General features: G+C 44.0%; 1 protein-coding gene across 1 annotated transcript; it reads left to right on the top strand.

The window, feature by feature from the left end:
* Positions 1-21,026: 21,026 nt before the first annotated feature.
* LOC139563670 (isthmin-2-like) lies at positions 21,027-70,147 on the top strand. The gene is made up of 7 exons (XM_071382523.1): positions 21,027-21,805; positions 31,514-31,753; positions 36,855-37,148; positions 37,770-37,866; positions 55,644-55,781; positions 65,666-65,734; positions 68,745-70,147. Exons 1-7 carry the CDS (start codon positions 21,671-21,673, stop codon positions 69,260-69,262), a joined length of 1,491 nt encoding a protein of 496 aa, XP_071238624.1. The 5' UTR covers positions 21,027-21,670; the 3' UTR covers positions 69,263-70,147.
* Positions 70,148-72,089: the final 1,942 nt, after the last annotated feature.

Raw genomic sequence — 72,089 nt, 5'->3', positions numbered from 1 at the left:
CTCTCTCTGCCAGCGGCTAACATTAATTCAGGCAGGGAAGGAGAGAGAAACTGCTTAGGTTCCCTCCCCCCCTCCTCTCTTTCTCCCCCCTCCTCTCCCCAAACCGGTTTTATTCCCATCAGCTCCACGCCTCTTATCGGCCTCTTCCAGATGCGTTGCGGGCGAGAGCGAGATAATGAGGTGGCGATACATCAGACTTCGATCACTTTGTCCCCTTATCGGCCATGACACCAATCTCCTTGACTGACATTCCGGCCAAACTGTTATATACAGAGCCTTCAGAAAGTACTCATACCACTTGACTTATTCCAGATTTTGTTTTGTTAGCCTAAATTCTACATTTTTTTTTTTTTAATCTTACCCATCCACACCCAATACCGCAAAAAGACAAAGTGAAAACATGTTTTTTGACATTTTTGAAAATGTTTTGAAAATGAAATACAGAAATACAGTATGTGTATTCACACCCCTAAGTCAATACATGTGAAATAAAAAAAATCACTTGTTTAAAAAAATAATGGAAAAGTGGTGCGTGCATATGTCTTCAACCCCTTTGCTATGAAGCACCTAAATAAGATCTGGTGCAACCAATTACCTTCAGAAGTCACATAATTAGTTAAATAAAGTCCACCTGTGTGCAATCTAAGTGTCACATGATCTGTCACATGATCTCAGTATATATAAACCTGTTCTGAAAGGCCACAGAGTCTACAACACCACTAAGCAAAGGGCACCACCAAGCAAGCAGCAATATGAAGATCAAGGAGCTCTCCAAACAAGTCAGGAAACAAAGTTGTGGTGAAGAACAGATCAGGGTTGGGTTATAAAAAAATATCTGAAACTTTGAACATCCCACGGACCACCATTAAATCCGCTATTAAAAAATGGAAAGAATATGGCACCACAACAAACCTGCCAAGAGAGGGCCGCCCACCAAAACTCACGGAACAGGCAAGGAGGGCATTAATCAGAGAGGCAACAGAGAGACCAAAGATAACCCTGAAGGAGCTGCAAAGCTCCACAGCGGAGATTGGAGTACCTGTCCATAGGACCACTTTAAGCCGTACACTCCACAGAGCTGGGCTTTACTGAAAAGTGGCTAGAAAAAAGCCATTGCTTAAAGAAGAAAATAAGCAAACACGTTTGGTGTTTGCCAAAGGCATGTGGGAGACTCCCCAAACATATGAAAGAAGGTACTCTGGTCAGATCAAATCAAGTTTATTTTATATAGCACTTCGTACATCAGCTAATATCTCGAAGTGCTGTACAGAAACCCAGCCTAAAACCCCAAACAGCAAGCAATGCAGGTGTAGAAGCATGGCGGCTAGGAAAAACTCCCTAGAAAGGCCAAAACCTAGGAAGAAACCTAGAGAGGAACCAGGCTATGAGGGGTGGCCAGTCCTCTTCTGGCTGTGCCGGGTGGAGATTATAACAGAACATGGCCAAGATGTTCAAATGTTCATAAATGACCAGCATGGTCAAATAATAATCAGGAGTAAATGTCAGTTGGCTTTTCATAGCCGATCATTAAGAGTATCTCTACCGCTCCTGCGGTCTCTAGAGAGTTGAAAACAGCAGGTCTGGGACAGGTAGCACGTCCGGTGGACAGGTCAGGGTTCCATAGCCGCAGGCAGAACAGTTGAAACTGGAACAGCAGCAAGGCCAGGTGGACTGGGGACAGCAAGGAGTCATCATGCCCGGTAGTCCTGACGCATGGTCCTAGGGCTCAGGTCCTCCGAGAGAGAGAAAGAAAGAGAGAAGGAGAGAATTAGAGAGAGCATACTTAAATTCACACAGGACACCGGATAAGACAGGAGAAGTACTCCAGATATAACCAACTGACCCTAGCCCCCCGACACATAAACTACTGCAGCATAAATAATGGAGGCTGAGACAGGAGGGGTCAGGAGACACTGTGGCCCCATCCGATGATACCCCCGGACAGGGCCAAACAGGAAGGATATAACCCCACCCACTTTGCCAAAGCACAGCCCCCACACCACTAGAGGGATATCTTCAACCACCAACTTACCATCCTGAGACAAGGCCGAGTATAGCCCACAAAGATCTCCACCACAGCACAAACCAAGGGGGGGCGCCAACCCAGATGAGACTAAAATTGAGCTTTTTGGCCATCAAGGAAAACGCTATGTCTGGCGCAAACCTAACACCTCTCATCACCCCGAGAACACCTTGTTTTTCATCGGCAGGGACTGGGAAACTGGTCAGAATTGAAGGAATTATGGATGGCGCTAAATACAGGGAAATTCATGAGGGAAACCGGTTTCAGTCTTCTAGAGATTTGAGACTGGGAAGAAGGTTCACCTTCCAGCAGGACAATGACCCTAAGCATACTGCTGAAGCAACACTCGAGTGGTTTAAGGGGAACATTTTTAATGTTTTGGAATGGCCTAGTCAAAGCCCAGACCTCAATCCGATTGAGAATCTGTGGTATGACTAAAAGATTGCTGTACACCCATCCAACTTGAAGGAGCTGGAGCAGTTTTGCCTTGAAGAATGGGCAAAAATCCCAGTGGCTAGATGTGCCAAGCTTATAGAGACATACACCAAGAGACTTGCAGCTGTAATTTCTGCAAAATGTGTCTCTACAAAGTATTGACTTGGGGGGGGTGAATAGTTATGCACGATCAAGTTTCAGTTTTTTGTCCTATTTCTTGTTTGTTTCACAATAAAAAATATTTTGCATCTTCAAAGTTGTAGGCATGTTGTGTAAATCAAATGATACAAACCCCCCCAAAAATCAATTTTAATTCCAGGTTGTAAGGCAACAAAATAAGAAAAATGCCAAGGGGGTGAATACTTTCGCAAGCCACTGTATTTTCAAGGTGATTTAAGTCCAAAACTATAACTAGGCCACTCAGGAACATTCATTATCTTCTTGGTACAGTTAGCAACTCCAGTGTGTATTTGGACTTGTGTTTAGGTTATTGTCATGCTGAAAGGTCTCCCAGTGTCTGTTGGACAGCAGACTGAACCAGGTTTTCTTCTAAGATTTTATCTCTGCTTACCTCTATTCCATTTCTCTTCATCATAAAATAATCTCTATTCCTTGCCGATGACAAGCATAACCATAACATGATGCAGCCCCCACCATGCTTGATAATGGTGTTGTGTTGGATTTGCCCCAAACATAACATTTTGTGTTCAAGACATAAAGTTATGTATTGTAAACAGGATGCATGTTTTGGAATATTTTAATTTGTCCAAGCTTCCTTCTTTTCACTGTCATTTAGGTTAGTATTGTGGAGTAACTTCAAAGTTGTTGATCCATCCTCAGTTTTCTCCAATAACAGCCATTAAACTCTCTGTTTTAAAGTCACCATTGGCCTCATGGTGAAATCCCTGAGCGGTTTACTTCCTCTCCGGCAACTCAGTTAGGAAGGACGCCTGTATCTTTGTAGTGACTGGGTGTATTGATACACCATCCAAAATGTAATTAACCCGATCGAACATCTCTGGAGAGACCTGAAAATAGCTGTGCACCGACGCCCCCCCATCAAACCTGACAGACCTTGAGAGGATCTGCAGAGAAGAATGGGAGGAACTCCCAAAATACAGGTGTGCCAAGCTTGTAGTGTCATACCCAAGAAGACTCGAGGTTGTAGTCTCTGCCAAAGATGTGTCACGTTCCTGACCTTATTTCCTTTGTTTTGTCTTTGTTTAGTTGGTCAGGACGTGAGCTGGGTGGGCATTCTATGTTATGTGTTTCTATGTTGGGTTCATTGTTATTAGCCTGATATGGTTCTTAATCAGGGGCAGGTGTTTTACGTTTCCTCTGATTGAGAACCATATTAAGGTAGGCTGTTCTCACTGTTTGTTTGTGGGTGATTGTTCCTGTGTCAGTGTTTGTGCCACACGGGACTGTTTTCGTTCGTTTCGTTTATTCATTCGTGTGTTCTTTCCTGTTCGTGCGTTCTTGTTTTATGTTCTCAAGTACAGGTCTGTTCAGACGAGGAGGAGGACGAGCGTTACAAGATGCTTCAACAGAGTACTGAGTAAAGGGTCTGAATAAATTTGCTAACATTTCTAAAAACCTGTTTTTGCTTTGTCATTCAAAATCAAATCAAATTATATTAGTCCCATGCGCCAAATACAACAGGTGTAGACCTTACAGTGAAATGCTTACTTACGAGCCCCTAACCAACAATGCAGTTTCTTCTGGAGGAGAAATAAAAACTAGCAAGTAAGTAAAGAGCAGCATTAAAATAACAATAGTGAGATTATATACAGGGGGGTACCGGTACAGAGTCAATGTGCGGGGGCACCGGATCGTTGAGGTAATATGTACATGTAGGTAGAGTTATTAAAGTGACTATGCATAGATGATAACAGAGAGTAGCAGCGGTGTAAAAGGGGGGGGTGGGTGGGGGGGGGCAATGCAAATAGTCTGGGTAGCCATTTGATTAGATGTTCAGGAGTCTTATGGCTTGGGGGTAGAAGCTGTTTAGACGCTTCTTGGACCTAAACTTGGCGCTCCGGTACCGCTTGACGTGTAGTAGCAGAGAGAACAGTCTATGACTAGGGTGGCTGGAGTCTTTGGCAATTTTTAGGATCTTCCTCTGACACCGTCTGGTATAGAGGTCTTGGATGGCAGGAAGCTTGGCCCCAGTGATGGGGTATTGTGTGTAGATTGATGAGGGGGGAAAAAACAATTTAATACATTTTAGAATAGGGGTCTGAATACTTTCCGAATGCACTGTAGCTAGAAGTAATAGGCTAATGTCGACTGTCTGGCCTGACGCATCGTTGCCCATGAAAGGAAGTTAGGCTAGCTAGCAAGCATTTTAGCCAGTTAGCCTCGGACAACAACAACTTAAAGCATGTACTGTATCACAGAGTCAGACCGTTTAGGCAACATGAAAGAGGAGGATGGCATTGGCTGTTTCTCTACAAGTAGTGTGAGTCAACATGTTACGCAACCACAGAAATCAGTAACATGGGTGGCCATATTATAATAGCTTACGTTCATTGGACTAAATCGTTTTTGGTATCTTTTAGTTGTCACTGTGCTGGAATAGCGGAGGTAGTGCCTGTTTTCATTGCGACTTGCTGTAACTCCCCATGGTTCTAAATCAATAGTTGCTTAGTAGTCTGAAAACGTGTCGGAAACATTAACTTGCTTGACCATGCTGTAGGTCATGTATGTTTTGTGTACTTCACAGGAGAGATGTTGCTCTCCGGTTTTGTGATGAAACAAAGGTGTGGTTGAATTTATTCCACCACTCAATGTGCTGTGTCTTCTTATTGTCTCGGCTTTAGGCCTACATATCATGGAGTCAACGCATATGAACTAACAGGTTATAGAGCAAACAACGCAATTATCACAACACATACAGTAGGTTGTAATATGTATTTTTGTTTTCTGGCTTGGCTATCCCGTGATTTTATCCACGCACCACTACTGATAATAGTGGAGTCCTACCGCACCACACTGCCCATCCCACCTACTGGTGTGTGTGTGTGTGTGATGGTTCTACCCTGTTCTTGATGGAGGAGGTAGGTACACTATATGTACTATATGTCCCCAAAGCCAACACCTCCTTTGGCCGCCTTTCCTTACAGTTCTCTGCTGCCAGTGACTGGAACGAATTGCAAAAATCGCTGAAGTTGGAGACTTATATTTCCCTCACCAACTTTAAACATCAGCTATCTGAGCAGCTAACCGATCGCTGCAGCTGTACATAGTCCATCTGTAAATAACCCACCCAATCTACCTACCTCATCCCCATACTGTTTTTATTTACTTTATGCTCTTTTGCACACCAGTATCTCTACTTGCACATCATCATCTGCTCATCTATCACTCCAGTGTTAATTTGCTAAATTGTACTTACTTTGCTACTATGGCCTATTTATTTCCTACCTCCTCACGCCATTTGCACACACTGTATATAGACTTTCTTTTTTTCTATTGTGTTATTGACTGTATGCTTGTTTATTCCATGTGTAACTCTGTGTTGTTGTTTGTGTCGTACTGCTTTGCTTTATCTTGTCCAGGTCGCAGTTGTAAATGAGAACTTGTTCTCAACTAGCCTACCTAGTTAAATAAAGGTTAAATAAAAAAAATAAAAAACACTATATGCCTTGTGAGGCTATCTCCTGTCTCCACTCTAACACAGGGCTAGGACAAAACCACCTCATTCCCCACTTATAGGGCCTGGATAGAGGTTAGGATAGAAATAACTCCAGTAGACATTTTACGAGTGAGCTTTACTACATGTCACCCATTCTTCTTCTTAGGCTCTCATCATTTTAAAGGCAATTACAGTCAAAAGAAGAACTTGACACCTGTTAAGAGTGTGAACCACTCAGTCATGAATTTGACAAGAATATCTGTTTTCAAGTTCTGTCAAATTTCAAGACCTTAACAGTCCTTATTAACAGTCCTACTTCACATGTCAGAGGAGCCCAAACAGTAGAGGTTACTACAGCTAATTTTCACTACTGAGGACCACTCCCTTTTCGAATCTGAAGGCTCCTGAACTGCACCCACCCCTGAATGCCGCAATACCATAGGCTGTTTCTGGTTGCTAGGGGCGTTTATTTCCGGTATTGTAGCTGCTGGAATTTCAGGTCAGAATTCATTTCGGCACAACGTTTGCTACGTTGCGTGACGGTGTGTACTGATCGATGCGTTTCCCTTAAACGGTGCACTGTTTTTCAATATACTTTGAGGTACGTTTGCTCCGATTTGGTGGATGTGGCCCTGATCAATATGGTTGTTTCTATGTGAAATCGCAGAACTCGTTCAGTACAGTAACTGTTACCGGTTCGGTTGAATTAAACGTTCAGTCGTTCTGAACGCAACCCTGGCTCCTGGTTGTGGGTTTTGCGAGCGGGTCGCTTAACCAAGACTGGCACGAAATCACACTCGAGTACCCCATTCTGTGCTAGGCAGCTACATGCATGTTACTGTCGGGTCCGCAGTCATAGGCAAGCATGACCGAAAGCTCCGCGAAAAAGCCCGCGAAGGGAGATGTTTTTCACCGAGCGAAGAACGGATTTAAACCGGGAAGAAACGGCTTCGTAAAAAAACATCATCATTATTACCATCATCAGCAGCCGAAGTACTGCTATCCCGAGGAAAAAGTAAGGACCTAGCGCACGATAGGGATGGATGGTGGGGAAGTGGCGAGGCTTATCTGCATATCAATATTGTTAACTATGTGTATTTAGCTTGATACGTTTTTAAACTGTAGCTAACCCATTTTTATGGTTAGCTTTACTGATATCGATTTGAATTTGCTTAACGGTCTGCAAGCTAGACATTTGACAATTGTTGGCGACTTTGCAAAAATGTTACCTAGGTACTGTAGAGTTGGTGAGCTAGCTATTCTTCGAAGGCTAGTAATAATGTATCTTGCATTATGTAACGTTACACCCCATGAGTGTCGGCTAATAATATCTGCAGTAGTCAGCTTCCTGCTTTTTTTTTTTAGCATTTTATCTTATACAAACAATATGCAACATACTAACTAGCTAGCTAAAATGCCGACAATATTTTTTTGTCATCACTGACATCTTAAGTGTTCTCTAGGAAATGTTGAGTGTGTGCTGTGGAAGTCCAAACACAAGTGTCAGACAAGTCAGTTCGTGAGAAATATCCTTAAACTGAGTCTTAGTTAGTTTGGGAAGGTAAAATATTTTCCTGTGTTTCTCTTTTTGTAATAGAAACAATGAAAAATGCATAATTTTTGAAGAAAGAAGTCTGCAAATTGTGTGTGTGTAAAAAAATACACCTGTAATTCCCCGACTTCCCAGCTTCCTGTCTACGGAGGGAACCCAGAGGAACAGAGAGCACTTTTAGGCTAATTCAATTTATACCCCTGCCAGGATCCATACTTAATTTTAATTAGTGTGTTTCGAATTCTTTGAGCCAACAACAATTATATATCCTAAGAGGGCTCTCAATGGAAATCCTCAATGGAAAATGAAGAAGTATATCAACGGCTTGCCCCATAGGTAGAACAATATAAATAGAATCTATAAATAAAAAATAAACATTATTTCTATGGGTAGAGATATGCATTGGAAGTTAATCCCTGGCCCAGATCCGTGTAGTGCTGTCTTGCCAACTAGGTTATGACATAATAATAATTATATTAATATTCCATTTGGCAGTTGCTGTTATCCAAAGCGACTTAGAGTCGAATCATTACAAACAAATCATTAAAATCCAGACGGAAAATATTTACACAAGAAGCAACCTAATATCACACAGTCAAACTCTCAGTCATTTAGTGAGTTCACCATTCTGCGATTCTCACTGTTAAACATCGCGTGCATACATTTAGGTGGCCCCGAGTGGGAATCGAACCACCGACCTTTGGCGTTGCAAGCGCCATGCACAACCGACTGTGGTCCTATAGGTAGAGCAATATCATCTGTTTATTTAATTTACTCCTAGATTCTATTTATATGAATTGAGCATTGCATTGGAAGTGAATCCCTGGGTCCCAGGTCAGTGTAGTGCCGTCTTGCCAACTAGGCTATTACAATTCCTTCAGGAGTTGGTAAGAAAGCACAAACAGGTCTTGGATACAGGCTATGAATAAATTATTTACTGTAACTGCAGGTGGCAGTCACCATCGCTAGCCTCTGAGGTATGTGAGAGAAGGGTATGACTAGTCACATGTGGTTACAAAGCAGTGTGTATTGCCTGGAGCTACTGGCTTGATGTTTCAAAGGGAAAGACTCAAAGGCCTCGGAATAGAGCTAAGCACAGGCAAAGTCCTCGAGGAAAACCTGGTTCTGTCTGCTTTGCAACAGACACTGGGAGACAAGTTCACCTTCCAGCAGGTCATTAACCTAAAACACAAGGTTTGAATGTTCCTGAGTGGCCTACTTACCATTTTGACTTACTGCTGTCTAGCAATATTCAACAACCAACTTGAAGAATTTTTAAAAGATTAATGTGCAAATATTGTACAATACAGGTGTGCAAAGCTCTTAGAGACTTACCAAGAAAGAGTCACAACTGTAATCTCTGCCAAAGGTGTGTTTACAGAGTATTGACTCAGGGGTGTGAATACTTAACGAGATATTTCTGTATTTCATTTTCATTAAATTTGCAACAATTTTTAAAAACATGTTTTCGCTTTGTTATTATGGGATATTGTGTGTAGATGGGTAAAAAAAACAACTCTTTAATCCATTTTGAATTCAGGCTGTAACACAACAAAATGTGGCATACCTTCAAGGGGTATGAATTCTTTCAGAAGGCACTGTGTGTGTTTCAAACCTCACTATTACACTGTGTGTAGTGTCTACATGTCTCTCACCTATTTAACCAGCCTAGGCCTACTGACCAGACACCAGATGGATAGCCTAGAGCTAGGCAAGTGCTGTCTTTAAGGGTCGGGTTCCCAGACACAGTTTAAGCTTAGTCTTGAACTAACAAGACTGCAATAATGGGGCATCTCAATTGAAATAGTTTTTAGTTCAGGACTTGGCTGAATCTGTGTCAGGGGAACCGGCCTTAATAGTTACACCTAGTCATGTTTGGATGTAGACAGTTGTATAGTCAATCCTGGTTTTTGTTTATATAAAAAAGAACAGCATAGCAGAATGGAGTTGGTTGATCATTGACAGCATTTCTTTGTTTGGATGTATTGTTATTGGCAAGATGTTTGTTTGATTTCATTGTGTTGGTTTGGAGTGTGGTATATGGTTTGGAGTGTGGTATATGGTTTGGAGTGTGGTATATGGTTTGGAGTGTGGTATATGGTTTGGAGTGTGGTATATGGTTTGGAGTGTGGTATATGGTTTGGAGTGTGGTATATGGTTTGGAGTGTGGTATATGGTTTGGAGTGTGGTATATGGTTTGGAGTGTGGTATATGGTTTGGAGTGTGGTATATGGTTTGGAGTGTGGTATATGGTTTGGAGTGTGGTATATGGTTTGGAGTGTGGTATATGGTTTGGAGTGTGGTATATGGTTTGGAGTGTGGTATATGCTGGGAGAGTGCTCAGATTCACACGCTCTGTCTGGGAGCCTCCCCTCTCTGTCTGGGAGCCTCCCCTCTCTGTCTGGGAGCCTCCCCTCTCTGTCTGGGAGCCTCCCCTCTCTGTCTGGGAGCCTCCCCTCTCTGTCTGGGAGCCTCCCCTCTCTGTCTGGGAGCCTCCCCTCTCTTTATTTGACTGATAGCCAGAGCAACAGCGCTTGACATATGGTGTAAAACCATAGCTAGCCTATTAGTATTCCTCTGTAGGTATTTTTCAATAGTTGACATCCTTTTCACACAGTACTAACACTGTAGTAACATTCACTGACCACATTGGCTAGTCACAACTACTGAACTAAGATTCTGCTGTTATGGAATAGGCGTGTGTGTGTGTGTGTGTGTGTGTGTGTGTGTGTGTGTGTGTGTGTGTGTGTGTGTGTGTGTGTGTGTGTGTGTGTGTGTGTGTGTGTGTGTGTGTGTGTGTGTGTGTGTGTGTGTGTGTGTGTGTGTGTGTGTGTGTGTGTGTCTGTGTGTGTGTGTGTGTGTGTGTGTGAGAGAGAGAGAGAGAGAGAGAGAACATAATTTAGCATAGGGACCAAACAGAGATTGTTATGTAAATGACAAGATAGTAGGTTATGAAGACATGGGAGCCAGTATTCTGATCACGTCATTCTGTTCCATTTAACGGGAATTTCTATTCAGCTATCTCTAATATTAAGGAAGTCTGCTATATCTGTTATATATCCTAAGTGGGCTCTCAATGAAAATGCTCAAAGGAAACAGTTGGGTTTTTCACGCTCATCAATTTCCCGTGGATATCAAGAATGTTCCACCACCCAAAGGACATCCAGCCAACTTGACACAACTATGGGAACCATTGGAGTCAACATGGGCCAGTATCCCTGTGGAATGCTTTCAACACCTTGTAGAGTCCATACCCCGAAGAATTGAGGCTGTTCTGAGGGCGAAATGAGGGTGCAACTCAATATTAGGAAGGTGCAAAATTATCCGTTTTTATTTGCATAAAATGACAACTGGTCAAAATAACAAAAAAGATGCAGTGTTGTCAGACCTCAAATATTGGCACGCGTCCTTCACAAAGACAAATCTGATCCTCCACCAAATGTCACAGTGGGTGCGAGACCTACAAACCACAGTGTTTTGCACCCACTGTGAAGCTTGGTGGAGGATCGGTGATGATCTGGGGGTGCTTCAGCAAGGCTGAAATCGGGCAGATTTGTCTTTGTAAAGGACACATGAATCAAGCCACGTACAAGGTTGTCCTGGAAGAAAACCTGCTTCCTTCTGCTCTGACAATGTTCCCCAACTCTGAGGATTGGTTTTTCCAGCAGGACAACACTTCATGCCACACAGCCAGGTCAATCAAGGTGTGGCTGGAGGACCACCAGACCTGAACCCCATTGAAAACCTCTGGAATGTGGAAGATGGATGGTCACAAGCCATCAAACAAAGCCGAGCTGCTTGAACTGTTGTGCCAGGAGTGGCTTAAAGTCACCCAACATCAATGTGAAAGACTGGCGGAGGGCATGCCAAGACGCATGACAGCTGTGATTGAAAATCAGGGTTATTCCACCAAAGTTAAAACATTAGTATTGTGTTGTTTAAAAATGAGTATGAACTTATTTTCTTTGCATTATTCGAGGTCTAACAACACTGCATCTTCATTGTTATTTTGACCAGTTGTCATTTTCTGCAAATAAATGCTCAAAATGACAATATTTTTATTTCGAATTTTGGAGAAATGTTGTCAGTAGTTTATAGAATAAAATAAACATTTTCATTTTACACAAACACATACCTATAAATAGTAAAACCAGAGAAACTGATCATTTTGCAGTGGTCTCTTCATTTTCCCCAGAGCTGTATATATGTTTTTGTTGACATAAAATCAATCAAATCAAAGTGTATTTGTCCCGTGTAGAGGATACAGCAGGTGTAAACGACACAGTGAAATGCTTTGACGAAGGCCGTGAGGCCGATACGTAAAGCTCTGACCAAGGCCGTGAGGCCGATACGTAAAGCTCTGACCAAGGCCGTGAGGCCGATACGTAAAGCTCTGACCAAGGCCGTGAGGCCGATACGTAAAGCTCTGACCAAGGCCGTGAGGCCGATACGTAAAGCTCTGACCAAGGCCGTGAGGCCGATACGTAAAGCTCTGACCAAGGCCGTGAGGCCGATACGTAAAGCTCTGACCAAGGCCGTGAGGCCGATACGTAAAGCTCTGACCAAGGCCGTGAGGCCGATACGTAAAGCTCTGACCAAGGCCGTGAGGCCGATACGTAAAGCTCTGACCAAGGCCGTGAGGCCGATACGTAAAGCTCTGACCAAGGCCGTGAGGCCGATACGTAAAGCTCTGACCAAGGCCGTGAGGCCGATACGTAAAGCTCTGACCAAGGCCGTGAGGCCGATACGTAAAGCTCTGACCAAGGCCGTGAGGCCGATACGTAAAGCTCTGACCAAGGCCGTGAGGCCGATACGTAAAGCTCTGACCAAGGCCGTGAGGCCGATACGTAAAGCTCTGACCAAGGCCGTGAGGCCGATACGTAAAGCGCTGACCAAGGCCGTGAGGCCGATACGTAAAGCTCTGACCAAGGCCGTGAGGCCGATACGTAAAGCTCTGACCAAGGCCGTGAGGCCGATACGTAAAGCTCTGACCAAGGCCGTGAGGCCGATACGTAAAGCTCTGACCAAGGCCGTGAGGCCGATACGTAAAGCTTATTAAAGATCAGTGATACGATCAAGAGCAGTGTGCGGGTTTCTTATTCTTTCTCATTCAATACATTAGAAAACATTTCTAAGAACATGTTTTTACTTTGGCATTATGAGGTATTGTGATGTCATTATGGGGTATTGTGATGTCATTATGAGGTATTGTGTGTAGATGTGTGAGAGAAAAACACTGTATTTAATCCATGTTGAATTCAAGCTGTAACAGAACAACATGTAAAATAAATCAGGGGGTGAATACTTTCTGAATGCACTATAACACATGTTCTGTTCTATTTTGATGTATTCTATTTTGTTCTGTTCTATTTGTTGTATTCTATTTCGTTCTATTTTGTTGCATTCTATTTTGTTGTATTCTCTTTTGTTATATTCTGTTCTATTCTGTTTTGTTTTATTCTATTTGTTCTATTCTATTTTGTTCTATTCTGTTCTATTCTATTTTGTTGTATTCTCTTTTGTTATATTCTGTTCTATTCTATTTTGTTGTATTCTCTTTTGTTATATTCTGTTCTATTCTGTTCTATTCTATTTTGTTTTATTCTATTTGTTCTATTCTATTTTGTTATATTCTGTTCTATTCTATTTAGTTTTATTCTATTTGTTCTATTCTGTTCTATTCTATTCTGTTCTATTCTATTTTGTTTTATTCTATTTTGTTCTGTTCTGTTCTATTCTATTTTGTTTTATTCTATTTGTTCTATTCTATTTTGTTCAATTCTAGGAATTGATAGAGTACCTGCGGTCCCACTCTCACAGTGCTGTGTATGCTACGTCAATGTCATCTCCCGTCGTGGAGCAGATCATCACCTCCATGAAGTGCATTATGGGGGAGGACGGGATAGCGATAGGTGAGTCTGACACGTAGAAACGTGGTAGATAGAATGGGAAAGGTTCTATTTTCCACACACTGATGCAACTGAATGCCATTTTGAAGACATTGCACTTAGGTGTTAAAAAATGTCATGAGGTGTTTGGTTTGGGGGTTGGTACAGAATGATTTTCTATTGGTTCATACCAGCTATCACCACAAGGGGGCTGTAGAAGCTTGAGACTGGAGCAACTGCAGTTTACAACAGGTTGGGTCAGACTGCTCACTCTCGACAGGAAGATGGTGGGTTTCTTATTTACTGACTGTGTGTGAGGTAATCAGTGTGGTGTATTGGTGGAAATGAACATGTTCTACAGAGGCTGGTGAAAGCTCTGACTATACAGGAGACCATTCATCATTCATCTACAGTTGACAGTGAGAGGACGTTTCTTTTTTTGCTGAGTATATATATGCAGGCCTCAACCACTACCCTGAGAGCACTTGATTCAGTGTATCATGCGGCCCTCAAGTTCATTACAAATCAAACACATCTAACACATCATTGTGATCTCTAGAGCGCCGTTGGCTGGTCGTCATTGACCTTGTATAGGCTTAAACACTGGTAAACACTGATTTATAAGGCCATATTGGGTAAAATGCCACTTTATCACTGTTATTTTTTAATCAGGTCAGAATAATAAATACCATTTACGGCCCCATTACGGCCCCATTTTAACAATACCAAGAATTAGAACAGTTCATGGAAGAAATAGTTTTAGTTACTCAGCTCCGTGGTCCTGGAATTCTCTCCTGAACATTTTAAAATGTGATGATTTAGTTATGTCGGTGGAGTTTAAACACTTGTTTGATGTAAGTATCATAGAATAGTGTAATTGTCTTTGGGACAGCTGGTTTTTAGTTATGTCGGTGGTGTTTAAACACTTGTTTGATGTAAGTATCATAGAATAGTGTAATTGTCTTTGGGACAGCTGGTTTTTAGTTATGTCGGTGGTGTTTAAACACTTGTTTGATGTAAGTATCATAGAATAGTGTAATTGTCTTTGGGACAGCTGGTTTTTAGTTATGTTGGTGGAGTTTAAACACTTGGTTGATGTAAGTATCATAGAAGAGTGTAATTGTCTTTGGGACAGCTGGTTTTTAGTTATGTCATTTGTGTTTCTTTACATAATATGTAATTGTTGTACTATAAGTGATCTTGGAATGGAATGAATGAGGATGCAATCCTCAGCTTGCTCTGGGATGAGTCAGAAGGAGACTGATTTAATTTAGGCTAGCTACCTGCAGTACTGGCCATGTCTGCAGACTCTCTCACACACATACACATGTACATTTATATTGTCTCTACCGTGCAGCCTGTCTGATCACTGTCAGCTCTGTGTGCAGAACAGCTTAGGTGTCATATTCAGATGACCCTGACACAAACACGCACACTCACGCATGCCACTATATCACGGCAGGACAACAACAACAAACAGTTGCTCTTGCCTTGTTCATCCCAGATGAAGTTGTGTGTGTGCATGCAGTGAGTGTGTTTCCTATGACTAACTCTGCTGTAACTTGGTCTTCCTCAAGGTTGTCCACATCATCTCAATACATCTGATCTGGTACACACTCTGCTGCCAGGCAGGCCTTACTGCAGCCTCAGGTTGAGGACTTCTGATCCTACTTACTCTCTCCTCCTTTTTTCACATCCTTCGTTCAGTGAATATAGAGAGCTTTTCCAGAGGTGAACACAGCAGCATACCTGGCTCTTTCCCCCGCCTCTTCCTTTGATTGACAGATGAGCTGTCCATACCTGGCTCTTTCCCCCGCCTCTTCCTTTGATTGACAGCTGAGCTGTCCATACCTGGCTCTTTCCCCCGCCTCTTCCTTTGATTGACAGCTGAGCTGTCCATACCTGGCTCTTTCCCCCGCCTCTTCCTTTGATTGACAGCTGAGCTGTCCATACCTGGCTCTTTCCCCCGCCTCTTCATTTGATTGACAGCTGAGCTGTCCATACCTGGCTCTCCTCCCAACCTCTTCCTTTGATTGACAGCTGAGCTGTCCATACCTGGCTCTCCTCAAGAGGTTGGGAGAAATTAGGTAAAACGGATTTTACCTCATTTTTAAGTCCCCGGTCACTAAGAATGCCGCTTCTTGATGAGCATTTTCTTGTTTGCTTATGGCCGTATACAGATCATTGAGTGCGGTCTCAGTGCCAGCATCGGTTTGTGGTGGTAAACAGACGGCTACGAAAAATATAGATGAAAACTCTCTTGGTAGATTGTGTGGTCTTCAGCTTATCATGAGGTACTCTACCTCAGGCGAGCAATACCTCGAGACCTCCTTAATATTAGACATTGCACACCAGCTGTTTTTGACAAATAGACACACACCATCACCCCTCGTCTTACCAGACGTAGCTGTTCTGTCCTGCCGATACACGGAAAACCCAGCCAACTGTATATTATCCGTGTCGTCGTTCGAAACATAAGATATTACAGTTTTTAATGTCCCATTGGTAGGAGGGTCTTGAATGGAGATCATCTAGTTTATTCTCCAGTGATTGCACGTTGGCCAATAGAACGGATGGTAGAGGCACGTTACCCACTCGCCGACTAATTCTCCCAAAGCACCCCTATCTCTGCCCCCCTGTACTTCTGTCTTTTCTTTTTCGTGCGAATGACGTGGATTTGGGCCTGGTATCAGAGAAGCAGTATATCCTTTGCGTCGGACTGATTAAATTAAAAATCTTTGTCCAGTTCGAGGTGAGTAATCTCTGTTCTGATGTCCAGAAGCTATTTTGGGTCATAAGAGACGGTAGCAGCAACATTATGTGCAAAATAAGTTACAAACATTGCGAAAAAGCACACAAAATAGCACAGTTGGTTAGAAGCCTGTAAACCAGCAGCCATCTCCTCCGGCGCCATTGTATCTGGCTCTCTTGCAAACCTCTTCCTTTGATTGACAGCTGAGCTGTCCATACCTGTCTCTCCTCCCTGCCTCTTCCTTTGATTGACAGATGAGCTGTCCATACCTGTCTCTCCTCCATGCCTCCTCCTTTGATTGACAGATGAGCTGTCCATACCTGTCTTTCCTCCCTGCCTCTTCCTTTGATTGACAGCTGAGCTGTCCATACCTGTCTCTCCTCCCTGCCTCTTCCTTTGATTGACAGCTGAGCTGTCAATACCTGTCTCTCCTCCCTGCCTCTTCCTTTGATTGACAGCTGAGCTGTCCATACCTGTCTCTCCTCCCTGCCTCTTCCTTTGATTGACAGATGAGTTCACGGAAACGAGAAAGATTAGAACTGGCTTGAAACCTCTAATCCTGACAATTCGACTAGTAAACTCATGGTTAATGGTGAACTTTAACTCGCAATGACGGACCTTGTATTGTGCTGCAGGATTTCCATGTTTACCAGGCTTTGGTTTCCTCAAGGCGTCTGAGTCTTGGATGGTATGAGTCGGAATGAGCTCGCTAATGTTTGAATGAATGAGTTGATAAAGTTGAATAAAATCTTTTCCAAAATGTAAATTGTGTCTTCTCTTCTTTGTGTTTTGCTAAGATGGACCGAGGATTTGAAAAGAGTTTGCGGACTATGAAAATAAATCTATACATACAACGCCTTGTTCAAATACAAATCTTTGTTTATTTATTAAGGCAAACAGACAGCCCTTTTCATTATTTTGTCTACAACACATTTTGATTAGCCTATGTAATTGTAAAATAGGGACATTGTAGCAGTCGTAATGGCATGAAATCAGCAAAAGCCAAGTCAGGGTGACGTGCTCAGAGTGGAGATTTATTTACAGGTCTTGGTGATCCAATGGTTATAGCACCATATCATACAAAATATACAAGTAGATTGACCAAATATACACAGGCAATAGCCCGATAGAAATAGCATGTGTATCAGGCTGAACCGGTCCTATCTGAATGGACAAACGTAGAGAAACCAAATGGAATCTGTCTAACAGGAGCTCAAACTGGTAGGCCTACGTTCTGGTAGGCCCCCGGGACCATACAGTTACCCAATTGGCAATTACAACCAATAAACTGGTTCTACAATGTAAAAGGCCATTTCCACATCCATTGTTACATTGATACATTTGTCTTAATCAGTTGTCTGTGGAGTGTAGAACATACAGTAATGTGATTAGAAAGATATTTGAGCAGGGTGTTAACACTGTGGAGTGTAAAACATACAGTAATGTGATTAGAGAGATATTTGAGCAGGGTGTTGACACTGTGGAGTGTAAAACATACAGTAATGTGATTAGAGAGATATTTGAGCAGGGTGTTAACACTGTGGAGTGTAAAACATACAGTAATGTAATTAGAGAGATATTTGAGCAGGGTGTTAACACTGTGGAGTGTAAAACATACAGTAATGTGATTAGAGAGATATTTGAGCAGGGTGTTAACACTGTGGAGTGTAAAACATACAGTAATGTGATTAGAGAGATATTTGAGCAGGGTGTTAACACTGTGGAGTGTAAAACATACAGTAATGTGATTAGAGAGATATTTGAGCAGGGTGTTAACACTGTGGAGTGTAAAACATACAGTAATGTGATTAGAGAGATATTTGAGCAGGGTGTTGACACTGTGGAGTGTAAATGTCACGCCCTGACCTTAGTATTCTTTGTTTTCTTTATTATTTTGGTTAGGTCAGGGTGTGACGAGGGTGGTATGTGTGTTTTTGTCTCGTCTAGGGTTTTTTGTATGTCTAGGTGTGTGTGTCTAGTCTAGGCATATCGTAGGTCTATGGTGGCCTAGATTGGTTCCCAATCAGAGGCAGCTGTTTATCGTTGTCTCTGATTGGGTATCCTATTTAGGTTGCCATTTTCCAGTTTGGTTTGTGGGTTATTGTCTATGTTGATGTTGCATGTCTGCACGCCGTGTTTATAGCGGTCACGTTCGTTTGTTATTTTGTATAGTTTGTTAGTGTTCTTCGTGTTCAGTCGTCTTGTATTAAAATATGTATTCACATCACTGAATAAAGCTCCGCCTTATCTCAGTTCACTGGTCACGATAACAACACCCACCCGTAGCACGCGCTCCAGCAGGTATATCTCACTGATCATCCCCAAAGCCAACACCTCCTTTGGCCGCCTTTCCTTCCAGTTCTCTGCTGCCTGTGACTGGAACGAATGGCAAAAATCGCTGAAGTTGGATACTTTTATTTCCCTCACCAACTTTAAACATCTGCTATCTGAGCAGCTAACCGATCGCTGCAGCTGTACATAGTCCATCTGTAAATAGCCCACCCAATTTACCTACCTCATCCCCATACTGTTTTTATTTATTTACTTTTCTGCTCTTTTGCACACCAGTATCTCTACTTGCACATGATCATCTGATGTTTTATCACTCCATTGTTAATCTGCTAAATTGTAATGATTCGCTCCTATGGCCTATTTATTGCCTACCTCCTCATGCCTTTTGCACACAATGTATATAGACCCTTTTTTCCCCCTACTGTGTTATTGACTTGTTTATTGTTTACTCCATGTGTAACTCTGTGTTGTTGTCTGTTCACACTGCTATGCTTTATCTTGGCCAGGTCGCAGTTGTAAATGAGAACTTGTTCTCAACTAGCCTACCTGGTTAAATAAAGGTGAAATAAAACATTTTCAAAAGTCAGGGTTTTGAGGAGAGGTAATAAGTGAAGTCAGGGTTTTTAGGAGGGGTAATAAGTGAAGTCAGGGTTTTTAGGAGGGGTAATAAGTGAAGTCATGGTTTTTAGGAGGGGTAATAAGTGAAGTCAGGGTTTTTAGGAGAGGTAATAAGTGAAGTCAGGGTTTTTAGGAGAGGTAATAAGTGAAGTCAGGGTTTTTAGAAGAGGTAATAAGTGGTCAGGGTTTTAGAAGGGGTAATAAGTGAAGTCTGGGTTTTTAGGAGAGGTAATAAGTGAAGTCAGGGTTTTAGGAGGGGTAATAAGTGAAGTCAGGGTTTGGATGAGAGGTAATAAGTGAAGTCAGGGTTTTAGGAGAGGTAATAAGTGAAGTCAGGGTTTTAGGAGAGGTAATAAGTGAAGTCAGGGTTTTAGGAGAGGTAATAAGTGAAGTCAGGGTTTTAGGAGAGTGGTGCTGGTTTAGTGGTGTTGGTTCAGTGGTGCTGGTTCAGTGGTGCTGGTTCAGTGGTGTTGGTTCAGTGGTGTTGGTTCAGTGGTGCTGGTTCAGTAGTGCTGGTTCAGTGGTGCTGGTTCAGTAGTGCTGGTTCAGTGGTGCTGGTTCAGTGGTGCTGGTTCAGTGGCTCGGGTCCAGTGGTGCTGGTTCAGTGGTGCTGGTTTAGTGGTGTTGGTTCAGTGGTGCTGGTTCAGTGGTGTTGGTTCAGTAGTGCTGGTTCAGTGGCTCGGGTCCAGTGGTGCTGGTTCAGTGGTGCTGGTTCAGTGGCTCGGGTCCAGTAGTGCTGGTTCAGTGGTGCTGGTTCAGTGGTGCTGGTTCAGTGGCTCGGGTCCAGTGGTGCTGGTTCAGTGGTGCTGGTTCAGTGGTGCTGGTTCAGTGGTGTTGGTTCAGTGGCTCGGGTCCAGTGGTGCTGTTTGGCCGTCGGAAGAGGCATTTAAATAAAGGTTCAATAAAATAAATTAATAAAATGTATCAATTTTTTTTGCTCTGCCTCGCCCATACAGTAATAAAAATAAAGATCTTAAATTGTTATGTTTTATTTTTTATATTAATTATTTTTTAAATTGTGATTTATCAGTGGGTGCTGCCCCTCTGGACCCATGCCAGATAGCTATTAGGATCTGTCTGTTTATCATTCCTCCCACTTTAGTTTACATGGTCACACCCCTCTGCTTCACTTCATATCTATGTATCTTCAGTCTATGAGAAAACGCTCTCCATTCCCTGGCTCCTACAACCTTTTTGTAGTCCAAGGAAAATAATTAAAACATGGAATTCTGACACATGGACGAGATGAAAACAAGATAAATCGGAACTCTGTGGGAAAAGTTATTTATTTCCCCCCAAAAATAGTGTTTCTTCTCTGTTTACTTGACATCTTCTTTGTTCTCATTTCTCTCTTTCATCCTTTCATTTAGCTCATATTCAATCTTCCCGTTCACAGACATTCATTCATTCGGATCTCTCATTCATTCACTACTTTATTGTGGGCTCTCTGGTAGGACCCTCCCCCATAAAGTCACCCTGGCAGCGGGAGATGCAGGTCCAGCCCTCAGCTAATGAAGCCACTACTACTATGACTCTGCAAAGGTGAGTGGTACTGAACAGATGCAGGGCTGGCTTAGTGAAGCGGGTACGCAGGGCACATGCCCCGGGGACAGACCTCCAGGGGGCCCACAACCCAAAAAATCATCAAATAGAGGTCGGGGCACCCCAGATAGTATATAAATAAATCACAAGCAATGGTCAAATGTGTAGAATTGCCGGAAATATGCTATAGGGGGGGGGGGGGGGGCTGGAGGTAGGTGCCCCAGGGCCCCACGTGCCATAGTCTGGTACTGAACAGATGGTGACAGAGAGACATGCAGTGTCAAAACCAGTGGGCTGTAGATGACAAACGGTTGTTCTCAAGCATTCAAAGAAGAGATTCCTTTACAACTAACGATATAAATATTTTCTCAGAGCGCATGGAAAAAGATTTATGTGTACATTTGCAGTCATAATGGTTTGACAAAGTTCCCTATCTACAATTATTTCAACTTATTTCAAAGGAGTATAAGGTCGCAACAAAAGCAGCACAGAGAAGACGCGTGCACGGAAAGCGAGCAAGGAATGAGACGGTGTGAAGTCAACGAAGGATACATAGAATAGATACCAGCTTCTGAACTCTTTTGATACAAGAACACGTGTGGATATAAGCCGGAGATGAATTGACGGGAATTATTGATCACAGCGCCAAATGTTCCAAGCAACTTTTGAGCGTCAACATAAACGACGCATAACGGAAAGCAAATAGCGCTGGTAAGACGCATCAAATTGGTTAAAAGTTCCGGTCACTTTTAGACAAAATGTTGGATTAAGTATCATATATGTTGATTTCGGATTTATATTGATGATATTTATGGACCAAATGCGAGGGTACCGGAAACGTGTTCAGGACGCTAAGGGCTTCTAAAGATCAGAGGAGAGACCGACCACAGCATCCCAACACCAGCGGACTGTGTCCCAACGCGGAGAAAACATGCAGAAGATGCGCAGGCGGGTTCAGCTTCTGTGTGTTGTCCTCCTGGCGACCATCCAGGTGTCAGTCAAGAGCTTCCCCACCAACAGTCAAAAAAGCGCAGTCCCCAACGGCCGGAGCACCTCGACCACGGAGGTAATAGCCTACCCATTTGATCAATAACTAGGTTGTTTATGTCATTTGTTAATTTTATCTTTAAAAAAAAATCTAAACTTTCATAAACTGTCTTATGATTGGAAAATGGGAAATGTGCTGAAACTTCACAGCGTGCATTTATGATTTGATGCGTAATGTCACATTCACACCTTGGCTGCGTGTAACACATTGTAGTCTGAAATGACATTATTGTTTAGGAATTGGCAGCGTACATCATAAGGTGAATCTATCGGGTGAAACTCTTAATTCTGAGAGCCCAATAGGTCAGAGACCGTGAACAACGATTGGAGTAGGCCAAAGTGGCTCCATTGCGCAATCACTTTGATGAAGTGAAAACTGCAGGGGTGTCGGGAGCTGGGAAGGGCACTAGACACTAAATCATGTGGCACGTTTTTCTTCTCTTTACGTGTGTAGTCAAACAATTGAAACACATAAAATAATGTACTGCAGAGTGAATGATTTCAGACAGTTCTGGGGCTGACAGGGAGAGGAGCAGAGACCGTTATTTTTGCCGATAAGGAGATGGGCCAGTTATGATGACACCCTGTGAGGGAGGAACTCATACCCCCCTCAGGTCTGCCAGTGTGGTTGTCTACTGTGATCCTGGAGGCCTCAGTTGGTAGAGTATGACGCCCTGCAACGTCAGGATTGTGGGCTGGATTCCCGGGAACCACCCATATGCAAATTGTATGCACAAATGACTGTAAGTCACTTTGGGTAAAGGCATCTGCTAAATGGCATATATATGATTATATTATGTTGCTGAATAGACTTGCTCCATAGACTTGCTCCATAGACTTGCTCCATAGACTTGCTCCATAGACTTGCTCCATAGACTTTCTCCATAGACTTAATCCATAGACTTTCTCCAGTTTATACAGTGATGGGCTGTATTCTAATCCGTATGAAGATGAAGGCATTACACTTCACATAGACCTGTATTTGTTTATGCTGTTATTACTATTACAGTTATGACTCGAGTTACTCGTGATCATGTGTCTTCCAGGGTTCAGGGAGCATGTCAGAAGTAAAGGGTCAGAGGTCAGAAGGTTAAGCAAGTGTAGCCTTCGGCTAGTACACTTAAAGATGATTTAACAGAACTGGGGAGGGGTCCTCGTACTCTCTCTCTCTCATTCTCTGTCTGTCCTGTCCAGAGAACATTGCTTTGAGTTTTATGTTGAAGCTACCTCTTGATTTACGGGCTGTTTCTAGAACACAGAAACCCTCTCTCTCTCTCTCTCTCTCGCTCTCTCTCTCTCTCACTCTCTCGCTCTCTCGTGTTTTCATTGAAGCGAGAGGTTGGGTCACGTAGGTCAGAGGGAGCCGGCGAGGCTGAACGTTTGAGGGACGCCTGTTTTACACACAAACAACCACTTACTAATCCAAACTCTGGCCTGGAATCTGTGCAGCGATATTGGATATGACTCTCGTGGTGTGTGTGTGTGTGTGAAGACAGAGAGCAGCGGGGATGGAGGGGTAGAACTAGAGTAAAGGCTCTGGTAAATTGTTACACCAAATCATTCTGGAAGATCGTCCGGTTCCCCCTCTTAGAGGGGAGCTAAAGCCGATGCCGCCATTTCACGGAGGGTGATAAATTCTTCGCCGCGTTCAGAAGTTCATGTTGCTCTTCTATATGGTAGCGGGGGATGACTGTGTGGTCTGGCAATCTCTCAAATGTCCGGCGCCCTAATTGAGGTTCATCTGAAACTGTAAACCATCATGTAGGTATGAAAGTATAGCCTGCTGGGGACACACACTGCAAGCTCAGCTCAACGTTTTAATGAGGAAGAAACATAAGCTAATGTTTCAGAGGAACATTAGCACACACTCACACACACACACACAGACACACACTCACACACACACACACTCACACACAGAAACACACACACACACACACACAGACACGCACGTGCACTCACACGGTGCACACACACAGACACACATACGCACGTGCACTCACACGTGCACACACACACACAGACACGCTTGTGCACTCACACGGTGCACACACACACGCACGTGCACTCACACGGTGCACACACACACACACAGACACACACACAGACACGCACGTGCACTCACACGGTGCACACACACACACAGATCTGAAAGAATTCATTGGAAGCATAACACTGAACTAAAATATTAATGCAGCATGTAAAGTGTTGGTCCCATGTTTCATGAGCTGAAGTGAAAGATCCCAGAAATGTTCCAAAAAGCTTATTTCTCTCAACACTTGGTGCACAAATGTGTTTACATCCCGGTTAGTGAGCCTTTCTCCTTTGCCAAGATAATCCATCCATTTGACAGGCGTGGCATATCAAGAATCTGATAAAACAGCATGATCGTTACACAGGTGCACCTTGTGCTGGGGACAATAAAAGGCCATTCTAAAAAGTTACGTTTTGTCACACAACACAATGCCACAGATGTCTCAAGTTTTGAGGGAGTGTGCAATTGGCATGCTGACTGCAGGAATGTCCACCAGAGCTGTTGCCAGAGAATGTAATGTTCATTTCTCTACCATAAACTGCCTCCAATGTCATTTTAGAGAATTTGGCAGTACGTCCAACAGGCCTCACAACCGCAGACCACGTGTATGGCGTTGTGTGGGTCAGGAAACCGCTCACGTTTTGGGCGGTGTGGTTATGAAATGGGCAGGCATAAGCTACGGACAATTAACACAATTGCATTTTATCAATGGCAATTTTAATGCACAGAGATACCGTGACTTGATCCTGTGACCCGTTGTTGTGCCAATCATCCACCGCCATCACCTCATGTTTCAGCATGATAATGCACAGCCCCATGTCGCAAGGATCTGTACACAATTCCTGGAAGATGAAAATGTCCCAGTTCTTCCATGACCTACATACTCGCCAGACATGTCACCCATTGAGCATGTTTGGGATGCTCTGGATCGACGTGTACAACAGCTTGTTCCAGTTCCCATCAATATCCAGCAACTTCACACAGCCATTGAAGAGGAGTGGGATAACATTCCACAGGCCACAATCAACAGCCCGATCAACTCTATGTGAAGGAGATGTGTTGGGCTGCATGAGGCAAATGGTGGTCACACCAGATACTGACTGGTTTTCTGATCCACGCCCCTACCTTTTTTAAAGGTATATTTGACCAACAGATGCTTATCTGTATTCCCAGTCATGTGAAAACCATAAATTAGGGCATAAAGAATGTATTTAAAATGACTGATTTCCTTGAACTGTAACTCAGTAAAATCTTTGAAATTGTTGAATGTTGCGTTTATACTTTTGTTGTTGCTCTTTTACCTAATAGGGCTAATAATGGGGCTATCTTCTGTATACCACCCCTACCTTGTCACAACACAACTGATTGGCTCAAATGCATTAAGAAGGAAAGAAATTCCACAAATGAACTTTTAAGAAGGCACACCTGTTAATTGAAATGCAATTCCAGGTTACTACCTCATGAAGCAGGTTGAGAGAATGCCAAGAGTGTGCAAAGCTGTCATCAAGGCAAAGGTTGGCTACTTTGAAGAATCTGAAATATAAAATATATTTTGATTTGTTTAACACTTTTTTGGTTACTACATGATTCCATGTGTTATTTCATAGTTTTGATGTCTTCACTATTATTCTACAATGTAGAAAATAGTAAAAAAAAAAATAAGAAAAACCCTTGAATGAGTAGATGTGTCCAAACCTTTGACTGGTAGTGTATTTATTTTTTATTAGTCATTCATACATTATGGAGCTGAACCAGTTTCTACGTGACCTGTCATTATGGTCACCAGAGAAAGAGTAAAGAGGCCAGAGGGCCAAGAGGCCAGAGGGCCTAAGTCATTTTAGACTACAGTAATGTACAGTAATGTAGTGCTAATCAAGGGTTATGGAAGGGTTATGGGTTGGAAGGGTTATCAAGGGTTATGCATCTCTGCACTTCTCTCCTCACCTCTCATTTTCTCTTATGTTGTTTGGTCTTGTCTTCTCCAGCCTTTTGCCCCTCTATCGCCATCCTCTCTGTGTGTCATACTGTATCTGGATGGGAGTTGTTAAAGGTCCAATATAGCCAGGTTTTTTTTCTTCTAATTTCTGGGTAACAATTAAGTACCTTAATGTGATTGTTTTAAATTAAAATGGTCAGAAAGAAACAAAAATAGCTTCTTAAGCAAAGAGCAAATTTGTCAAGCAAGGATTTTGCTAGGACTGTCTGGGAGTGGTCTGAGTGGGGAGGGGTCAACTGACAACTAGCTGTTATTGGATGATAGATTTGGAACTCTCGTTTTTAGTGATGTCACCAGACAGGCCAAAACTCCATCCTATAAAAACAGGTTACATTTTCAGGCGTTCTTTTCAAACAGCTCTTACCCTAAAAGGTCATTATCATAATTTTCACAATTTCACCGTATTATTCAAACTTCATATTGTGGAAATATACAGTATATAAAATACAGGAAATCATGTTTTTGACTGCACTGGGCTTTTAAGACTAGAATAACTTACATTATATGGTGTGCCTGGTGAATCCAGACTTACTCATGAATAGTTATTCTTCCTGGCACAGAACCTTCAGTTCTTGGTCTCCAACTCTGTCTTTGACTCATTCAAAGGCAGGTTCATCTGTTATGAGTACTGAGATAGATGTGCTTTAACACCCAGCCTTCCGCTAAAGTAAAGCCCCAACCTAAACCCTCTCTGCTGCAGACCTCTGGTTTTAGGTCCTGCTGAAATCTAGCCGAGGGCTCTAGGCTGGAGATGGAATGTACAGTACGTATGGGCGGTATGGTTAGGATTGGGGAGAGGACATCTGTTTTGCATGTGTTAGAGACACAGCCAGAGACATGAGTCAAGACAGGATACACATGATCACATGATCAGGGGAGAGAAGGCTTTGATCAGAGGCAGAGCAGCCCTCCCCCCATTACCTCCTCACGCCTTCTCCCCTCCTCATCCTTCCCTTACCTTCTCTCATCCTTCTACCTTCCTCATCCTCCCCTTACCTTCTCTCACCTTTCTCCCCTCCTCATCCTCCCCTTACCTTGTCTCATCTTTCTCCCCTCCTCATCCTCCCCTTACCTTCTCTCACCTTTCTCCAATCTCCCCTCCTCCTCCTCCTCTCCCTTTACCCCCTGTCCCCCTCTCCAACTCTACCATCTTCTTTCTCCAATAACTCTTAACCTCCACTCACCTTACCCCCCCCCCCCCCCTCCCTGTATACAGAACCTCTCAACTCTTGCCCCACCTGGCCCTACCTGTCTCCCTGTATTTCTCTCACTGCAAACCCAGCAGCATTGACTCCAATGTAATATATATCCATTGGAACAGTACAATGTGATGTCTCATACAGACAGACAGACAGACAGACAGACAGACAGACAGACAGACAGACAGACAGACAGACAGACAGACAGACAGACAGACAGACAGCACAGTCATTGTCAAGTGACTCAGCTGGATTTGATGTTATTGATGTGGTCTCTCTCTCTCTCTCGCTCTCGCTCTCGCTCTCGCTCTCGCTCTCGCTCTCGCTCTCGCTCTCGCTGTCTCTGTCTCTGTCTCTGTCTCTCTCGCTCTCTCTCTTGGCCCAGACTCACGGACCACATACTAAAGTGAACCAGATGATGGAGATCCATGTGTGTGTGTGTGTGTGTGTATGTGTGTGTGTCTGTTTGATACTCTACCTGCTTGTACCACCCGAGCTTCCCTCCAGGTCTAAACAGACCTTCTCCATCCCTACAGATGGTATTACTGCTAACGCCAACCAGATGTGATGTAGACTGACGGACTGACTGACTAACGGACTGACTGACTGACTGACGGACGGACTAACGGACTGACTGACAGAATGATAGATGGACTAACTGACTGACTGACTGAATCGCTGACTGACTGACTGAATGACTGACTGAAGGATTGGCTGACTGACTGAATGACTGAATGACTGACTGACTGACTGATGGAGAGACGGACTGATTGACTGACTGACAGAAGGATAGACGGACTGACTGACTGAATGAATGACTGAATGACTGACTGACAGAAGGATAGACGGACTGCCTGACTGACTGACTGAATGACAGAAGGATAGACGGACTGACTGACTGACTGATGGAGAGACGGACTGATTGACTGACTGACAGAAGGATAGACGGACTGACGGACTGACTGACTGACTAATGGACTGACTGACTGATGGAGAGACTGACTGACTCTTCTCTGTAAAGAGGAAACCTAGACATGTGTTGTATGTATTTCATCCTGTTAAGGGTTTTGTTTTGCTTCATTGTCCTCATTTGTCTCAGATCAGAGAGAGAGAGAAGGGGCAGAGAGAGAGGGCGGGAGAGAGAGAGAGAGAGAAGGGGCAGAGAGAGAGAGCAGAAGGGAGGGAGAGAGAGAGAGAGGAGGGGCAGAGAGAGAGAGCGGGAGGGAGGGAGAGAGAGAGAGAAGGGGGAGAGAGAGAGCGGAAGGGAGGGAGGGAGAGAGAGAGAGAGTGAGAGCGGAAGGGAGGGGGAGAGAGAGAGAGAAGGGGCAGAGAGAGAGGGCGGGAGAGAGAGAGGAGTGGCAGAGAGAGAGAGCGGGAGGGAGGGAGAGAGAGAGAAGGGGGAGAGAGAGAGCGGAAGGGAGGGAGGGAGAGAGAGAGAGAGTGAGAGCGGAAGGGAGGGGGAGAGAGAGAGAGAAGGGGCAGAGAGAGAGGGCGGGAGAGAGAGAGAGAGAAGGGGCAGAGAGAGAGAGAGAAGCGGCAGAGAGAGAGAGAGCGGAAGGGAGGGGGAGAGAGAGAGAGAAGGGGCAGAGAGAGAGGGCGGGACGGAGGGAGAGAGAGAGAGGGCGGGCGGGAGAGAGAGAGAGAGAGAGAGAGAGAGAGAGAGAGAAGGGGCAGAGAGAGAGAGAGGGCGGGCGAGAGAGAGAGAAGGGGCAGAGAGGGCGGGAGGGAGAGACAGAGGGGGGGTTGTTCAGACTGTTTTAACACTTGCTTTGACCTCCAGATGACCGATAGAGAAAGAAAACAGTTATGAGCTGAACAGTCAGTGGAAGAGAGGACAGTAACAGGAGACACTATGAGCTGAACATAACAGTCAGTGGAAGAGAGGACAGTAACAGGAGACACTATGAGCTGAACATAACAGTCAGTGGAAGAGAGGACAGTAACAGGAGACACTATGAGCTGAACATAACAGTCAGTGGAAGAGAGGACAGTAACAGGAGACACTATGAGCTGAACATAACAGTCAGTGGAAGAGAGGACAGTAACAGGAGACACTATGAGCTGAACATAACAGTCAGTGGAAGGGAGGACAGTAACAGGAGACACTATGAGCTGAACATAACAGTATGTCAGTGGAAGAGAGGACAGTAACAGGAGACACTATGAGCTGAACATAACAGTCAGTGGAAGAGAGGACAGTAACAGGAGACACTATGAGCTGAACATAACAGTCAGTGGAAGAGAGGACAGTAACAGGAGACACTATGAGCTGAACATAACAGTATGTCAGTGGAAGAGAGGACAGTAACAGGAGACACTATGAGCTGAACATAACAGTCAGTAGAAGAGAGGACAGTAACAGGAGACACTATGAGCTGAACATAACAGTCAGTGGAAGGGAGGACAGTAACAGGAGACACTATGAGCTGAACATAACAGTATGTCAGTGGAAGAGAGGACAGTAACAGGAGACATTATGAGCTGAACATAACAGTCAGTGGAAGAGAGGACAGTAACAGGAGACACTATGAGCTGAACATAACAGTCAGTGGAAGAGAGGACAGTAACAGGAGACACTATGAGCTGAACATAACAGTCAGTGGAAGAGAGGACAGTAACAGGAGACACTATGAGCTGAACATAACAGTATGTCAGTGGAAGAGAGGACAGTAACAGGAGACACTATGAGCTGAACATAACAGTCAGTGGAAGAGAGGACAGTAACAGGAGACACTATGAGCTGAACATAACAGTATGTCAGTGGAAGAGAGGACAGTAACAGGAGACACTATGAGCTGAACATAACAGTCAGTGGAAGAGAGGACAGTAACAGGAGACATTATGAGCTGAACATAACAGTCAGTGGAAGAGAGGACAGTAACAGGAGACACTATGAGCTGAACATAACAGTCAGTGGAAGAGAGGACAGTAACAGGAGACACTATAAGCTGAACATAACAGTCAGTGGAAGAGAGGACAGTAACAGGAGACACTATGAGCTGAACATAACAGTCAGTGGAAGAGAGGACAGTAACAGGAGACACTATGAGCTGAACATAACAGTCAGTGGAAGGGAGGACAGTAACAGGAGACACTATGAGCTGAACATAACAGTCAGTGGAAGAGAGGACAGTAACAGGAGACACTATGAGCTGAACATAACAGTCAGTGGAAGAGAGGACAGTAACAGGAGACACTATGAGCTGAACATAACAGTCAGTGGAAGAAAGGACAGTAACAGATGACCCAGCGGTGGTTTGTGACTACTATGATTTTCCATTACAGCCAATTTAATTGCAGTAATTCCGTTTTCTTATTTTTCTGAAATTCTTTTACCAATCTGTTACCAATGAAACCTTTAATTATTCATGAACCAAATAGATTTCAGTATAAACACTATAACTCATTAGTAGGTTTATCTTTACTTGTTACTTCTGTGAACTTTCATTATCCTCCCTCATCACGAGGGAGAGAAATTAGAAAAATATCTTTACATTTTAAATATCTTTAAAATATGTGGGTTTTTGGTAACGTACAGGGCAATGTTTCTTCAATCATATCAAATTATTTATTCTAAACTAAATATACGTTTTGATATTACCTGGCAGGGATCATTACTTCAACATTGTGTTTTTATGTATTTCTGATACCTTTTAAGACTTTTTCTGAGAGAGGTTTTATAAAAGACCAAATTTTTCCATCTGTTTGACCCAGAAATCAATGCCTTTACTTATTCCTAATATTTAGGATAGAAAAATGTATATATGCCTTGATTTATCAAACATATGGACTCTTGGCTTTCATTCAACACCAGATTTGACATTCCCTCTATAACCTTCACATGTTGGTGCTCATGGGGCTTTTACACAGAAATGACCTTATCTGACTATGTGTGAAATGTTCTGTAATGTCACAGGAATGTTCTTCCCTCAACATTTACAAGATTATTGTCAGCAAGACAATTGGACGTTGTTATTCTCTCGGGAACATTTCACAACATTTTGAAAACATTCCGACCCCAAAAAAAATTGTGCCCAATTATTAGAATTTTATTATTTGTATTGCTTTTTTTTCCGTTGATGTGGGTTTCAGCCAGGTACAATATTTTAATTGATATAATTTCATATTCTATATATTTTCAATTCATTATTTCTACATTGTCCCTGTGGGCTGCCACTCAAAGAAGAAAAAAAGAAGAGATAGTAAAATAAAACAGCACAAAAGGTAAATAACTACAAAGTATTGATCATTTCGATCATATTTTTTAAGGTTTAAGTAATAATAAATTCAGTATAAACAGGAAAAAGAAGTGGGCCTCTACATCCAACCTCCCATCCCAGTCCTCCAGCCCCACCCAGCCAACAAAAGAGATACCTACTCTCAATGGATCTAGTCAATATATCAATGTGAATGATGTCAGAGATCACGTCAATGGATCAAAGTTCTCGATTCTAGTGTCAACCTGTATAAGGTCTCTCTCTTTTTTTTTCCCGACAGGCAATATCTCAGACCAGCCCGGGTGGCGATGTGGATGAGACTCTGGAGGACCTCCAGCAGCAGAACCAGCTGCAAAACCTGGCGTCCTCCACCCAGCCCTCCCAGAGACCCCGACGCCGGAACCACGGGGTTCTGCCCAAACCAGAACCAGAGGAGGAACCAGAACCCTTCATCCTGGACCTCAGGAACTTCCCTGAGCTGGCCAACGCAGACCTGGGATCTCACAACCCTAATATACAGGTAGAACCCTAACCCGCACACCCTAAGATAACAACCACAACATACTGTACAGGTGGGAATCTATAGTACCGTTTCATTCTGGCAGAAAGGGAAGGATGTCTGAAAGCTTAGAGGTTTCACATCAAAGATCTCAGGGTGTTTTTAATGGCAGCTCCCAGAGGAATGATATTCAACACAGCATTACCGTAACACACACACACACACACACACACACACACACACACACACACACACACACACACACACACACACACACACACACACACACACACACACACACACACACACACACACACACACCTGCATTAAAACTAAGGGTGCCAGGTAGCCTAGCGGTTGGGAGCGTTGGGCCAATAACTGAAAGGTCACTGGTTTGAATCCCTGAGCCAAAAAAAACAACAAATCTAAGGGGTGAAAGGTCAGCCTATTAACGTGCTCTCCAAGAGCAGCAGCTCTCAATTATCTACCAGGACGTTATTTTATACAGAGGTTTTATTTTATATTTTGGGTTATTACAGAGATAGTTTATATGTGCAAGTGGATTTGAAAATAAATGAAGTTTAACTTTGGGGTAAAACCGACACGAGAGAAGTCCAGGTATCCAGAAATTGAGAGCGCCTCGTTTTTTTTTTAGTAACAAGGAACATGTGTCCTTCCTCCAAGTGGGATTGGGCCATCCTCTTCTAGTTTATAGGAACCAGACAGAGATATTTGGTTTTATCATTCTTTCTTTGGGAACCAGCGGCTAATAGCCTCGTCTGCTTTAATGGGCTTTTCACCTTGTTATCACGTCGGCTGGAATTCATTGGTTTTGACTGTAGAGGGTCATAGCTTGACGAGCTGAGTGAACCATACCAGACTGTACTGGTGCCCTATGGGGAATAGAATACAACAGTAGAGTAGAATAGAACGCAGTAGATCCATAATATAAATGAGGGTGTTCAAATATCTCTGTCTTGCACACAAACACTGGCCTGGTCTCTTCACCGTTAATAAATGACTAACATTCTGTACATTACAATCTCCTGATTGACAATATCCAGTAAATATTTGACTGGAGTGACTTCATTTATGGTTTGTCTGGGGCATTATGGGTGGAAGTGGCTATCCTTCAGATCCACAGCTACAGTGGGACAAAAAAGTATTTAGTCAGCCACCAATTGTGCAAGTTCTCCCACTTAAAAAGATGAGAGAGGCCTGTAATTTTCATCATAGGTACACTTCAACTATGACAGACAAAATGAGGAAAAAAAATCCAGAAAATCACATTGTAGGATTTTTAATGAATTTATTTGCAAATTATGGTGGAAAATAAGTATTTGGTCAATAACAAAAGTTTATCTCAATACTTTGTTATATACCCTTTGTTGGCAATGACAGAGGTCAAACGTTTTCTGTAAGTCTTCACAAGGTTTTCACACACTGTTGCTGGTATTTTGGCCCATTCCTCCATGCAGATCTCCTATAGAGCAGTGATGTTTTGGGGCTGTTGCTGGGCAACACAGACTTTCAACTCCCTCCAAAGATTTTCTATGGGGTTGAGATCTGGAGACTGGCTAGGCCACTCCAGGACCTTGAAATGCTTCTTACGAAGCCACTCCTTCGTTGCCCGGGCGGTGTGTTTGGGATCATTGTCATGCTGAAAGACCCAGCCACGTTTCATCTTCAATGCCCTTGCTGATGGAAGGAGGTTTTCACTCAAAATCTCACGATACATGGCCCCATTCATTATTTCCTTTACACGGATCAGTCGTCCTGGTCCCTTTGCAGAAAAACAGCCCCAAAGCATGATGTTTCCACCCCCATGCTTCACAGTAGGTATGGTGTTCTTTGGATGCAACTCAGCATTCTTTGTCCTCCAAACACGACGAGTTGAGTTTTTACCAAAAAGTTCTATTTTGGTTTCATCTGACCATATGACATTCTCCCAATCTTCTTCTGGATCATCCAAATGCTCTCTAGCAAACTTCAGACGGGCCTGGACATGTACTGGCTTAAGCAGGGGGACACGTCTCGCACTGCAGGATTTGAGTCCCTGGCGGCGTAGTGTGTTACTGATGGTAGGCTTTGTTACTTTGGTCCCAGCTCTCTGCAGGTCATTCACTAGGTCCCCCCGTGTGGTTCTGGGATTTTTGCTCACCGTTCTTGTGATCATTTTGACCCCACGGGGTGAGATCTTGCGTGGAGCCCCAGATCGAGGGAGATTATCAGTGGTCTTGTATGTCTTCCATTTCCTAATAATTGCTCCCACAGTTGATTTCTTCAAACCAAGCTGCTTACCTATTGCAGATTCAGTCTTCCCAGCCTGGTGCAGGTCTACAATTTTGTTTCTGGTGTCCTTTGACAGCTCTTTGGTCTTGGCCATAGTGGAGTTTGGAGTGTGACTGTTTGAGGTTGTGGACAGGTGTCTTTTATACTGATAACAAGTTCAAACAGGTGCCATTAATACAGGTAACGAGTGGAGGACAGAGGAGCCTCTTAAAGAAGAAGTTACAGGTCTGTGAGAGCCAGAAATCTTGCTTGTTTGTAGGTGACCAAATACTTATTTTCCACCATAATTTGCAAATAAATTCATTAAAAATCCTACAATGTGATTTTCTGGGGGAAAAAATCTCATTTTGTCTGTCATAGTTGAAGTGTACCTATGATGAAAATTACAGGACTCTCTCATCTTTTTAAGTGGGAGAACTTGCACAATTGGTGGCTGACTAAATACTTTTTTGCCCCACTGTATGTACGAGTCACAGCCTCTAATGGGTCGTAGTGGGGCCTAATACACTCTTAGAATTACCGCTCAGACAGGAGGGAGAAAACAGAGCTTCAATATACAGAGGTCCTATACAGTACAGTCCAGCTCCAATATACAGAGGTCCTATACAGTACAGTACAGTACAGCTTCAATATACAGAGGTCTTATACAGTACAGTACAGCTTCAATATACAGAGGTCCTATACAGTACAGTACAGCTTCAATATACAGAGGTCCTATACAGTACAGTACAGTACAGTACAGCTTCAATATGCAGAGGTCCTATACAGTACAGTACAGTCCAGCTTCAATATACAGAGGTCCTATACAGTACAGTACAGTACAGCTTCAATATACAGAGGTCCTATACAGTACAGTACAGCTTCAATATACAGAGGTCCTATACAGTACAGTACAGTACAGCTTCAATATACATAAGTCCTATACAGTACAGTACAGATTCAATAAACAGAGGTCCTATACAGTACAGTACAGATTCAATATACAGAGGTCCTATACAGTACAGTACAGTACAGTACAGCTTCAATATACAGAGGTCCTATACAGTACAGTACAGTACAGTACAGATTCAATATACAGAGGTCCTATACAGTACAGTACAGTACAGTACAGATTCAATATACAGAGGTCCTATACAGTACAGTACAGTACAGCTTCAATATACAGAGGTCCTATACAGTACAGTACAGCTTCAATATACAGAGGTCCTATACAGTACAGTACAGCTTCAATATACAGAGTTCCTATACAGTACAGTACAGCTTCAATATACAGAGGTCCTATACAGTACAGTACAGTACAGATTCAATATACAGAGGTCCTATACAGTACAGTACAGTACAGTACAGTACAGTACAGTACAGATTCAATATACAGAGGTCCTATACAGTACAGTACAGTACAGTACAGATTCAATATACAGAGGTCCTATACAGTACAGTACAGTACAGCTTCAATATACAGAGGTCCTATAAAGTACAGTACAGTACAGTACAGCTTCAATATGCAGAAAAGGCACTAAAGTAAAACTGCAAAAAATTGGGCCAAAAAATTTACTTTATGTCCTGAATACAAAGAGTTATGTTTGTGGGCAAATCCAACACATCACTGAGTACCACTCTTCATATAACCACCAGCATGGTGGTTGCTGCATCAGGTTATGGGTATGCTTGTCATCGGCAAGGACTGTGGAATGTTTTTAGGACTAAAATACATGGAATAGAGCTAAGCACAAAATCTTTGAAAAGAACCTGTTTCAGTCTGCTTTCCACCAGACACTGGGAGACAAATTCACCGTTCAACAGGACAATAACCTAAAACACATGGCCAAATATACACTGGAGTTGCTTACCAATACAACATTGAATGATCCTGAGTGGCCTAGTTACGGTTCGGATTTAATCAGCTTGAAAATCTATGGCAAGCCATGAAATTGGCTGTCTAGCAATGATCAACAAACATCTTGACAGAGCTTGAAGAATCATCTGCAAGTATTGCACAATTCAAGTGTGCATAGCTCTTAGAGACTTACAGTGTCACGACTTCCGCCAAAGTCGGTCCCTCTCCTTGTTCGGGCGGTGTTCGACGTCACCGGCCTTCTAGCCATCACTGATCCATTTTTCATTTTCCATTGGTTTTGTCTTGTCTTCCTTCACACCTGGTTCCAATCCCATCAATTACATGTTGTGTATTTAACCCTCTGTTTCCCCTCATGTCCTTGTCGGAGATTGTTTGTTTGTATGTGATGTGTATGTATGTATTGTGTTGGTGTGCGACGGGTTTTGTACCCACTTTTGTTATTTTGTACATTTTGGTTTTTGGAGTTTTATCAGCAGTTATTATAAACAACTCAGTTTTTACCAAGTTCGTTCTCGTGCGCCTGACTTCCCTGCCACCAACACGCACCCCTTACACACCGCTGTAATCGCTGCTAAAGGTGATTCTAACATGTATTGACTCAGGGGGTTGAATACTAATGTAATGAAGATATATTAGTGTTTAATTTGTCATCTTTATATTTTTTTTTCTGCCTCTTTGACATTACAGAGTATTCTGTGTAGATGGCTAACAGAACATGACAATTAAGTCCATTTTAATCTTTATAACACAACAAAATGTGGAAAAAAGTCAAAGGGGTGTGAATACTTAGTGAAGGCGCTGTGTGTGTGATCAGCGTTGCTTTACAGTCATCTGGGACTGTGTGTTCAGTAAATGCTGGCCATCAACTGCATCAGAGTCTGGGACTCCATCTCTGCATCCCAAATGACCCCCTTTACCAATATATACCCCCCCCCCTCAATTTCTCTCTCTCTCTCCTCCCCTTCCCCCCAGGTGACCATTGAGGTGGTTGAGGACCCCCAGACGGAAACAGAGATGGAGATGGACCTGGCCAAGGAGGGGGGTGATGGGGGCCGCAACGACTGGTCCCTGTCCTCAAAGGAATGGCTCGGCCACAAGAAGCTGTTCTTGGCTCTGTTCTGGGAGTACCCGGACCAAGCTGAGACTGAGAGTGGGCTAGGCGGCAGGGCCAGCCTGGAGGAACAGGAACAGGAGCCGCCCACAGAGGACTACAACTATGACGCTGAGGAACAGGAACCTGAGCTTAGTGGGACCAGAGGGACTGGGGTGGAGACTGGGAGGACTGGGTTGGAGACCGGGGTGACTGGGACTGGGGTGGAGACCGGGGGGACTGGGTTGGAGACCGGGGGGACTGGGACTGGGGTGAAGACTGGGGTGGAGACCGGGGGGACTGGGGCTGGGACAGGGGCGGTGACCGGGGGGACTGGGACTGGGGCTTGGGTGGAAACTGGGGGGACTGCAACAGGGACAGGGGCGGTGACCGGGGTGACCGAGACTGGGACAGGGGCTGGGGTGAAGACCAGGGGTACTGAGACTGGGATAAGGGTTGGGGTGGAGACTGGGGAGACTAGGACAGGGGCTGGGTTGAAGACAGGGGGGACTGGGACAGGGGCTGGGTTGAAGACTGGGGGGACTGGGACAGGGGCTGGGGTGAAGACCGGGGGGGCTGGGGTGAAGACCGGGGGGACTGGGACTGGGACAGGGGCTGGGGTGAAGACCGGGGGGACTGGGACTGGGACAGGGGCTGGGGTGAAGACCGGGGGGACTGGGACTGGGACAGGGGCTGGGGTGAAGACCGGGGGGACTGGGACTGGGACAGGGGCTGGGGTGAAGACCGGGGGGGCTGGGACCGAGGTGGGGGTGAAGACCGGGGGGGCTGGGTTCGAGGTGGGGGTGAAGACCGGGGGGGCTGGGACCGGGGTGGGGGGAAACTGGGGGAGCCACTGGAGAAACAACAAGGGATGGGACTCCAAGGAGAACTACGGTAAGGTTTTTTATGTTTAAATGTTTTTGTTGTAATTATCTTGAAATGACGCATTAAGAAGGAACAATTCAACAGTATCAAGTTACAATGCGTACCAATGTGATGTGTAGCACAAGCACCTACCTGGAAGATGCCCTGCAAATAACATCCTCTTAAAGGGACACTGCACTACCAGATTTAGCCTCGTTTTTCATCAATGCTCATTAAGAAATACTAGCGGTCATGACTGACGGCAAACAAGAGTTAATATAATAGTGACATGTAGCTAGCTAGCTAACCTAGCTAGCCTAGCTAACCTAATTAACCTAGCTAGCTAGCTATAAACAAAACATATCTACTTACCAACAACACACCAGTCTCAGGTTTGACAGTTGACAGTAGAATCTAGTTGGATGGAATATTTATCCTGGCCATCTGCCCAAGATTGTTGAACAACTTTATGGAAGCCGCGTTTTCACTAAAGTAGCTATTTTCCCGAGCAAAACCACATGAAAAAATACTATGGTATAAATCATATATGGTCACTGTAGTGTTTTTGCAGACTTTACTGTAATATTCACTGTAGTGTTTACAGTTAACTACAGTATAAAAACTGTAGTAATAGAAAAATGCTATATACAGTATTATATAGCAGTTAATGTAGTGTTTTTGCAGATTGTAGTATACTGTAGTATTTGCTATAGTGTTTTGCAGACTGTAGTATACTGTAGTATTTGCTATAGTGTTTTGCAGATTGTAGTATACTGTAGTATTTGCTATAGTGTTTTGCAGACTGTAGTATACTGTAGTATTTGCTATAGTGTTTTGCAGACTGTAGTATACTGTAGTATTTGCTATAGTGTTTTGCAGACTGTAGTATACTGTAGTATTTGCTATAGTGTTTTGCAGATTGTAGTATACTGTAGTATTTGCTATAGTGTTTTGCAGACTGTAGTTTACTGTAGTATTTGCTATAGTGTTTTGCAGATTGTAGTATACTGTAGTATTTGCTATAGTGTTTTGCAGACTGTAGTATACTGTAGTATTTGCTATAGTGTTTTGCAGACTGTAGTATACTGTAGTATTTGCTATAGTGTTTTGCAGATTGTAGTATACTGTAGTATTTGCTATAGTGTTTTGCAGACTGTAGTATACTGTAGTATTTGCTATAGTGTTTTGCAGACTGTAGTATACTGTAGTATTTGCTATAGTATTTTGCAGACTGTAGTATACTGTAGTATTTGCTATAGTGTTTTGCAGACTGTAGTATACTGTAGTATTTGCTATAGTGTTTTGCAGACTGTAGTATACTGTAGTATTTGCTATAGTGTTTTGCAGACTGTAGTATACTGTAGTATTTGCTATAGTGTTTTGCAGACTGTAGTATACTGTAGTATTTGCTATAGTGTTTTGCAGACTGTAGTATACTGTAGTATTTGCTATAGTGTTTTGCAGATTGTAGTATACTGTAGTATTTGCTATAGTGTTTTGCAGACTGTAGTTTACTGTAGTATTTGCTATAGTGTTTTGCAGATTGTAGTATACTGTAGTATTTGCTATAGTGTTTTGCAGACTGTAGTATACTGTAGTATTTGCTATAGTGTCTTGCAGACTGTAGTATACTGTAGTATTTGCTATAGTGTTTTGCAGATTGTAGTATACTGTAGTATTTGCTATAGTGTTTTGCAGACTGTAGTTTACTGTAGTATTTGCTATAGTGTTTTGCAGATTGTAGTATACTGTAGTATTTGCTATAGTGTTTTGCAGACTGTAGTATACTGTAGTATTTGCTATAGTGTTTTGCAGACTGTAGTATACTGTAGTATTTGCTATAGTGTTTTGCAGATTGTAGTATACTGTAGTATTTGCTATAGTGTTTTGCAGACTGTAGTATACTGTAGTATTTGCTATAGTGTTTTGCAGACTGTAGTATACTGTAGTATTTGCTATAGTATTTTGCAGACTGTAGTATACTGTAGTATTTGCTATAGTGTTTTGCAGACTGTAGTATACTGTAGTATTTGCTATAGTGTTTTGCAGACTGTAGTATACTGTAGTATTTGCTATAGTGTTTTGCAGACTGTAGTATACTGTAGTATTTGCTATAGTGTTTTGCAGACTGTAGTATACTGTAGTATTTGCTACAGTGTTTTGCAGACTGTAGTATACTGTAGTATTTGCTATAGTGTTTTGCAGACTGTAGCATACTGTAGTATTTGCTATAGTGTTTTGCAGACTGTAGTATACTGTAGTATTTGCTATAGTGTTTTGCAGACTGTAGTATACTGTAGTATTTGCTATAGTGTTTTGCAGACTGTAGTATACTGTAGTATTTGCTATAGTGTTTTGCAGACTGTAGTATACTGTAGTATTTGCTATAGTGTTTTGCAGACTGTAGTATACTGTAGTATTTGCTATAGTGTTTTGCAGACTGTAGTATACTGTAGTATTTGCTATAGTGTTTTGCAGATTGTAGTATACTGTAGTATTTGCTATAGTGTTTTGCAGATTGTAGTATACTGTAGTATTTGCTATAGTGTTTTGCAGACTGTAGTATACTGTAGTATTTGCTATAGTGTTTTGCAGACTGTAGTTTACTGTAGTATTTGCTATAGTGTTTTGCAGATTGTAGTATACTGTAGTATTTGCTATAGTGTTTTGCAGACTGTAGTATACTGTAGTATTTGCTATAGTGTTTTGCAGACTGTAGTATACTGTAGTATTTGCTATAGTGTTTTGCAGATTGTAGTATACTGTAGTATTTGCTATAGTGTTTTGCAGACTGTAGTATACTGTAGTATTTGCTATAGTGTTTTGCAGACTGTAGTATACTGTAGTATTTGCTATAGTATTTTGCAGACTGTAGTATACTGTAGTATTTGCTATAGTGTTTTGCAGACTGTAGTATACTGTAGTATTTGCTATAGTGTTTTGCAGACTGTAGTATACTGTAGTATTTGCTATAGTGTTTTGCAGACTGTAGTATACTGTAGTATTTGCTATAGTATTTTGCAGACTGTAGTATACTGTAGTATTTGCTATAGTGTTTTGCAGACTGTAGTATACTGTAGTATTTGCTATAGTGTTTTGCAGACTGTAGTATACTGTAGTATTTGCTATAGTGTTTTGCAGACTGTAGTATACTGTAGTATTTGCTATAGTGTTTTGCAGACTGTAGTATTTGCTATAGTGTTTTGCAGATTGTAGTATACTGTAGTATTTGCTATAGTGTTTTGCAGATTGTAGTATACTGTAGTATTTGCTATAGTGTTTTGCAGACTGTAGTATACTGTAGTATTTGCTATAGTGTTTTGCAGATTGTAGTATACTGTAGTATTTGCTATAGTGTTTTGCAGACTGTAGTATACTGTTATTCTACTGTAGTATTTGCTATAGTGTTTTGCAGACTGTAGTATACTGTCATATCTACTGTAGTATTTTTGTTTTAATCCCTTTGACACGGAAGTGTAAGCTTTTTTCTTCAGGAAACCTACTGTAGAAATACTAAAAGTGCACATTTTCTATAACGTGAAGGTAGATTAGGGCTGGGGTCTGAACATCAACAACACAGATATGGTCTATAGGTCATTATCATTAAAACGTCACATTAACGTGCAGAGTGTTCGAGTTGCCATCTGGGGGGCAAGGAGACACCCCCTCCCCCCTTGTGCTTCTAGTTCCCGACGTGCAGTAATATCTAACAAGTAATCTAACAATTTCACAACAACTACCTTATACACACACAAGTGTAAAGGGATGAATAAGAATATGTGCATATATCTCTAACCATTGGTTTTACCGGAGCTGGGGATCTCCTTGCCCCTTCCAGCATCCAAATCGAATGCTCAACACGTATACTATAGTATTCTACAGTATACTACAACGTTCTATAGTAAGTACTACACATGATCCAGTGATAGTACAGTGTGTAGTATAGTATTCTACAGTATACTACAACGTTCTATAGTAAGTACTACACATGATCCAGTGATACTACAGTGTATAGTATTCTACAGTATACTACAACGTTCTATAGTAAGTACTACACATGATCCAGAGATACTACAGTGTGTAGTATAGTATTCTACAGTATACTACAACGTTCTATAGTAAGTACTACACATGATCCAGTGATACTACAGTGTGTAGTATTCTACAGTATACTACAACGTTCTATAGTAAGTACCACACATGATCCAGTGTGTAGTATAGTGTGTAGTATAGTATTCTACAGTATACTACAACGTTATATAGTAAGTACTACACATGATCCAGCGATACTACAGTGTACAGTATAGTATCCTACAGTATACTACATTTTACTATAGAATTCCATAGTAAGTGCTGTAATATTCTACAGAAAACAGTAGTATTTCTTTCATGTGGGAAGGGCAAGTACCAACCACATGTTGTCTGGGGAAGGCTTTTCAGTGGGCGATTTCATGTTGAGTGTCCCGGGTGGGCCGGGTTTGCTCATTTTCGACCATTCCATTGGTCATCCCAGGGAGAGGTCTCCGACCGGCCGTGGTCACCAGGCCGTGGAAAGCGAACTCGCCAAGTCTTTATCCCAGAAAACAAGGTGCCACCACGTGTTAATAGGATTAAAGAGCCATTGACTGTTGATATAATTGTAATCCAAAACCCAACCATTGTGATGCACTCAGGTTCCAAACTCAGTTTTGTACGAGTCTGACTTTATGACCCAAATTATTCTATTTACACTTTGTAGTCAATTTTGACACTCGTGTTTTTGACTAATAGCTATAACACATAGTTTTCAAAAGGAAAACCTTAAAAAAAATATTTAAAAAAATTCAGAAAGCAGAAGTTGTCTCTTTAGTTTCTTCGATAATGGCTAGATGAGGTTTCTAAGAGCATGTATTGGCTTGTGTATTGTTACTGTATCTCTATTGTAGAAGCGGGTTACTCCTGTTTGTTTGGTGTCCCTTATCACAGGCCTGAGAGAGGGCTGGTGTTTGTGTATGATTCTGGGTCAGGGGTCAGGGGCCAGGGCATGCATGCAGCGAGCTGTCGGAGATGTTTTCGTTCTGACAGTTTCCTCCGTGGGGCTCAGAGACAGTGATACCGGCCTCCCCCTCTCTCTCTGTCCCTCTGTTCCTCTGACATGATTTATGATTCCAGGCTGTTCTTTCAAGGTCGGCTACATAAACATGCCAACTCCCTCCCTCCCTCATCCTCCCTCCCTAGTCCTCCCTCATCCTCCCTCCCTCCCTCCCTCCCTCATTCTCCCTCCCTCAATCATCCTTCCTCCCACCCTCATCCTCCCTCCCTCCCTCATTCCTCCCTCATCCTCCCACCCTCCCTCATCCTCCTTCCCTCCCTCATCCTCCCTCCCTCATCCTCCCTCCCTCATCCTCCCTCACTCCCACCCTCATCCCTCCCTCATCCTCCCTCCCTCACCCTCCCTCCATGCTCCCTGCCTCATCCTCCCTCCCTCCCTCCCTCCCTCATCCATCCATCCATCCTTCCCCCCTCCCTCCCTCATCCATCCTCCCTCCCTCCCTCCTTCGGGCTCTCTCCCAAACTTTCCCTCCCTCAGCTCTCTGATGCCTATTTTAAAACAGCCAGGGAGAGGGACGAACAGGCTGGACTTGGCCTGTAAGGTATACTGTGTTCACCCTGCCTAGGTAAGGAAGGGGCTTTCTGTCTTCTGGGGACACATTTAGAGGTGTTTGTTGACATCCTAGAGTTTCGGATATACGATCTTTAAACTTGCTATGGTATATTGTAGGCCTGTAGGTTGATTTCTTTAGAAATACTTGTATCTCTCTCTCTCTCTTTCTCGCTTTCTATCTTTCTCTCTATTTTTCTCTCTCACTCTGTCTCTCTCTCTCAGTTCAATTCAATTAAAAGGGCTTTAATGGCATGGAAAACATATGTTTACATTGCCAAAGGAAGTGAAATAGACAAGAAACAAAAGGGAAATAAACAATCAAAATATCAGTAAACATTACACACACAATAGTTTTAAAATAATAGAGACACTTTAGATGTTATATTATTGGCAATGTTTTGAAAGTATAGTATGAAAGTGAAAATAAATCTCTCCTCCTCTCCTCTCCTCTCCTCTCCTCTCCTCTCCTCTCCTCTCCTCTCTTCTCTTCTCTTCTCTTCTTCTCTCCTGTCTTCTCTCCTCTCTTCTTCTCTCCTTTTCTCTCCTTTTCTCTCTTCTTCTCTTCTCTTCTCTCCTCTCCTCATTTCTCTTCTCCTCTCGTTCCCTCCATGTTGAGTATGTTCCTTGCTGGATCTCTCCCTATCTCCTACCTAGCATTGCTCCCTCTCTCTATCTCCTACCTAGCATTACTCCCTCTCCCTATCTCCTACCTAGCATTGCTCCCTCTCCCTATCTCCTACCTAGCATTGCTCCCTCTCCCTATCTCATACCTAGCATTGCTCTCTCTCTCTATCTCCTACCTAGCATTGCTCCCTCTCTCTATCTCCTACTTAGCATTGCTCCCTCTCCCTATCTCCTACCTAGCATTTCTCCCTCTCCCTATCTCCTACCTAGCATTGCTCCCTCTCCCTATCTCCTACCTAGCATTGCTCCCTCTCCCTATCTCCTACCTAGCATTGCTCCCTCTCCCTATCTCCTACCTAGCATTGCTCCCTCTCCCTATCTCCTACCTAGCATTGCTCCCTCTCCTCATCTTCTCCCCACTCACCCTCTCCCTTCAATTTTAACCCTGTCATTTTTTACATTGCTCTCCCTCGCTGTATGTCTCTCTCTTCCCTCCTTCTATCCCTTCTATTCCTTCTCACGCTCTCCCTCCATCCCTCCACTGAGTCTGTAATCTTTTTAACATGGGGAGAGAACTCATTGTTCATTAAACAGAAACCCTATTAGCCTGCCTAGTAGAAGCCTAACTGTCCTGGGGCATTGTTTGTTTTGGCTCTGTCCACTCTGCTGGAAGCTGCTGAATTTACCATTGACATACTGTATGTATTTAATTCCAGGAGAAAAACACACACACACACACACACACACACACACACACACACACACACACACACACACACACACACACACACACACACACACACACACACACACACACACACACACACACACACACACACACACAGAGACTGGTACATACACACTTACGAGGATACACACACGTCCACACACACACACATGCACACAGACTGGTGCATACACATACGTGTTCGTACACACATGCACGCTCATACACACACACAAACAAACACACACACAAACACACACACACACATCCTAAACTGCCAGCTGGCCCCATAGCCTAATCATTAGTGACATCATACTTTCCTGAAAAATATGCAATATTAATTTAGTCCCACGTCGTTAACTTCTTTGTGGAAACAGAACCGAACAGAACAGTTAAGAGTCTCTGGTGCTGGGATGGAGTCTAACTAAGACAGAGACAGGTCCTAGATCAGTTTACAGCAGGTTGGTGTCTGTCTCTGTTAAGGAGATTCACTTTACTTGGCAGGTCCTAGATCAGTTTACAGCAGGTTGGTGTCTGTCTCTGTTAAGGAGATTCACTTTACTTGACAGGTCCGACATCAGTGTGTTGATAACCAAAATATTGAACACCAATTCGTCTTTTGCATAGAAGTGATGTCTGTAGCGTTTACTTTTAAATAGTTCAAAAGCGACAATCAATATTGATGCCCCGTGTGAGGAATGTTAAAGGCAATTTCCAGATCTTTGAGTACAGTAATATATTTTTTTATAAATTAGAGGACATTTTGTCGGAACCTGATCCCGCCTCCTAAATAGAGAGCAAAATCAGCCACCACTGTTTTCTCTCTGTCTCTTTCCCCAGTAATTCATAGGCCTCTGTCTTCTCTCTGTCTCTATCCCCAGTAATTCATAGGCCTCTGTCTCTATCCCCAGTAATTCATAGGCCTGTGTCTCTTTCCCCAGTAATTCATAGGCCTCTGTCTCTATCCCCAGTAATTCATAGGCCTCTGTCTCTATCCCCAGTAATGTATAGGCCTCTGTCTTCTCACGGTCTCTCTCCCTAGTAATTCATAGGCCACTGTCTTCTCTCTGTCTCTATCACCAGTAATTCATAGGCCACTGTCTTCTCTCTGTCTCTATCACCAGTAATTCATAGGCCACTGTTTTCTCTCTGTCTCTATCACCAGTAATTCATAGGCCACTGTTTTCTCTCTGTCTCTATCACCAGTAATTCATATGCCTCTGTCTTCTCTCTGTCTCTATCCCCAGTAATTCATAGGCCTCTGTCTTCTCTCTGTCTCTATCCCCAGCAATTCATAGGCCTCTGTCTTCTCACAGTCTCTTTCCCCACTAATTCATAGGCCACTGTCTTCTCTCTGTCTCTATCCCCAGTAATTCATAGGCCACTGTCTTCTCTCTGTCTCTATCCCCAGTAATTCATAGGCCACTGTCTTCTCTCTGTCTCTATCCTAACTAATTCCTAGGCCACTGTCTTCTCTCTGTCTCTATCACCAGTAATTCATAGGCCACTGTCTTCTCTCTGTCTCTATCCCCAGTAATGTATAGGTCTCTGTCTTCTCTCTGTCTCTATCCCCAGTAATGTATGGGTCTCTGTCTTCTCTCTGTATCTATCCCCAGTAATGTATAGGTCACTGTGTGATGGTTGTCTTCTCTCTGTCTCTATCCATTTGAATTATATTACAAGGGTAGCAACCCTGGTCCTGGAGTTTCACTTCATGTTTTTGATTAAAACTGACCTGGAAGACCAGGTGTGTGTAATTTAGTCAATCTCTGACCTGGTCAATTAGCTCAGTTGGTCAGGTGTCCTGCAGTACCTGTGACATTCCAGGAGCAGGGTTGCCTGCCCCTGTTCTATTACATTGGTATGGCAACCTTGGGCATAAGATATTATTTTGATAATCAAAACATTAGTGAACATGGAGTTAATCATTAGGATTCAGACATGCTTGAAGTTGGTATTTTACCTGTGTTTATTCAGCCTTCTATTTCCACTAAGTATATTTCTGTATGAAAGGGTTGTTTGAGGGGTTAATGTTACTGGACAAAAACACACATGAACTGTAATCTGAATAACAAGTGGCTACCTATCTCCTGGAAATTCCTGCTTTGTTTTCCTTTTAGGATAATTACAATAATTGCTCGCCTGCTAGTTAAGCCCAGTTGAATACATCCCTTCCTCCCAGATTAGGAGCCCAGTTGAATACATCCCTTCCTCCCAGATTAGGAGCCCAGTTGAATACATCCCTTCCTCCCAGATTAGGAGCCCAGTTGAATACATCCCTTCCTCCCAGATTAGGAGCCCAGTTGAATACATCCCTTCCTCCCAGATTAGGAGCCCAGTTGAATACATCCCTTCCTCCCAGATTAGGAGCCCAGTTGAATACATCCCTTCCTCCCAGATTAGGAGCCCAGTTGAATACATCCCTCCCTCCCAGATTAGGAGCCCAGTCGGCCATCGTGTATGATTCATTCTCCAGTCCTTATTCCTTAAGGCAATTATATTGTTGGATGTTATTGCATAAGGTACCATCTGGGCTTGGATAAATCATATTATTGAGATATTGAAACTTGGTGGATGTTGTGTTGACCCCTATGGTCAAGGTATAGTTGAAGGCAGTGTTTTAATTGATGGTGATTATTGAAAACAGTGCCCGTTATTTATTTGAATCAATAAGTATATTATGTTACCCTAAAACAGGCTTTATCTGTAAATCCTTATTGTGAGAGATGTTGATTTGAGTCAATGAAGTCTGTTACGTAGCCTTTTAGTCAATGTTGAGTTGGAAGAGTTAAAAACACGTTCATAAATATCTGCGATTTGATATTAGCTTGATATTTGTTTTGTATAAGGTCCAAATTGTAACAATGAAATTGTGTGAATCGTCTTGTCTAATATAAAACGTTCCAACAGACAAACGGGTTATTGTTTTGAGTTGTACTCAAAAGTATTCACCCATCTTGGCATTTTTCCTATTTTGTTGCCTTACAACCTGGAATTTAAATGGATTTTTCAACAAAATCAGATCTATATACTTCACTAGTTCTGGTAGGATATGAACCAGGAAATAACCCGACATTTACGGAAAAGACTATTGTCTGAGATGAATTTATGTTCGTTTTTACTTGCAATTGTCGAGTTATGTGAACCTTAAGTTTCAGCTTAAGCACGTTTGGAATTATAGTAGTAATAGCTTTGCCTGTGGAAAATTACTGTTTTGGATATTCATGAATTTATCGGTTCGTATTTTAAAATCATGTAGTTCTGCAGTGCAGCCCCCGAAGTGACTCTCATCATTAACCTCTACTTAACACCCATCCCGGATCCGGGAGCATCCTCATCAGTAAAAGCTGACTAGCATAGCCTAGCATAGCGCCACAAGTAAATAATAGCATATAAATATCATGAAATCACAAGTCCAATACAGCAAATGAAAGATAAACATCTTGTCAATCCAGCCATCATTTCCGATTTTTTAAATGTTTTACAGCGAAAACACAATGTGTATTTCTATTAGCTAACCACAATAGCCAAAGACTCAACCGCATATTTTCACCATGTTTGTACCGCATAGGTAGCTATCACAAAACCGACCAAATAGAGATATAATTAGTCACTAACCAAGAAACAACTTCATCAGATGACAGTCTTATAACATGTTATACAATACATTTATGTTTTTTTCTAAAATGTGCATATTTGAGGTATAAATCATAGTTTTACATTGCAGCTACCATCAAAAATATCACCAAAGCAGCCAGAATAATTACAGAGAGCAACGTGAAATACCTAAATACTCATCATAAAACATTTATGAAAAATACATGGTGTACAGCAAATGAAAGATAAACATCTTGTGAATCCAGCCAATATTTCCGATTTTTTAAAAGTGTTTTACAGCGAAAACACAATATAGAATTATATTAGCTTACCACAATAGCCAAACACACAACCGCATTTATTCACCGCATAGATAGCATTCGCAAAAACCAGCAAAAGATATAAAATTAATCACTAACCTTGACCAACTTCATCAGATGACAGTCTTATAACATCAGGTTATACAATACACTTATGTTTTGTTCGAAAATTTGCATATTTAGAGCTGCAAACCGTGGTTATACATTGTGAATATGTAGCATCGATTCACCAGAATGTCCGGAGCTAGTTTGGACACTCACCTAATCTGACCAAAGAACTCATCATAAACTTTACATAAAAATAATTGTTGTATGGCAAATGAAAGATACACTGGTTCTTAATGCAACCGCCGTGTTAGATTTTTTAAAATAACTTTCCCATAACAAACAGCTTGCGTTATTGCAAGACAGCGCCCGCCAAAACGGCAGAGAATTGGAATAACATTTTCCACAGAAATACGAAATAACATCATAAATTGTTCTTACTTTTGTTTAGCTTCCATCAGAATCTTGTACAAGGAGTCCTAGGTCGAGGATAAATCGTTGTTTGGTTTTAGAATGTCCTTTTCTCCTGTCGAATTCGTGCCACAATGCTAGCCAATGTTGATGACGTTCCCAGTTTCTCTCGACGCAAAGAACGGAAAACTCCAAAAGCCCCAATAAACGTTGAATAAACTGATGAAACTCGGTTGAAAAAACCTACTTTATGATGTTTTTCTAATATGTATCAAATAAAAACAGAGCCGGAGATATTAGCCGTGTATACCGAACGCTTTTCAGAAGCTAATGTCGAGCTCCGCCTCGCGCCTTGGTAGACAAAGGAAATTCCTGACCTCCCACTCCAAAGGCTCTTGTTCGACCTCAGATCAAGCTAGACACCCCATTCCACCTTCCACTGCCTGTTGACATCTAGTGGAAGGCGTATGAAGTGCATGCATATCGATAAATATTAGGCAATTGAATAGGCAGGCCCTGGAACAGAGCATCGTTTTCAGATTTTTCACTTCCTGTATGGAAGTTTGCTGCAAAATGAGTTCTGTTTTACTCACAGATATAATTCAAACAGTTTTAGAAACTTGAGAGTGTTTTCTATCCAATAGTAATAATAATATGCATATTGTACGATCTAGAATAGAGTACGAGGCAGTTTAATTTGGGCACGATTTTTTCCAAAGTGAAAACAGGGCCCCCCTATTGACAAGAAGTTTTTAACCTTATTCAACGAATTCCTTTGTGTTGTCATAGGAATGCCTCATTACCTTGCCACTCCCCATTGTCTCATCTTTGAGAAGCAGAGAGTTACATCCCGTAGGTCTGATATCTAATTGGAGGTTAACCTTACAGTAATACTATTGGTCGAAACTCATATGCTAATAAAAGGGTCTTAGATGCATTGTTTATCTTATTTGTTTCTGACTTGCTGTGGTGAGATACACATGTACCTACACACTTTCTCTCTCTCTCTCCCACGAGTTATGGGCCATGGCACAAGCCATGGTTTCTTTGTCTCTATCTCTCTCTCCCTCAATTTCGATTCAATTGTAGGGGTTTATTGGCATGGAAAACATATGTTAACATTGCCAAAGCAAGTGAAGTAAATAATAAACAAAAGTGAAATAAACAATAAAAATTAAACATTAGATTCACAGAATTTCCAAAAGGATAAAGACATTACAAATGTCATATTATGTACAGTTGAAGTCGGAAGTTTACATACACTTAGGTTGGAGTCATTAAAACTCGTTTTTCAACCACTCCACAAATCTCTTGTTAACAAACTATAGTTTTGGCAAGTCTGTTAGGACATTTTGTGCATGACACAAGTAATTTTTCCAACAATTGTTTACAGAAAGATTATTACACTTATAATTCACTGTATCACAATTCCAGTGGGTCAGAAGTTTACATACACTAAGTTGACTGTGTCTTTAAACAGCTTGGAAAATTCCAGAAAATAATGTCATGGCTTTAGAAGCTTCTGATAGGCTAATTGACATCATTTGAGTCAATTGGAGGTGTACCTGTGGATGTATTTCAAGGCCTACCTTCAAACTCAGTGCCTCTTTGCTTGACATCATGGGAAAATCAAAAGAAATCAGCCAAGACCTCAGAAAAGAAAATGTAGACCTCCACAAGTCTGGTTCATCCTTGGGATACATTTCCAAACGCCTGAAGGTACCACGTTCATCTGTACAAACAATAGTACGCAAGTATAAACACCATGGGACCACGCAGCCGTCATACCGCTCAGGAAGGAGACACGTTCTGTCTCCTAGAGGTGAACGTACTTTGGTGCGAAAAGTGCAAATCAATCCCAGAACAACAGCAAAGGACCTTATGAAGATGCTGGAGGAAACAGGTACAAAAGTATCTATATCCACAGTAAAATGAGTCCTATATCGACATAACCTGAAAGGCCACTCAGCAAGGAAGAAGCCACTGCTCCAAAACTGGCATAAAAAAGCCAGACTACGGTTTGTAACTGCACATGGGGACAAAGATTGTACTCTTTGGAGAAATGTCCTCTGGTCTGATGAAGCAATATTAGAACTGTTTGGCCATAATGACCATTGTTATGTTTGGAGGAAAAAGGGGGAGGCTTGCAAACTTTTGTTTAGTTTTTTAAATTTCCCCTGAAGTGGTTAGATTCTATGGATTCTTCAATTACATTGAGCTGATTTCTGACGTGCTGTTCCTTCTTTTTCCGTAGTGTATTTCTGTATTGTTTTAGTGATTCATCGTAGCGAAGGCTCAGGTTTTCTGGGTCTCTCTGTTTTTGGTTGGACATGTTTCTCAATTTCTTTCCTAGGTTTTTGAATTCTTCATCAAACCATTTGTCATTGTTGTTAATTTTCTTCTGTTTTCTGTTAGATTTTTTTTGATTTGATAGGGAAGCTGAGAGGTGAAATATATTGTTTTGATTTTCTACTGCCAAGTTTACACCTTCACTATTACAGTGGAACGTTTTATCCAGGAAGTTGTCTAAAAGGGATTGAATTTGTTGTTGGCTCATTGTTTTTCGGGATGTTTCCACAATACTTTCCTTCCATCTATGGCATTTCTTAATATTTTTCAGGGCCTTTGGCTTCAATGCCTCATGATTGAGTATTGCTCTGTTCAAGTAAACTGTGATTTTGCTGTGGTCTGATAGGGGTGTCAGTGGGCTGACTGTGAACGCTCTGAGAGACTCTGGGTTGAGGTCAGTGATAAAGTAGTCTACAGTACTACTGCCAAGAGATGATCTATTGGTGTGCCTACCATAGGAGTCCCCTCAAAGCCTACCATTGACTATGTACATATCCAGCATGCAACAGAGCTGCAGGAGTTATGACCCGTTTATGTTGGTTATGTTGTGCCTAGGGGGGCATATGGGGGAGGGAATGCTGTCACCTCCAGGTAGGTGTTTGTCCCTCGGTGTGCTGAGGGTGTCAGGTTCTTGTCCAGTTCTGGCATTTAGTTTGCCACAGACTAGTACATGTCCCTGGGCCTGGAAATGATTGATTTCCAGGATGGAGAAACTGTCTTCATTAAAGTATGGGGATTCTAGTGGGGGGATATAGGTAGCACACAGGAGGACATTTTTCTCTGTTGAGATCATTTCCTTTTGAATTTCTAGCCAAATGTAAAATGTTCCTGTTTTGATTCATTAAATAGTGTGAGTTAGGTTAGGTTATCAAACAAATCAGGTAAGTATGTAATTTTTCCCTGACAGGTCTGCTCTATACAAAATTAGCATACTCCCTGAGTCCCTTCCCTGTTTAACACCTGGTGGTTTGGTGGATGGGACTACCAGCTTACTGTTACCTAGAAAGAATAGTAGGATGGCAATGTCTGTATTTCTAATTTCTTTGGTGAAGTCCAGGTTCCTGCTCTTTGGGTCAAAGGCAGATGACCTCAGGCCTTGGATATTCCAGGATGAAATGGTGAAGGCTTTGTGTTCCAAAAAGTGCCCAATGTTGTTATTCGTGTGAGCAGAGTCTGCTGATAATCTGGTACATGCCATTGGCTTGGGCTTGTGTAAGAGTAGGGGTTGGGCCTGTTTGCACACGGCCTGGGCGTATGTGTGACTTTCATGTTGAGGCCCTCTTTGCAGGAATGGGGGGGGGGGGGGGGGGGAGCATAGGTCTGATCTGAGGGGCCTAAATGGGGTGTGGGCACGGTTGACTTGGGTGCGTGTTGATTGGTGGGGGTGGGGGTGTGGATGTGGCTGGTGGTGCTGTGGTCTTGATGTAGGTCCTCTCGGCGTGGGTCCTCTATGTGTATAAGTCTCCTGGGTGGCGCAGTGGTCTAGGGCACTGCATCGCAGTGCTAGCTGCGCCACCAGAGTGTCTGGGTTCGCGCCCAGGCTGGGCTGGGTTCGCGCCCAGGATCTGTCGCAGCCGGCCGCAACCGGGAGATCCGTGGGGCGACGCACAATTGGCATAGCGTCGTCCGGGTTAGGGAGGGTTTGGTCGGTAGGGGTAGGGGTAGGGATCCTTGTCTCAGTATGTAAAAATGTAATAAAATGTATGCACTCTACTGTAAGTCGCTCTGGATAAGAGCGTCTGCTAAATGACTAAAATGTAAAAATGTAAATGTGTAGGTCCGGGGGGGGGGGTCTGGGAGAGTGTCTCGCTGGTCTGGGCGGGGTGTCTATTGATCTGTTGCTCATGTGTGAGGTGTTGGGGCTGTGGTTGAGGGCGATGTCCTTTAGGGTCCGGGCAAAGGTGGGAACTCCTGCCTTGTACAGGTGGACCTGGTCGTAAAGGCTGTTCAAGTCCAGGGTGGAGTGGTGAGCCAGGTAAGTATTTGGTTTTGAGGCACAGTCACAGGAAATGCTTGCGTTTACCCGCTATATGACAGCAAGGTGGAAGTATTTTCATGCTAGCAGGGTGGATTTAACAGACGTTGGTTACATTTCCTTGTTTTAGTCTAACTTTTTATTTATTTTAACTAGGCAAGACAGTTAAGAACAAATTCTTATTTTCAATGACGGCCTTGGAACAGTGAGTTAACTGCCTTGTTCAGGGGCAGAATGACAGATTTTTACCTTGTCAACTCTGTGATTCAATCTAGCAACCTTTCGGTTACTGACCCAACGCTCTAACCACTAGGCTACCTGCCGCCCCAAACTGATTGAAACTCACTTAAAGTGATTTCTTACTAACACCCGATATTATTGGTGCACACCTTCTCCAGGTCCATAAAGCCCTTTTATATTTACAGTACACTCCCCTTGCTGATCCCTGATCTGTTTCACCTGTCTTTGTGCTTTTGTCCACCCCCTTCCAGGTGTCGCCCATCTTCCCCATCATCTCCTGTGTATTTATACATGTGTTCTCTGTCTGTCTGTCTGTCTGTTGCCAGTTCGTCTTGTTTGTTCAAGCCTACCAGCGTTTTTTGTATCAGCTCCTGCTTTTCCCCTGTCTCCCTTTTTCTCGTTCTCCTGGTTTTGACCCTAGCCTGTCCTGACCCTTAGCCCAACCACCTGACCACTCTGCCTGACCCTGAGCCTGCCTGCCTGTACCTTTGCCCCACCTCTGGTTTTCCGACCTCTGCCTGACCTGACCCTGAGCCTGCCTGCCGTCCTGTACCTGCCTGCCGTCCTGTACCTTTGCCTCTGTTGCTCTAATTAACATTGTTACTTCAACACGGTCTGCATCTGGGTCTTACCTGATTCCTGATAGAACCAGTCATCATTTGTATGTGTGTTCCCCAGAGCCGGCAAACTCTTTTTATGTGTACATTCTACTCTCTTGCAAGGGGATAGCGTCTCAGGAACAACATGCATATACACTGTTCCAGGTAGTCCACTGGCCACAGATGACACACGATGTCCCTAAAGAGGCAAAAGCTGCCTAGTATGTTGCCACTTTTAACCAGTCAGATCACCTTTACAAAGCTACTTAGAAAGAGTTCTAAGGGGGGGGGGGTATATTGTTACTTCACCAAATCATTTGGCACCTCAAAATGATGGTAAATTGTCTCACTCTAGTCAAATCAGGTTGTACAGCAATTCCTCTTTCTGTAAGCCACGGTGTCGATGTCACTAGGATATTGTGTCCGCATCTACACATAGCTTTGTGTTTTAACTGTATCTTTAGGTCGTCTCAGAATCCTATTGGTTAGGCATAAAACAATTGTCTTGGTTTTGTGTTATAATCTTCTAATCTTGGTGGTAAAACTCTAGAGGGTACGGTCCTCGTAGTCAACCTGCATTCAGCACTTATAAAGTTCACACTGTAAGAAGTTGTCGAGGTAGGACCCATGACTATGCCCAGGTAAAGATGATTTGGATGTACCGATCCTGTGCAGGTGTTGTTACACTGTGGTCTGCCACTACGAGGACGATCAGCTGTCCATCCTGTCTCCCTGTAGCGCTGTCTTAGGTGTCTCACAGTACGGACATTGCAATTTATTGCCCTGGCCACTTCTGCAGTCCTCATGCCTCCTTGCAGCATGCCTAAGGCACGTTCACACAGATGAGCAGGGACCCTGGGCGTCTTTCTTTTGGTGTTTTTCAGAGTCAGTAGAAAGGCCTCTTTAGTGCCCTAAGTTTTCATAACTGTGACCTTAATTGCCTACCGTCTGTAAGCTGTTAGTGTCTTAACGACCGTTCCACAGGTGCATGTTCATTAATTGTTTTTGGTTCATTGAACAAGCATGGGAAACAGTGTTTAAACCCTTTACAATGAAGATCTGTGAAGTTATTTGGATTTTTACGAATTATCTTTGAAAGACAGGGTCCTGAAAAAGGGACTTTTTTTTTTGCTGAGTTTTTGTACAATGCATTCGGAAAGTATTCAGACCCCTTGACTTTTTCCTCATTTTGTTACATTACAACCTGAGTCACTTCAAATTGACAATGTGAACAAGGCTTTAAATACCCCCCCCCCCTCTCATCCCTCCATCTCAGAGTACGAGGAGGAGGAGTGGAGTGACTGGTCGCCATGCAGCGTCACCTGCGGCCACGGCAACCAGAAGCGTATCCGTTCCTGTGGTTACGCATGCACAGCGACCGAGTCCCGGACCTGCGACCTGGACAGATGCCCAGGTGAGATAGAAACCTGGGTGATGTCATCAATAATGGCCTTGGTGATGTCATCAATAATGGCCTGGGTGATGTCATCTATAATGGCCTGGGTGATGTCATCAATAATGGCCTGGATGATGTCATCAATAATGGCCTGGGTGATGTCATCAATAATGGCCTGGGTGATGTTATCTATAAAGGCCTGGGTGATGTCATCTATAATGGCCTGGGTGATGTCATCAATAATGGCTGTGTCTCTGGTTGTGTCCCAGTAGTTCCAAATAGCATCCGTCTCCTTTCCTTCATGATCACTGATGTCAAAGGACTTCATAAGTGTTGAAGCAATAATTACAGGTCATTTGCTTGTGTGTCTTGTACAGTGATCGTACCAGTAGGCTCTTCCTGATGGGTCAGCCTTCCAGTACAAGGCTCTTTATATCAGTGGAATGTGCTCAGTCCAGCTGGGACTCCTGTGTTTGGTAGTGAGCTGCCTGCTTGTTGCTCTCCTGAGGAGTCCTGGTGTGTACACAGATCCATGGCTGTTTCACCCCGCTCAATGGAGGCTTGTACCACAGAGCAGGAGGGTAGAGGAGAGTGTGTGTGTGTGTGTGTGTGTGTGTGTGTGTGTGTGTGTGTGTGTGTGTGTGTGTGTGTGTGTGTGTGTGTGTGTGTGTGTGTGTGTGTGTGTGTGTGTGTGTGGGCATAGACATTCACTCCAGTCATATATCCACAGCTAATCATCAAATAAAAATCTACTTTTATTGGTCGCGTACACAGATTTACAGGTAATATCCCAGGTGCAACGAAATGCTTGTGTCTCTAGCTCCAACAGGAATACCTAGCTAAATGCTTGTGTTTCTAGCTCCAACAGTAATATCTAGCTAAATGATTGTGTTTCTAGCTCCAACAGTAATATCTAGCTAAATGCTTGTGTTTCTAGCTCCAACAGTAATATCTAGCTAAATGATTGTGTTTCTAGCTCCAACAGTAATACCTAGCTAAATGCTTGTGTTTCTAGCTCCAACAGTAATACCTAGCTAAATGCTTGTGTTTCTAGCTCCAACAGTGCAGTAATACCTAGCTAAATGCTTGTGTTTCTAGCTCCAACAGTGCAGTAATAACTAGCTAAATGCTTGTGTTTCTAGCTCCAACAGTAATACCTAGCTAAATGCTTGTGTTTCTAGCTCCAACAGTAATACCTAGCTAAATGATTTTGTTTCTAGCTCCAACAGTGCAGTAATAACAAGCTAAATGCTTGTGTTTTCAGCTCCAACAGTACTACCTAGCTAAATGATTGCGTTTCTAGCTCCAACAGTGCAGTAATACCTAGCTAAATGCTTGTGTTTCTAGCTCCAACAGTGCAGTAATACCTAGCTAAATGCTTGTGTTTCTAGCTCCAACAGTAATATCTAGCTAAATGCTTGTGTTTCTAGCTCCAACAGTAATACCTAGCTAAATGCTTGTGTTTCTAGCTCCAACAGTGCAGTAATACCTAGCTAAATGCTTGTGTTTCTAGCTCCAACAGTAATACCTAGCTAAATGCTTGTGTTTCTAGCTCCAACTGTGCATTAATACCTAGCAAGTACAAAATCTATACACACGAAATCCAGAAAAATACAAAAAAATTAAGTATATGTAAACATTATTAAAGTGACCAGTGTTCCATGACTCTATCTGCATAGGGCAGCAGTCTCTAAGGTACAGGGTAGAGTACCAGGTGGTAGCCAGCTAGTAACAGTCTCTAAGGTACAGGGTAGATTACCAGGTGGTAGCCAGCTAGTAACAGTCTCTAAGGTACAGGGTAGAGTACCAGGTGGTAGCCAGCTAGTAACAGTCTCTAAGGTACAGGGTAGAGTACCAGGTGGTAGCCAGCTAGTAACAGTCTCTAAGGTACAGGGTAGAGTACCAGGTGGTAGCCAGCTAGTAACAGTCTCTAAGGTACAGGGTAGAGTACCAGGTGGTAACCAGCTAGTAACAGTCTCTAAGGTACAGGGTAGAGTACCAGGTGGTAGCCAGCTAGTAACAGTCTCTAAGGTACAGGGTAGAGTACCAGGTGGTAACCACCTAGTAACAGTCTCTAAGGTACAGGGTAGAGTACCAGGTGGTAGCCAGCTAGTAACAGTCTCTAAGGTACAGGGTAGAGTACCAGGTGGTAGCCAGCTAGTAACAGTCTCTAAGGTACAGGGTAGAGTACCAGGTGGTAGCCAGCTAGTAACAGTCTCTAAGGTACAGGGTAGAGTACCAGGTGGTAACCAGCTAGTAACAGTGACTAAGGTACAGGGTAGAGTACCAGGTGGTAGCCAGCTAGTAACAGTCTCTAAGGTACAGGGTAGAGTACCAGGTGGTAGCCAGCTAGTAACAGTCTCTAAGGTACAGGGTAGAGTACCAGGTGGTAGCCAGCTAGTAACAGTCTCTAAGGTACAGGGTAGAGTACCAGGTGGTAGCCAGCTAGTAACAGTCTCTAAGGTACAGGGTAGAGTACCAGGTGGTAGCCAGCTAGTAACAGTAACTAAGGTACAGGGTAGAGTACCAGGTGGTAGCCAGCTAGTAACAGTAACTAAGGTACTGGGTAGAGTACCAGGTGGTAACCAGCTAGTAACAGTATCTAAGGTACAGGGTAGAGTACCAGGTGGTAACCAGCTAGTAACAGTATCTAAGGTACAGGGTAGAGTACCGGGTGGTAGCCAGCTAGTAACAGTAACTAAGGTACTGGGTAGAGTACCAGGTGGTAACCAGCTAGTAACAGTATCTAAGGTACAGGGTAGAGTACCGGGTGGTAGCCAGCTAGTAACAGTCTCTAAGGTACAGGGTAGAGTACCAGGTGGTAACCAGCTAGTAACAGTAACTAAGGTACTGGGTAGAGTACCAGGTGGTAACCAGCTAGTAACAGTCTCTAAGGTACAGGGTAGAGTACCAGGTGGTAGCCAGCTAGTAACAGTCTCTAAGGTACAGGGTAGAGTACCAGGTGGTAGCCAGCTAGTAACAGTCTCTAAGGTACAGGGTAGAGTACCAGGTGGTAGCCGGCTAGTAACAGTCTCTAAGGTACAGGGTAGAGTACCAGGTGGTAACCAGCTAGTAACAGTCTCTAAGGTACAGGGTAGAGTACCAGGTGGTAGCCAGCTAGTAACAGTCTCTAAGGTACAGGGTAGAGTACCAGGTGGTAGCCGGCTAGTAACAGTCTCTAAGGTACAGGGTAGAGTACCAGGTGGTAACCAGCTAGTAACAGTCTCTAAGGTACAGGGTAGAGTACCAGGTGGTAGCCGGCTAGTAACAGTCTCTAAGGTACAGGGTAGAGTACCAGGTGGTAACCAGCTAGTAACAGTCTCTAAGGTACAGGGTAGAGTACCAGCTGGTAGCCAGCTAGTAACAGTATCTAAGGTACAGGGTAGAGTACCAGGTGGTAGCCAGCTAGTAACAGTCTCTAAGGTACAGGGTAGAGTACCAGGTGGTAGCCTGCTAGTAACAGTCTCTAAGGTACAGGGTAGAGTACCAGGTGGTAACCAGCTAGTAACAGTATCTAAGGTACAGGGTAGAGTACCAGGTGGTAACCAGCTAGTAACAGTATCTAAGGTACAGGGTAGAGTACCAGGTGGTAGCCAGCTAGTAACAGTCTCTAAGGTACAGGGTAGAGTACCAGGTGGTAGCCAGCTAGTAACAGTCTCTAAGGTACAGGGTAGAGTACCAGGTGGTAGCCAGCTAGTAACAGTCTCTAAGGTACAGGGTAGAGTACCAGGTGGTAACCAGCTAGTAACAGTATCTAAGGTACAGGGTAGAGTACCAGGTGGTAACCAGCTAGTAACAGTATCTAAGGTACAGGGTAGAGTACCAGGTGGTAGCCAGCTAGTAACAGTCTCTAAGGTACAGGGTAGAGTACCAGGTGGTAGCCAGCTAGTAACAGTCTCTAAGGTACAGGGTAGAGTACCAGGTGGTAGCCAGCTAGTAACAGTCTCTAAGGTACAGGGTAGAGTACCAGGTGGTAACCAGCTAGTAACAGTGACTAAGGTACAGGGTAGAGTACCAGGTGGTAACCAGCTAGTAACAGTGACTAAGGTACAGGGTAGAGTACCAGGTGGTAGCCAGCTAGTAACAGTGACTAAGGTACAGGGTAGAGTACCAGGTGGTAGCCGGCTAGTAACAGTCTCTAAGGTACAGGGTAGAGTACCAGGTGGTAACCAGCTAGTAACAGTAACTAAGGTACTGGGTAGAGTACCAGGTGGTAACCAGCTAGTAACAGTCTCTAAGGTACAGGGTAGAGTACCAGGTGGTAGCCAGCTAGTAACAGTCTCTAAGGTACAGGGTAGAGTACCAGGTGGTAGCCAGCTAGTAACAGTCTCTAAGGTACAGGGTAGAGTACCAGGTGGTAGCCAGCTAGTAACAGTCTCTAAGGTACAGGGTAGAGTACCAGGTGGTAGCCAGCTAGTAACAGTCTCTAAGGTACAGGGTAGAGTACCAGGTGGTAACCAGCTAGTAACAGTCTCTAAGGTACAGGGTAGAGTACCAGGTGGTAGCCAGCTAGTAACAGTCTCTAAGGTACAGGGTAGAGTACCAGGTGGTAACCAGCTAGTAACAGTCTCTAAGGTACAGGGTAGAGTACCAGGTGGTAGCCAGCTAGTAACAGTCTCTAAGGTACAGGGTAGAGTACCAGGTGGTAGCCAGCTAGTAACAGTCTCTAAGGTACAGGGTAGAGTACCAGGTGGTAGCCAGCTAGTAACAGTCTCTAAGGTACAGGGTAGAGTACCAGGTGGTAACCAGCTAGTAACAGTGACTAAGGTACAGGGTAGAGTACCAGGTGGTAGCCAGCTAGTAACAGTCTCTAAGGTACAGGGTAGAGTACCAGGTGGTAGCCAGCTAGTAACAGTCTCTAAGGTACAGGGTAGAGTACCAGGTGGTAGCCAGCTAGTAACAGTCTCTAAGGTACAGGGTAGAGTACCAGGTGGTAGCCAGCTAGTAACAGTCTCTAAGGTACAGGGTAGAGTACCAGGTGGTAGCCAGCTAGTAACAGTAACTAAGGTACAGGGTAGAGTACCAGGTGGTAGCCAGCTAGTAACAGTAACTAAGGTACTGGGTAGAGTACCAGGTGGTAACCAGCTAGTAACAGTATCTAAGGTACAGGGTAGAGTACCAGGTGGTAACCAGCTAGTAACAGTATCTAAGGTACAGGGTAGAGTACCGGGTGGTAGCCAGCTAGTAACAGTAACTAAGGTACTGGGTAGAGTACCAGGTGGTAACCAGCTAGTAACAGTATCTAAGGTACAGGGTAGAGTACCGGGTGGTAGCCAGCTAGTAACAGTCTCTAAGGTACAGGGTAGAGTACCAGGTGGTAACCAGCTAGTAACAGTAACTAAGGTACTGGGTAGAGTACCAGGTGGTAACCAGCTAGTAACAGTCTCTAAGGTACAGGGTAGAGTACCAGGTGGTAGCCAGCTAGTAACAGTCTCTAAGGTACAGGGTAGAGTACCAGGTGGTAGCCAGCTAGTAACAGTCTCTAAGGTACAGGGTAGAGTACCAGGTGGTAGCCGGCTAGTAACAGTCTCTAAGGTACAGGGTAGAGTACCAGGTGGTAACCAGCTAGTAACAGTCTCTAAGGTACAGGGTAGAGTACCAGGTGGTAGCCAGCTAGTAACAGTCTCTAAGGTACAGGGTAGAGTACCAGGTGGTAGCCGGCTAGTAACAGTCTCTAAGGTACAGGGTAGAGTACCAGGTGGTAACCAGCTAGTAACAGTCTCTAAGGTACAGGGTAGAGTACCAGGTGGTAGCCAGCTAGTAACAGTCTCTAAGGTACAGGGTAGAGTACCAGGTGGTAGCCAGCTAGTAACAGTCTCTAAGGTACAGGGTAGAGTACCAGGTGGTAACCAGCTAGTAACAGTATCTAAGGTACAGGGTAGAGTACCAGGTGGTAACCAGCTAGTAACAGTATCTAAGGTACAGGGTAGAGTACCAGGTGGTAGCCAGCTAGTAACAGTCTCTAAGGTACAGGGTAGATTACCAGGTGGTAGCCAGCTAGTAACAGTCTCTAAGGTACAGGGTAGAGTACCAGGTGGTAGCCAGCTAGTAACAGTCTCTAAGGTACAGGGTAGAGTACCAGGTGGTAACCAGCTAGTAACAGTGACTAAGGTACAGGGTAGAGTACCAGGTGGTAACCAGCTAGTAACAGTGACTAAGGTACAGGGTAGAGTACCAGGTGGTAGCCAGCTAGTAACAGTGACTAAGGTACAGGGTAGAGTACCAGGTGGTAGCCGGCTAGTAACAGTCTCTAAGGTACAGGGTAGAGTACCAGGTGGTAACCAGCTAGTAACAGTAACTAAGGTACTGGGTAGAGTACCAGGTGGTAACCAGCTAGTAACAGTCTCTAAGGTACAGGGTAGAGTACCAGGTGGTAGCCAGCTAGTAACAGTCTCTAAGGTACAGGGTAGAGTACCAGGTGGTAGCCGGCTAGTAACAGTCTCTAAGGTACAGGGTAGAGTACCAGGTGGTAACCAGCAAGTAACAGTCTCTAAGGTACAGGGTAGAGTACCAGGTGGTAGCCAGCTAGTAACAGTGACTAAGGTACAGGGTAGAGTACCAGGTGGTAACCAGCTAGTAACAGTCTCTAAGGTACAGGGTAGAGTACCAGGTGGTAGCCGGCTAGTAACAGTCTCTAAGGTACAGGGTAGAGTACCAGGTGGTAACCAGCTAGTAACAGTCTCTAAGGTACAGGGTAGAGTACCAGGTGGTAGCCGGCTAGTAACAGTCTCTAAGGTACAGGGTAGAGTACCAGCTGGTAACCAGCTAGTAACAGTCTCTAAGGTACAGGGTAGAGTACCAGGTGGTAACCAGCTAGTAACAGTATCTAAGGTACAGGGTAGAGTACCGGGTGGTAGCCAGCTAGTAACAGTAACTAAGGTACTGGGTAGAGTACCAGGTGGTAACCAGCTAGTAACAGTATCTAAGGTACAGGGTAGAGTACCGGGTGGTAGCCAGCTAGTAACATTCTCTAAGGTACAGGGTAGAGTACCAGGTGGTAACCAGCTAGTAACAGTAACTAAGGTACTGGGTAGAGTACCAGGTGGTAACCAGCTAGTAACAGTCTCTAAGGTACAGGGTAGAGTACCAGGTGGTAGCCAGCTAGTAACAGTCTCTAAGGTACAGGGTAGAGTACCAGGTGGTAGCCAGCTAGTAACAGTCTCTAAGGTACAGGGTAGAGTACCAGGTGGTAGCCGGCTAGTAACAGTCTCTAAGGTACAGGGTAGAGTACCAGGTGGTAACCAGCTAGTAACAGTCTCTAAGGTACAGGGTAGAGTACCAGGTGGTAGCCAGCTAGTAACAGTCTCTAAGGTACAGGGTAGAGTACCAGGTGGTAGCCGGCTAGTAACAGTCTCTAAGGTACAGGGTAGAGTACCAGGTGGTAACCAGCTAGTAACAGTCTCTAAGGTACAGGGTAGAGTACCAGGTGGTAGCCGGCTAGTAACAGTCTCTAAGGTACAGGGTAGAGTACCAGGTGGTAACCAGCTAGTAACAGTCTCTAAGGTACAGGGTAGAGTACCAGCTGGTAGCCAGCTAGTAACAGTATCTAAGGTACAGGGTAGAGTACCAGGTGGTAGCCAGCTAGTAACAGTCTCTAAGGTACAGGGTAGAGTACCAGGTGGTAGCCAGCTAGTAACAGTCTCTAAGGTACAGGGTAGAGTACCAGGTGGTAACCAGCTAGTAACAGTATCTAAGGTACAGGGTAGAGTACCAGGTGGTAACCAGCTAGTAACAGTATCTAAGGTACAGGGTAGAGTACCAGGTGGTAGCCAGCTAGTAACAGTCTCTAAGGTACAGGGTAGAGTACCAGGTGGTAGCCAGCTAGTAACAGTCTCTAAGGTACAGGGTAGAGTACCAGGTGGTAGCCAGCTAGTAACAGTCTCTAAGGTACAGGGTAGAGTACCAGGTGGTAACCAGCTAGTAACAGTGACTAAGGTACAGGGTAGAGTACCAGGTGGTAACCAGCTAGTAACAGTGACTAAGGTACAGGGTAGAGTACCAGGTGGTAGCCAGCTAGTAACAGTGACTAAGGTACAGGGTAGAGTACCAGGTGGTAGCCGGCTAGTAACAGTCTCTAAGGTACAGGGTAGAGTACCAGGTGGTAACCAGCTAGTAACAGTCTCTAAGGTACAGGGTAGAGTACCAGGTGGTAGCCGGCTAGTAACAGTCTCTAAGGTACAGGGTAGAGTACCAGCTGGTAACCAGCTAGTAACAGTCTCTAAGGTACAGGGTAGAGTACCAGGTGGTAGCCGGCTAGTAACAGTCTCTAAGGTACAGGGTAGAGTACCAGCTGGTAGCCAGCTAGTAACAGTATCTAAGGTACAGGGTAGAGTACCAGGTGGTAGCCAGCTAGTAACAGTCTCTAAGGTACAGGGTAGAGTACCAGGTGGTAGCCAGCTAGTAACAGTCTCTAAGGTACAGGGTAGAGTACCAGGTGGTAACCAGCTAGTAACAGTATCTAGGGTACAGGGTAGAGTACCAGGTGGTAGCCAGCTAGTAACAGTCTCTAAGGTACAGGGTAGAGTACCAGGTGGTAGCCAGCTAGTAACAGTCTCTAAGGTACAGGGTAGAGTACCAGGTGGTAGCCAGCTAGTAACAGTCTCTAAGGTACAGGGTAGAGTACCAGGTGGTAACCAGCTAGTAACAGTGACTAAGGTACAGGGTAGAGTACCAGGTGGTAACCAGCTAGTAACAGTGACTAAGGTACAGGGTAGAGTACCAGGTGGTAGCCAGCTAGTAACAGTCTCTAAGGTACAGGGTAGAGTACCAGGTGGTAACCAGCTAGTAACAGTGACTAAGGTACAGGGTAGAGTACCAGGTGGTAGCCAGCTAGTAACAGTCTCTAAGGTACAGGGTAGAGTACCAGCTGGTAACCAGCTAGTAACAGTCTCTAAGGTACAGGGTAGAGTACCAGGTGGTAGCCAGCTAGTAACAGTCTCTAAGGTACAGGGTAGAGTACCAGCTGGTAGCCAGCTAGTAACAGTCTCTAAGGTACAGGGTAGAGTACCAGGTGGTAGCCAGCTAGTAACAGTCTCTAAGGTACAGGGTAGAGTACCAGCTGGTAGCCAGCTAGTAACAGTCTCTAAGGTACAGGGTAGAGTACCAGGTGGTAACCAGCTAGTAACAGTCTCTAAGGTACAGGGTAGAGTACCAGGTGGTAGCCAGCTAGTAACAGTCTCTAAGGTACAGGGTATAGTACCAGCTGGTAGCCAGCTAGTAACAGTGACTAAGGTACAGGGTAGAGTACCAGGTGGTAGCCAGCTAGTAACAGTGACTAAGGTACAGGGTAGAGTACCAGCTGGTAGCCAGCTAGTAACAGTCTCTAAGGTACAGGGTAGAGTACCAGGTGGTAACCAGCTAGTAACAGTCTCTAGGGTACAGGGTAGAGTCCCAGGTGGTAACCAGCTAGTAACAGTCTCTAAGGTACAGGGTAGAGTACCGGGTGGTAGCCAGCTAGTAACAGTCTCTAAGGTACAGGGTAGAGTACCAGGTGGTAGCCAGCTAGTAACAGTGACTAAGGTACAGGGTAGAGTACCAGCTGGTAGCCAGCTAGTAACAGTCTCTAAGGTACAGGGTAGAGTACCAGGTGGTAACCAGCTAGTAACAGTCTCTAAGGTACAGGGTAGAGTACCGGGTGGTAGCCAGCTAGTAACAGTCTCTAAGGTACAGGGTAGAGTACCAGGTGGTAGCCGGCTAGTAACAGTCTCTAAGGTACAGGGTAGAGTACCAGGTGGTAGCCAGCTAGTAACAGTGACTAATGTTCAGGGCAGGGTACTGGGCGGATGCCGGCTACTGGTGACTGTTTAACAGCCACCCACTGAAACGTATTTTTTTCCTTTTTGTGGTATCTTGTGCTATCCATTCAGCAGGTTTCATAATGTCTTTCCCCTCTCTTTCTGTAGATGACCTCCTAGCAGTTACTGAGCTGATGCCTCTGGAGAAAACGAATGGCACTGACTCCCTTGACACAAGTACGTTTGTTGGTGTGTGTGTGTGTGTGTGTGTGTGTGTGTGTGTGTGTGTGTGTGTGTGTGTGTGTGTGTGTGTGTGTGTGTGTGTGTGTGTGTGTGTGTGTGTGTGTGTGTGTGTGTGTGTGTGTGTGTGTGTGTGTGTGTGTGTGTGTGTGTGTGGCCAACAGGGCCTGTTGTAGTATTTGGGGGGCCTTCGTGGTCTGTTCCGTTTAGGATGGTTTAAACTGCTCTACTGGGGCTCATAGAGGGACTGTGGGAGTCAGGGGGAGGGACTGTGGGAGTCAGAAACCCACTTCCCCTTCACCTCGTTAAGGATTGCTCCACCGAGAGTATTGCACAGCCAATGGAAAACCTGACTTTCCCTCCCAAGAAATTCTTGAATTGTTCTGTAGTTTGTCTTTTAGAACCCCCGCTGATAGCTCTCTTCACTCCGGGCAATAATATCAAAGAATGAAACTATCAAAACATAACGAGGAAAAAGTGTCTTTCCCCAATCCTCTATCGAACATACACTGTACATTCTTATAACGAATAGGTTCCAATTTGAACACAGCCTATAACATAGATGGTATTATTTGGCAGCGAGTACGGACCTGGCTGAGTTTTTCAACCCGCTGTTGTAAGACCTCTGTTGTCTTTGAGAGCTTTGCAGTCCCCCGGTTTAAAGTAAAGGGTTTTAAGGTGCTGAAATCACTCCTTTATGCTTGGAAAGTCTCTCTCTCTCTGGTTTCCTCAAGGGAATCAATGCTGTCTTCACGTATAATCCTCCCAAGTTGTGTCAAGTTGGCTGGATGTCCTGTGGGTGGGTGGACCGTTCTTTATACACACGGGAAACTGTTGAGTGTGAAAAACCCCAGTAACGTTGCAGTTCTTGACACAAACTGGTGCGCCTGGCACCTACTACCATACCCCATTCAAAGGCACTTAAATCTGTTATCCTGCCCATTCACCCTCTGAATGTTACACATACACAATGTCTCGGTTGTCTCAAGGTTTAAAAATGAGTCTGTAGCCCTTTCCTGCAGTCAAATAACCTAGTGGCCTCATGGGTGGAATGTTACCTGCCGGGGCGGCAGCCTAGTGGTTAGAGCGATGGACTAGTAACCGAAAGGCTGCAAGATTGAATCACCGAGCTGACAAGGTAAAAAATCTGTCGTTCTGCCCCTGAACAAGGCAGTTAACCCACCGTTATTGAAAATAAGATTTTGTTCTTATCTGACTTAAAGGTAAAATAAAATGTATATTTTTCATAATTTTCATAATTTATTCCTGCTGAAAATCCAGTGTTTCTATGTCAAACAGCTTAGTTATATTTCAGTCTTCTGTGATGTACAGTACCGGTCAAAAGTTTGGACACACCATTTAACACTATGAAATAACACATATGGAATCATGTAGTAACCAAAAAGGTGTTAAACAAATCAAAATATATTTTATATTTGAGATTCTTCAAATAGCCACCCTTTTCCTTGATGACACCTTTGCACTCTCTTGGCATTCTCTCAACCAGCTTCACCTGGAATGTTTTCCAACAGTCTTGAAGGAGTTCCCACATATGCTGAGCAGTTGTTTGGGGTGGCAACTTAGAAGAATGTAATGTACAAAATATTTTTTGATTTGTTTAAAACCTTTTTGGTTTCTACATGATTCCATATGTGTTATTTCATAGTTTTGATGTCTTTACTATTATTCTACAATGTAGAAAATAGTTTTAAAAAATAAAGAAAAACCCTTGAATGAGTAGGTGTGTCCAAACCTTTGACTGGTACTGTATATAAAATGTAATATTGGGATTCAAACTCAAAATGGAACACATTTCAACTCTGTATCTGACATGGTACAGGTGTCTTCTTTTTTTTAAAGCCCATAACCATGTGTATGAGGTGTATACTTTTGTTTCAAAGTAGATTTGTTTAAGACTACCAAGAAACACTCTGTGTGCCCCTGATTTAACCCACTAGAGTAAAAGTTGAACCTGTATCCTCCCCTTCATTCTACACTGATTAGAGTGGATTCAACAGGTGACATCATCAAGGGACCTGTCGTGGAATATCTAATCAAAGGGAAGAAAGACCGCAGATTCTTTCAAACAACACTTTTATTATATGATTTGCAAAAAATGAAGAATCAACTATCCTCTCAACAGTGCATAGTTGAAAAGCTCAACGAACTGTGCCGGTTCAATGCAGTTATAGAGAACATACATACAACCCCTTTTCTGTATACGTGTCAGTCAGTAGATCGTGTGTAAAAGGTCATTAGTTGTCTGTGCAGATTTACGACGACATAGAGCCCGAGGGCTCAACCGTCTAGCTGCTGTTCACCACAGCAAAACACTAGAATGGGCTCCTTTCTGCAAGTTTCCATACGTGTGACTTCCTGTAGATAGTAAACCCACAGGATGTCACCTGCTGCGATCGCACCCAAACGGACCGTAGCTATACGCCCAGAGTCTCATGACTAAGTCCCACAAAGACAAGTTTGTATCGGGTTAGAAAAAACACTAACATGTAACGAGACAATTCTTTAAACAGTAAAATATGGGATAGCATAATGAATTATGTAATTCTCCACATTTTTATATATTTATTTATCTAACTAGGCAAGTCAGTTAAGAACAAATTCTTATTTTCAATGATGGTCTAGGAACAGTGGGTTAACTGCCTTGTTCAGGGGGAGAACGACAGATTTGTACCTTGTCAGCTTGGGGATTTGAACTTGCAACCTTTCGGTTACGAGCCGAACGCTCTAACCACTAGGCTACCCTGCCGCCCCAATGCAAAGAGCAGGTGTTCTTAATGTTTTGTACACTCAGTGTATATGATTGACTCCTACTGTATATGATTGACTCCTATACGATTGACTCCTGTACGATTGACTCCTATACGATTGACTCCTATACGATTGACTCCTATACGATTGACTCCTGTATGATTGACTCCTTTACGATTGACTCCTGTACGATTGACTCCTGTACGATTGACTCCTGTTTGATTTCTCTCCTCCCCAGACGTGGACAGCTGTGACAAGTGGCTGAGCTGTAAGAACGACTTCCTCCAGAAGTACCTCCACCAGGTGCTGACCGAACTACCCAGCTGCCCCTGCTCCTACCCGTCCGAGGCCGTCTACAACGCCGTCAACATCTTCGACAAGACGCTGCGTAAGACCTACCGCTGGCGCGACGCCTCCGGCCCCAAAGAACGCCTGGACATCTACAGGCCTTCCGCTCGCTTCTGCACACGCTCCATGATCTCCTCCAATAGCAGCACCCTGGCCGCGCAGCACTGTTGCTACGACGACCACGCGAAGCTGATCACGCGGGGTAAAGGGGCGGGCGCTCCGAACCTCATCAGTACGGAGTTCTCGCCGGAGCTGCATTACAAAGTGGACGTGCTGCCCTGGATCCTGTGTAAAGGGGACTGGAGCCGCTTCCACTCGGTGAGGCCACCCAACAACGGGCTGTTCTGTCCCGACAACCCACACGAGGAGGTGCATAAGGCCCAACTGGAGGAGGCCAGGGAGTACTGATGGGGAGGAGTACTGAGTACTGAGGGAGGAGAGGGGGAGGAGAACTGAGGGAGGAGAGGGGGAGGAGAACTGAGACCCTGATGGGGGAAGAGGTGGGAAAGAGGGGGTAGGGGCCACATGGTCCCTAATTATGTCTCTGTTGGATTTCAGCATAGACCACATACTGAATATGTAGCGTTAACTATCAGTTGGTTTGGGGAGAAAAGGACTCCTGGATATCCCATCTCTAGTTCCTCCTCATTCAGTGTTCGGTCACATTGAGGCACGGAGTTTATTAACGACTGAAATTGGACATTTCTCCAATCAGGGAACCCGGCAACCAGCCATCCAAAATGGAGTCAAGTTGAGCTCCTCTCTTGCAGTGGAGTCCTCTGGCGTGCACGGGGGGGAAACGACGTGAGCAAACCCATCTTCATGGTGTGTTATTAGGACGTCTTCACCATCAAGTACTTCACTCCTTGGATGACTCGTCAGGATCCACCGGCCAATTGGAATATGCTCTTCCACGAATGACACACTGTGGCATTACAGAAAGAGTAAAAAATTAAATAATTCTAACTTGCTGCTGATGTTTTACTTGTGGAAGTCTGGATTTTGGAGTGCGTTTCTGAGACTACACTTATACCCTGTTCAATCAGAAGAAGAGGTTTAGACAGATAGAGGGATGGGTACAGATAGATAGGTACAGGGGGATGGGTACAGGTGGATGGGTACAGATAGATAGGTACAGATAGATAGGTACAGATATATAGGTACAGATATATAGGTACAGAGCGATGGGTACAGGGGGATGGGTACAGATAGATAGGTACAGATAGATAGGTACAGGTGGATGGGTACAGATAGATAGGTACAGATAGATAGGTACAGATAGATAGGTACAGGGGGATGGGTACAGATAGATAGGTACAGGGGGATGGGTACAGATAGATAGGTACAGGGGGATGGGTACAGATAGATAGGTACAGGGTGATAGGTACAGGGGGATGGGTACAGATAGATAGGTACAGGGTGATAGGTACAGGGGGATGGGTACAGATAGATAGGTACAGGGTGATAGGTACAGGGGGATGGGTACAGGGTGATAGGTACAGGGGGATGGGTACAGATAGATGGGTACAGGGGGATGGGTACAGGGGGATGGGTACAGATAGATGGGTACAGGGGGATGGGTACAGGGTGATAGGTACAGGGTGATAGGTACAGGGGGATGGGTACAGGGGGATGGGTACAGGGGGATGGGTACAGGGGGATGGGTACAGGGGGATAGGTACAGGGTGATAGGTACAGGGTGATAGGTACAGGGGGATGGGTACAGGGGGATGGGTACAGGGGGATGGGTACAGGGGGATAGGTACAGGGTGATAGGTACAGGGGGATGGGTACAGGGGGATGGGTACAGATAGATAGGTACAGGGTGATAGGTACAGGGTGATAGGTACAGGGGGATGGGTACAGGGTGATAGGTACAGGGGGATGGGTACAGGGGGATGGGTACAGGGGGATGGGTACAGGGTGATAGGTACAGGGTGATGGGTACAGGGTGATAGGTACAGGGGGATGGGTACAGGGGGATGGGTACAGGGGGATGGGTACAGGGTGATGGGTACAGGGTGATGGGTACAGGGTGATGGGTACAGGGTGATAGGTACAGGGTGATGGGTACAGGGGGATGGGTACAGGGTGATGGGTACAGGGTGATGGGTACAGGGTGATAGGTACAGGGTGATGGGTACAGGGTGATGGGTACAGGGTGATAGGTACAGGGTGATAGGTACAGGGGGATGGGTACAGGGTGATAGGTACAGGGTGATAGGTACAGGGTGATGGGTACAGGGGGATAGGTACAGGGGGATGGGTACAGATAGATAGGTACAGGGTGATAGGTACAGGGGGATGGGTACAGGGTGATAGGTACAGGGTGATAGGTACAGGGTGATGGGTACAGGGGGATAGGTACAGGGGGATGGGTACAGATAGATAGGTACAGGGTGATAGGTACAGGGGGATGGGTACAGGGTGATAGGTACAGGGGGATGGGTACAGATAGATAGGTACAGGGTGATAGGTACAGGGGGATGGGTACAGGGTGATAGGTACAGGGTGATAGGTACAGGGTGATGGGTACAGGGGGATAGGTACAGGGGGATGGGTACAGATAGATAGGTACAGGGTGATAGGTACAGGGGGATGGGTACAGGGTGATAGGTACAGGGTGATAGGTACAGGGTGATGGGTACAGGGGGATAGGTACAGGGGGATAGGTACAGGGGGATGGGTACAGATAGATAGGTACAGGGGGATAGGTACAGGGGGATGGGTACAGATAGATAGGTACAGGGTGATAGGTACAGGGTGATAGGTACAGGGGGATGGGTACAGGGTGATAGGTACAGGGTGATAGGTACAGGGTGATGGGTACAGTGGGATGGGTACAGGGTGATAGGTACAGGGTGATGGGTACAGGGTGATAGGTACAGGGTGATAGGTACAGGGTGATAGGTACAGGGTGATAGGTACAGGGTGATGGGTACAGGGTGATGGGTACAGGGTGATAGGTACAGGGTGATGGGTACAGGGTGATGCGTACAGGGTGATGGGTACAGGGTGATAGGTACAGGGGGATGGGTACAGGGTGATGGGTACAGGGTGATGGGTACAGGGTGATAGGTACAGGGGGATGGGTACAGGGTGATGGGTACAGGGTGATAGGTACAGGGTGATAGGTACAGGGTGATGGGTACAGGGTGATGGGTACAGGGTGATAGGTACAGGGTGATAGGTACAGGGTGATAGGTACAGGGTGATGGGTACAGGGTGATGGGTA

Source organism: Salvelinus alpinus, chromosome 34, assembly GCF_045679555.1.
Source record: "Salvelinus alpinus chromosome 34, SLU_Salpinus.1, whole genome shotgun sequence".
Taxonomy (NCBI): domain Eukaryota; kingdom Metazoa; phylum Chordata; class Actinopteri; order Salmoniformes; family Salmonidae; genus Salvelinus; species Salvelinus alpinus.
The sequence above is the reverse complement of the archived record's forward strand: the minus strand, read 5'-3'. Positions and strand labels throughout refer to the sequence as shown.

Bases quoted from the DNA above. Each gene is read 5' to 3' on its own strand.
- LOC139563670 (XM_071382523.1), top strand. From the start codon at position 21,671: ATGCAGAAGATGCGCAGGCGGGTTCAGCTTCTGTGTGTTGTCCTCCTG. The intron at 37,149-37,769 runs GTGGAGACTGGG...GCTGGGTTCGAG, and splicing joins GTGGGACCAGAGGGACTGGG to GTGGGGGTGAAGACCGGGGG. The intron at 65,735-68,744 runs GTACGTTTGTTG...TCTCCTCCCCAG, and splicing joins CACTGACTCCCTTGACACAA to ACGTGGACAGCTGTGACAAG.